Source organism: Myodes glareolus, chromosome 9, assembly GCF_982192425.1.
Source record: "Myodes glareolus chromosome 9, mMyoGla1.1, whole genome shotgun sequence".
Lineage (NCBI taxonomy): Eukaryota > Metazoa > Chordata > Mammalia > Rodentia > Cricetidae > Myodes > Myodes glareolus.
Window position 1 is genome coordinate 18,822,997 of NC_142034.1, and position 61,179 is coordinate 18,884,175.

General features: G+C 50.3%; 1 protein-coding gene across 2 annotated transcripts; it reads left to right on the forward strand.

Moving 5' to 3' along the window:
- The first annotated feature begins 7,975 nt into the window (after nt 1–7,975).
- Wnt9b (Wnt family member 9B) lies at nt 7,976–31,464 on the forward strand. Of its 2 annotated transcripts, XM_085695884.2 has the most exons (4): nt 7,976–8,068; nt 24,924–25,180; nt 26,560–26,825; nt 27,516–31,464. In XM_085695884.2, the coding sequence occupies exons 1-4, from the start codon at nt 7,989–7,991 to the stop codon at nt 27,987–27,989; spliced, it is 1,077 nt and encodes a 358-aa protein (XP_085552010.1). In that variant the 5' UTR covers nt 7,976–7,988; the 3' UTR covers nt 27,990–31,464. The 2 variants fall into 2 exon arrangements, with proteins under 2 accessions (XP_085552010.1, XP_048301847.2); XM_048445890.3 differs by lacking the exon at nt 7,976–8,068 and having other exon boundaries at nt 24,206–25,180.
- Nucleotides 31,465–61,179: the final 29,715 nt, after the last annotated feature.

Here is a 61,179-nt window from a genome sequence, read left to right on the forward strand (position 1 = left end):
TTATATGGTTATTCGAAGTCCTTTTATGTAAAGGTAGAAATGATTTCTGGGTCATGTATGACATCCAGTACAGTGAGTGATACTCCAAACAACGTGGAAGGAATAGTTTTGAACATACGTGGGTAGGAGCTGGAAGAACGTTTTCAGTCACACAAGAAAGAGAAGCGGTGGCATTGGCCCTCACATTTTTCACCCCGGTTCTAAGAGAGCTGCAGACTGAGAATGTTAACCTATTTAATGAGTGAGGAAACTGAGAATGACCCGTTGATGGAGTTGCTACGGTTCAGGTTTCTCTCTATGTAATTTCAGGCTTCATCCTGTTGGAGTTAGCGACCCCTATTGGAAGCACGTGCAATTACAACTACATTAGAGTAGACGCAGATTGGTCCACCTTCTGTTTCAAGACTTCTGTAGCTATGTAGGATGTGCTGTCCCAGTGGGTAAAGCAAGGAAAGAAGGATCATAAAAGTCACCTGCAAGATCCAGGTCAAAACACGACAGCATCTCAGTGTTGTCCTGCACAGCCTCACTGAGACAGCGAGTCAAGGGTCCTTCTACCTGGTTCCGCATCTTGTTTAGTACGTCTTTCTCTTTCCTGTGGCAGGTAATTAAACACATGGTCTCTGACACCAGCTCCATGGCTTCTAGGCCAGCCCTGTGTCTCAGTTTCTTGTGTGTAAAATGTGAGGATTAAATGAGTTACTACTGGACAGGTGGTGGCACATGTCCCTTTACTCCCAGCACTCGGGAGGCAGAGGCAGGGGCATCTGCGAGTTTGAGGCCAGTCTGGTCTACAGACTGAGTTCCAGAAAAGCTAGGGCTACATGGAGAAACCCTGCTCAAAAACCCAAATAAGTAAATAAATGAGTTAATACTATATCTAGCACATAGTAGGTGCTCAATAATTAATTTATTAGTTATAATAGTTAATAACCCTATCTAGAAATGTCAGATGCCATTAAGTATTACACAACTTCCCAATGGACTATATTCCTTCAAGGACAATCACGGACTTAGCCAGTCTCAGTGGGAGTTGCTGACTAAGAAGATATTTTTAGAAGATATCTAAGAAGATAAGGTCTGTGTGGAGTGTGTGGATTTAGCTTTCTTTTCTTTCTTCCATTTTCTTTTTAAAGACAAAGTCTCACTACGTCACCCTGGCTGACACGTAGATCAGGTTGGCCTTGAACTCAAAGAGATCCACCTGCCTCTGCCTCCCTAGTGCTGGGATTAAAGACGTGGGCCACCATACCCAGCTTGTCATTATTTCTTAAACAATACAGTGTAACAATACAGTGCAGCTATTTACATGGTGGTCATACTATACTAAATGTTACAAATTATACACACTCACATAAAATTACAAATTATGGAATCATAAAAATATAATTTCTTCAGACAGGTTCTCTCTATGTAGCCTTGGCTAGCCTGTAATTTACTATGTACCCAGGCTGGCCTCAAACTCACAGAGATTCGCCTGCCTCTGTCTCCCGAGTGCTGGGATTGCAGGTGTGCATAGGCCCACCTGGTTTGTGTGTGTATGTGAATGTGTGTGTTCCAGGTTTAGTGCTTCCCAGTTTTAGTTTCCCCCCAAGTAGAAAGAAGGAAGTCTAGCTACACCCTTGATGTTCCGACTTTGAGTGTAGGAATCTGTCCCGAACCACCTACCAAACAGAATGTTTGGCACGGCTTCTTGCAAATGTTCTTGTACATTTATAATGTATAAAGTTCCTGCAGTTATAATGGTGTGACAATATGACCTAGAGGAAATGGCCTTGGTGGCAAGTGGGAAGAACATGCATTGCTTCAGGGACTTCTGAGCATTGAGATGGGACCCCTTCCTTTCACCTGTCCTTTGCAGAGAGGATGATAACCAAACAGTGCTGAGGACGCCTGTGTGCGAAGTTACATATTTCGGGTGTCATTTACGGTCCATTCTGGCCACATTCTTTACTTCTGTCTCCCAAGGTGGCTGGTGCCCTTGCCTTTCTCATCTTCTTTCCTTCCTGTGGGCAGAGTCAGCGATGGTACCTTGCAACTCTGCTGGAGTTGATGGTGGTGAAGCTCCATGCTGCCTGCCCAGGCATCCTACTGCATTCTGACACTTCTGAAAGTGTCTGCCAGGGATGGGGTGGGGCATTCACACCCCAGTGAGCCCAGTGGCCAGGCAAAGGGCAGACATATGTGTCACCTGCCATTTATGAGTCCCACTGGCAACCATGGAGCAAATTTTTTGACATTGGGATTTTTCCCTCTGTGTCACTTCTTACCTTCATGATTACAGAACTGGCCTGCTGAGAACATTGTCTGCTCTCACCTATGTCAGAAGAGAGAACTCTCCCTCTGCCTCAGGTCATGAAGGTCATGGCAGGACTTCTCTCCCTCCCTCCTTCCTTCCTTTTGTCCCTCCCTCCCTCCCTCTCTCCCTCCCTCCCTCCCTCCCTTGTTTCCTTTCTTTTTTTTTTTTGAGACAGGGTCTCATTGTATAGCCCTGATTGACCTTGAACTCCCTATGCATGCCAGGTTGGCCTCAAACTCACCAAGATCTTCTTGTCTCTGCCTCCAGAGCCTGGGATTAAAGGTAAGCAACATTAGCCTGTCCAGGGCAGGATTTCTAATCGTCGGTAAGTCAAGTAAGTGACTGCTCAGGGTCATTCATTCTTTAGTTCATTCTAATCCAGTGGTTCTCAACCTTCCTAACGCCGCGACCCTTTAGTACAGCTCCTCATGTGGTGGTGACCTCCCAACCATGAAATTATTTCATTGCTACTTCATAACTAATCTTGCTACTGTTTTGCATTGTAATGTAAATGTCTGATATGCAGGATATCTGATATGTGACCGCCAAAGGGGTCACTACCCACAGGGTGAGAACCGATGTTCTAATACTTAAGATCTCTTAATTTGAAGCTAAAGTTCAAGTCCTCTATAGGAGCTGTGGGTATGAAAGAAATAGAAGGAACCTGAGGGTGCAGGATGCTTGTCTAGTTTGTGAGGCCCTGGGTTTGCTCCCTGGAACCAGGCTCTTAGTTCAGTAAGGATCCCAGACATCTCCTAAATTCAAGGGCACCGTGGACGAGTGGTCACTGGTATAATGTGCCAGTAAGGTTTCTCAAGTCAAAGTGATGAATGAGCCGAGACTGGAGATGGTCAATGCTTCCAGGAGGAAACCTGTTGCCCTGGCGATGGAAGCAACCAGTGTCAGGGTTGTTATAGGACGCTCCCCTCTGCATCCAGCCTTTCCTGGTGAGATATAGCCGTGTTCAAGGGCTGGAGAAGGGCCTCAGGCAGGTGGGAGAGGGCACATCATGTCGCTGTCCTCACACACACCAGCATGACGAGGGAGAGGGAACAAGTCGGTAGAGAAGGAAAAATGTAAGACTAAGGGCAGGACTCTGGACCGAGCACCTCAAGGAAGGACCAGGCTCTCCAAAGAGCTGATCCCACAGCACAGCCCTGCCCCTTCCCAAACAGTTTCTCACCAGTGCTTAAAATTCTACTGTCAAGATTCATTTTGATCCTCTCCCCACTCTCGTTCTTCCTCCCTCCTTCCTTCTATCTTGGTCTCGTGTAGCCAGACGGGCTTTGAACTTCTGCGTAGCTGAAGATGATCTCGAACTTCTGATTCTCTCGCCTCTATCTCCTAAGTGCTGGGATCCCAGGGGTGTGCCACCATCACACCTGACTTACGCAGTACTGGGGATCAAGCCCAGGGCTTCATGTGTGCTAGGCAAAGCCTCTACCAACTGAGCCATTGCCCCCTTTTAAATGACTTTGGTTTTAATGCAAATGCCAGCCATACTTGCACTAAAATACTTACAGAACACAAAGAAAATCAAACTGTCTTTACTCCTACCCCAACCTCCAACACACCCATTATTAACATTTTCGTCTCTTTCTCTTTTCTTTCTCTTTTGGGGGAGCATCATTTTCAGGCTCACGGGTGGGTGAGGATCCTGATACCTTTGTTCCCACTCAGCTTTAGTCCTATTGCAGGCAGACGTTCTGGAAACATCAGTGAGTTCTGTGACCTTCAGGAAGTTACCTCTCTGGACTTCAGTGTTTTCATCCATAGAATGGGGACGGTGAGAAGAGATGAGTCACCTCATGGTGCTCCAGAGTCACACACAAGCGAGGTGTCACAAGGATGTTGCCAATGCAGTTCAGATTCGTGGGGTCAGGACTGGTGTGAGTGGTTGGAACAAAGCGGGTCACAGCGAGGCCCTAGCAGTGTAACCAGAGGGGGTGGGGGAGACAGAGAGAGACACGGACTGCCCTGGGCCTCTCTGGACTTCCGGTGACCAGCCTTTTAGCAGCTGAGTGGGGCCCTGACACTTTCCCTCAGGCTTCTGGGCATGACTGCCCACTTCCTATTGGTCCAGAGTCCATCAACTGGGAGGGAGGCTGCAGGGAGCAGGCTGCCTGGGATGTCAAATCTCTGCTTGTTTAGAGCCTGGTGGGGGCTCAGAGGGTCCTCTGGGTGAGCTCCCGCTTAGGAGTTGGAGGTGTGAAGAACTGGAGCCAGGCAAGGGTGGTTCCCAAGGCTTGGTATCAGGCAGATGGTCTGCCTGGGAAGAGGTGGGACGAAGAGGAAGACAAATTAGAGAGCCCCTCCCCCTCCAGCTGAATTTGATGCAGAGCAGTTAAGCTTTTGCTTGTCTGCTCATCACCTCCAGGGTGTGTGTGTGTGTGTGTGTGTGTGTGTGTGTGTTCAGTGGGAGGAGACTGCCCCATCCTTAAGCAGTGGCTGCCTTGGGCTGGTTCATGGAGACAGGTAGCTGCTTGTGGATGGCTAAGAATGCCTCTCTTGCATACTTGTGTGAACGTGTGGATCCCAGAACAGTCGCTGTAGGTCTGCTTAGGAATTTAGACATTCACTGGGGTGACTATAAGAGAAGGAGGTCTGTATCACTGAATGCCTGGACTTGTGCGCTCTCTCTCTCTCTCTCTCTCTCTCTCTCTCTCTCTGTGTGTGTGTGTACATGAGCCTATTGCATGATCATTGGAACATGTGTCAGCATAGGAAAAAGTGCATCTGTAAGCATGTATCATGTTAGCATGACAATACATGTCTGTAGCTTCCTAAAAAGGAAGCAGAGCAAGGGACCAAGGTTCTGAGCTGGCGACAACATCAAAAGCTCCTACACTGTGCTAGATCCTGTGCCCAGTTCTGAAGACACCGGAGAGAGGGATAAAAAAGCTCAGCCTTGCTCTTGAGTTTACAAGGCAGGGCAGCCCAGTGGAAGCAGAGCAATCAGCCGCTCGCAGCACAATGCTGTGCTCACCAACAGCCACCCCTCAGATCCTTTCTCAATACTGCTATTATAAGGTGATCTGCTTCATCACCCATCTCTGCCTCTAGACCATATACGCTTCCCTTGAGGGTGAGCTCCTAGGAGCTACACCATATTCAGAAAGTGTGGATTGGATCATGCAAAGGCCGCCAAGCATCAGGCCATGCCTGTATCCCTAAGTCACCCACGACCCTCCTGACCCACAGCAAGTGCTCACACTAACAGCACAGCTGGACTCCACTCCTGCCTCCGTTCCTGTAGCTGAGTCCCCTAGCTTTGCTGCCTTCATCTGTAACATTGGGGCAGTGACTGCCCTGGTTCACCAAGGTATTGACATTTCAGTGAGACCATTGGCCGGGGCTGGGGGCCAAACACCCCTGGAGTCCCGAGTACACACAGGAGGGAAACTGTTGTGGGATTCGTATTGCCACTGAGGAGAAGCTGTCCCTGGGCGCTGTATAGGGCGATGCAGTCACAAAGCAGCAGCTCTGAAAGGCCTTTGAGCGGCTGGAAACACCCAGGAGGCAAAGCCCTGACATGGTTCTAACTTCAGAAGGAAGGGACCTTAGGGTGAGGACTACTGTCTTGGCTGTCAAGAGCTCAAGAGCATAGTATGAACACGTTCTGTGTCTTATCTCTAACCACTGAGGTCTGCCTGACTCCTTAGGCTTCCTCCAGTCTCCTTCTAGTGTAACCACCCATGAGAGAGCAACAGGTCCCCGCATCAGTGGGGAAGAACTGTTCCCTCTCCCTCCCATCCTGCCTTTTCTGTGCATAAGCATACCTGTGGGCTTTCGGGCAGGAGGGGCAGTCAGAGCAGCCCAAGCTGAACTCTCTCCCTCATCCTCTACCCACACGAGGGTGTCGGTGGGTGTGACCGAGACTTGCTGGTGTCTTTCTATTACTCCAGCCCACAGCACTCACACAGATCCTGCTGAGCTCCTTGTTCCTCCGAGCCTCCCATATGCTAGTTCCCTGTTTGTTTGTTTTGTTGTTGTTGCTGAGTTTTTGTTTTGTTTAATCTTTTGAGTTTGTTTTGCTTTGCTTTTCAAGACAAACTTTGGCTGTTCTGGAACTCGCTCTATAGACCAGGCTATCCTTAAACTCAGAGATCTGCCTGCCTCTGACTCCAGAGAGTTAGGACAGTTTTACAAGGAATGAACCGGAGCTAGATCCAGCCAGCTTGCCCTGCTGGCTGTGCGCATGCTTCCCCCATGCTGTCTAGTAAGCATAGTAATGGTTTACAATCAGCCTCGGAGGGGACATTAACATCTACAGCCCAGAAATCAGCAAGTCCCAGAAACCACACATCCATCCCTCATCCCCGCTAGGGCTAACACCAACACCGGGCGGGCTCCTGCCTGCAAGTGTAGTAAGCCTGGCATCCTCTCTACTTGACATCTCATCTGTACAGACATCTTGCCAGTCATTTACCATCCTTCCCATTTCACATCTGGAATTTGATGCTCACGTGATTGAATTCCAGGTCTCGGAAGCCCACCCTGGGCCTTGCAGCCTCAACACATAGGACCACCAGATGTGATAGGACTACGGAGCTGTTAGAGCAAAGGGTCATGTGACTGCTGGGCTGTCCACAGTGAACTGGCTCTGCACAGTGAAGCAGCCCAGAGGCTCACGGCAGCTGAGTTTCCTCTGTTGCCACTACTTGGTGTCAGAACTGACATAAATCTTCTTAATTCCAGCCCCCATCATGCTGATATCCACCCAAAAGCCAAGGTCACTGTCACCCAATGTTCTAACTCGATGTCTGGTTTCTTTCTTTTCCTTCCTTCCTTCCTTTGAAAATTGACACGAAGATTTGACGTTCATTACAAGCTCGATTTTTTTTTTTTTTGCTTGATTTGGCCCGATGTTCAAGACTCCCAAAGATGTTTGAAAGCTTGTTTGGTTATGTGTCTCCTTCCCAGACTGATGTCACCCCCTGCTTCTTTACAAGAAATGCAGTCAAACTTTTAAAAAGCAGCAGGGAGCGTTGGGGAGACTCGCGTGCTGTCTGATGAAAATCTGGCATCTACATGGCTAGGGAGGCCAGTCCCTCCTTCCTTTGTGACTCTACCTCACTCTCCAGACAGTCTGAATTTCTGGCCAGCATTGTCAACACAGCTGTTGGCACCTCGTTGATGACCACAGCCTTGTGTTTAAGATCAGGTGCCCTCTGTGTTGCCATCTGACCAAGAGTTCTCCTAGTCATTGGATGTGAATTTCTCTTATTGTTAGAGGACTCACAGCCTTCTAAATCCCTGTGCAGAGAAAGCTGACCAACCACGAGGTTTTGCGGTAGAGCCCCGGCGAGTCGCCCCATTTCTCACCATTCAGCTCGGAGCAGAGCTCACATGCCCCTGCATCCGTCTCGGGAGAGGCAATATCTCCTTAACCCCAGAACCCCCATTTCTGCCTCTCCAGGCCCTGGGTCCTGCACGTCCTGCCCTCTGTCCTGGACTGGGCGCGACTCCAGGTGAGAGCTCACCTGGGGCGGGGCGGGGCCGGGTACTGGCCCCTCCCACAACGAGGCGGACCGAGCGCGGCGGGGCCAATGGGGCAGGGAGGGGGCTCGCCGGCCACGCCGCTCACTCTCCCGGAGGCTTGCGCTCCGCCCCACCCGGGTTTAAAGCCCCACGGGCGGCTGGTGGCGGCGCCGCGAGGAGATGCAAGAGTGCGCCCGCAGTCGGCAACATGCGCCCCGCGCCCGCGCTGGTCCTGGCCGCTCTCTGCCTGCTGGCGCTGCCCGCCGCCGCCGCCGCCGCCTACTTCGGGTCAGTGCCCGTCGCATCCCCGCTCTCCGCGTGCCTGGTCCCCGGCTCCAATCCCTGCGAGGCCCCGAACTCAGCCCTTTACCCAGACAGGACCCCAATCGCATTGCGGGCGCACTTTGCGCCCCGATCTCTGCTCCTGTCTCTCTGAGCTTAGACTTCACCTCCCTTTCCCGAATCCAAGTCTGGGTCTCCTGCCCCACCCGGTTTCTCAGCCTGGCGGCTGTCAGACTCCAGCCTAAGCGCTGCTCGCGCCTGGGATCCTGGCCTGATACCCACAGAATGCCCTGTCCCTGCCGGTCCAAGTGTGGGCTCCGGCTCCCGTGTCCTCTTCGGATACTTTCTCTGTGCCCCGTCTGTCCCCATCCTGGGCTCGGTCCAGGCACACTCCTAGCCTGAGATTTCTGTATCCTTCACTTTCTCCCCGCAGATCTGGGACCTGAACCACCTGGCTGGGTGGAGGGATTGGTGGGTAGGGGCGGGGGGGCGGGAGTGAGCGCTGAGAGTTTTGCTGATCCAAGGATTTGGGAGATCCCGGGACTGCAGGACAGTTCTCTGAGAAGATGAGATCAAATTAAACCCCAAGCAGGAGTGGGGACGTGAATTCTAGGGTTCATGGCAAAGAGAGGGAAAGAGGCCCATTTGGGGGTGTAAGAAAATGATTACAGTTTGTGGTAGCAACTGGAAAGTGGGGCAGGAACCTGAGGGAGATGGTCAGAAGGAAGAAGTAAAATGGCATTTGTCTGCAAATGTCCTGAACCTGAATTGTAGATACTTGGTGAGGGTTGGGCTGGCGGTGGTGATGGCAGGGATTATGGATTTTAAAATTACCTTCCTGATCTCCACCCAAGGCAGGTTCCAAATACTTAATTTTAAACTTAGCATTTTTCTGACTGCTTCACCTCTAGTCAGGCAAGGCTGGTAGTCTGAGCGTAGTCTGAGCGCAGCAGGCAACTGGCCGGAGGCTGCTCTCAGGAAGCCACCACAGAGGGCATGTGAGGGTCTAGGGGCAACCTCACAGGCTGGAGTAAGGACTGCAGGTTAATTTCCAGGTCACGACCCCTGGCTAAAATGTGCCTGGGCTATAAGCAACAACCTCCCCTGAAATACATGGGGAGGGATTGTTAATCCCAACCCTAGTGCAGACCTAGTTAATGATGACCAGAGAAGATTACCCAGTTGCTGGGGACTCAGTTTCTCCTTCTGACCCACCCCCAGAGCAGCAGGCATAGATTCAGCCGGAAAGAACATCCCTCAGTGGGCGTGACCGAAAGGAGAGGACTCAAGCTCTGAGTTCCATCCTGCCACCTTCAGGGTTCTGTGCCATTGACTGCCCCATTTAACGACTCTGCTCCTTAGTGCCTGGTCTGTAGAATGTGGATAACAGTGCCTGGCTCAGCGCTTATGCAGTTCATAGGATAGTGGCTAGCGTTCAATAATCATCCAACTATTGAGGATGCTGGTCTAGGAAACCAGGAGGGTTCCCGGTATCCCAGACCTGACAGTGTCTAAGGAATGGAGGAGGAAGTGACAGCAACCGTGATCCTTTTGTTTCCTTGGGTTTTTGGTTGGAGGCAGGAGTGAAGGTCAGAGAAGGTAGGAGGAGAGGGGGGTCCCAAGAGGCCTGGGCCACCCCGGCTGGTGTTTTGAAAGGGAACAAATTTGGGGGCAGGGGAGCAAGGGACAACCTTGAAAATAAGAGGGGAGAGAGAAGGTTAGTTATGTCTAGAGCCAGAGTGAGGGGTTGAGTAGTCAAACCCCCTTGGGAGAGCTGAAAAGGCACACGCAAGCCTCATGTTGTCAAATGTTTGGGCCCGGGGAATGGGTAGGTTCCATGGTGGGGGCAAACTCTCTTGTGACTTAGTGGGACCAGGTTTCCTAGCTTCCCGTCAGCATTTGCTCCTCTGGTGTCCGTCATCCACACTCTAGTGAGACCGTGGAGCAATGTGCCTACCCGTCCTTAGGTCAGACGCCTTTGAAGCCTCATTTCTAAGTATAACATGAAATGCCGTCTTTTATTTCCTGATGAAAGAGGCTCAGCGATGGGGAGAGCAGGTGACGGCAATTTTGGTCCCAGTCGTTTTGGGGTCTTCGCAGCCAAAGACTTCAGAGTGAGGAATGGTCAACCCCCTGCTTCAAAAAGGTCTCCTGTTATCCCCATTTTTCAGATCAGGTGTCCCCCTCCCAAGCCACAGGGAGCAAGCAGTGGCTTTTTTGCTGCCTGTAACCCGCTTCAGTGGTGACAATAGTGACGTAACAAAGCCGAGAAGTCTATAAATTATTTTTGCACAAAGCCCCTACTCTCATAGGACCCTCAAAGCAATTCCTGGGTAGGTAGAAAACAGCCAGAAAGTCCAGAGAAGTCACCTGGTGTCACACAGCCAATTAGGGACAGGACAGAAACCAGACCCTGCCTAACGTTCGTTCTTTGTCTTGGACAGGGAACAGTCTCATAAGCTGTCCTCATTGTGTGATGTCCCAAGGGCACAGCATCTGCAGAGGCTGGGGGTTGGAAAGTGGCCTCCCTCTTCTGCTTGATGAATTCTCTCAGACTCTCTCAGCCTTAGTGGGAGAGGTCACACATTCCTCAAAGTGATGCAGGCAGGGTTCCGTGGCCTTCTAACCTGTCAGATGGACTCTCAAAGGATAACAATAGGACAGGAGGTGGCTGGAATGCCAAGGACAAGCCTACACTGAGCACTTCATGCCTAGTAGGGACCCTGTTGGACTTTCATCGCCCAAGCTGGTCACCTGCCTTGAAGATGGGCGTTAGTATCAGTGATAGCCCAGAAAGTTAAAATATTTGTCTAGAGTCACACAGTCAGCAGTAGGCAAGGCTGGGATTCAGACCTGGGACTCGAAGGCTTGTGCTTTCATAGCCTTTTCTGTGTGTCCCTAGAGAAGAAAGGAACACCACCAGTACAGAGGCCACACACTTGCAAAGGACCGCTGAAGTCAACTGTGCTTTAGAAAGCTGCATCTACAAGGCTGGGAGATGGCTCATCAGCAAAGCACTTGCCTCACAAGCATGAAAGCCTGAGTTCGGATCCCCAGCACTCATGTCAAAAAGTTACATGTGGTGGCATGTCTCAGCGCTGGGGCGGCTGAGACAGGAGGATCCCTGGGACTCACTGAGCAGCCAATTTAGCCTAATTGATGAGCTCCAGCCCAATGGAAGATCCTATCTCAAAGATAGACAGCATCATTGAGGATGATAACCCATGGCCGTCCGTCCCTCTGGCCCTCTGTAGATGTATACACTCTGGAGCAATGTCTGAAGATAAAGCCCCTGGGGTGGCTTCAGGACTAAATTGGGTGATGGGATGTAGCATGTGCAGAGAGCACCACATAAGCTGTGTGCCTGTCTGTCAGTCAAGGCTAAGTCACAACACTATTAGGAACCCCTGAGCTTCCAGGTCTGTCAGGGTGAGGAGACCTGAGAGCTCCAGGTGTTAAGGACTCTGTAGACAAGAGACTTGATCACAGACATCTCAGAGTCAGGAAAAACTTGGCCTCTGAGCTCTGGCCTACTCTCTGTTGTCACAGCACCCTGGGAGAGCCCAGATGACTGGCCAGCAGTGGACCAGCTCACCAGGCCTTTTCTCTGCGTGACGGTTCAGGCGCTGTCCTTGTGGGTTCATGGAAAAAACGAAACATCACCTGTATTTTCCCCCAAGTTCTTGATACATATAATACACCACATTCATTTTAAGAACACTATCTAGATCTTTCAAATGGATACACCTCAATTTCTTTGAGTTGACCATGATTATTATACATTTGTAGATACCGTTCATTGAGATTTCTCTGTGTTGTTACGTATTTCAGCAGCTCTTTCCTCTTTATTCTTTTTGTTTTGCTTTGTTTTTTTTCAAGACATGGTTTCTCTGTGTAGCCCTGGCTCTCCCAGAACTCACTCTGTAGACCAGGCTGGCCTTGAACTCACAGAGATCCGCCTGCCTCTGCCTCCTCAGTGCTGGGACTAAAGGCGTGCACCACCACCACCTGACTCCTGAGTAGTATTCTTTTATTTGGACATACCACATTTTTTTGATTTCATAATTAATGAACATCTGAGTTAGTTCTAGTTTTCAGCTGTTCCCCAAAAAAGCTGGTGTGAGCACCATGAGCACCTCTTTTGTGGACATATATTTCCATGTCTCTTCGGTAACTGTCTGGGGGACTGAATTGTGGGTCACCTACTAGGTGTATGTTTAATTTATAGGGAATGGCCAACTTGGCTATGCCATTTACACAGGAATGTCTGAGCATTCCAGCGACTGCATGTGACTAGCCTTCTTCTGACTTAATTGTTGCTGTTTTATTAGGTATCTTATTGTGGCTTTAATTTGTATTGTCCTATTGGTGAATGATGTGTTGGACATTTTTTTATATGGTCATTAGAATATCTTCTCTAGAGGAGGTTATCTTTTTATTAATCAACTGTAGGTTCTCTTTACATATTTTGGACACAAGTCCTTTGTCAAAAAGTATTGGCAATATTTTACCTGTCTTTGGTTCGAGACTTCTAAAGAGCAGAAGTTTGAGGTAGGATTAGGGGAACAGGCTTGTGATTCCTGCTACTCAGGCTAATGCAGCGGATACACAAGTTCAAGGCCTGATGGACAACTTAGTGAGACCCTGACTCAAAAAGAGAACTGGGATCTAGCTTAGTGTCAGAGCACTTGCCTAGGATACGAGAAGCCCTATGTTTAATCCCCAGAAAAAGAAAAAGGTGGTGGTGGTGGTGGGGTATCAGGCCAGACAGAGATTTTGAATTTTGATGACAGCCCACGTACTGTCTACTTTTTCTTGTATGCCGTTTCCCCCATGTCTTCTTCTGGATGCTCTGCAGACTCCACTTTCACACGTAAGTCTGTGAATTTGGATGCATGGCATGGAGTAGAGACCCAGGTACACCGCTTCCCACACGGAGCTTTAGAGTAAGTCAGAGACGAAGTGCCACAAACGCCTTCACTTTGTCCTGCTTTTCAAAAGTTGCTCTGGCTGCCCAGATCCTTTGTGTTTCCACGTAGACTTTAGCATCAACTTCTCAGCATCTGCACAAAAGCCTGCTGGGAGTTTGATTGTGACTGTACTGAATGTAGAAACCAAGTCACAGAAGATGGAGTAGTCTGCTTCCTCGACAACCCATGTCTGTCTACGCAGGGCTTTGTAAGTTGCCCTCAAAGCTGTTTTGTAGTTCCCAGTGTATAGCTCTCTTGCAACATTCTTTATGTGGGGGACAGGGATAAGGGGTTTAGGTGGGGTCTCAGGAGCCTGGACTATCTTCAAACTCATGATATTCCTAAACCTGGTGTTAAAACCCTGGCCCTTTGCCCCCCAGCCCCCTAACCCCCGAATGCTGGATTTGCAGGCCTGCACCACCACACCTGGCTTAGGTCTCACAGATAATGTTAAGGTGTCTTCCATATTTAGATAGCGTCATTTTTCATTTAATTCACCTCCCATACTTTTAGAAATGGGAACTGAGCCCTGAGTAAGACAGGGTAAGAGGGGGAAAGTCAAGGAAACCCTGCATCTGTGGAGTGATGGACTAAAGGCAGGCTCCCTGATAGCCATCACCGTGTCTACGGGAAGGACTTCAGGTCACCTGCCCCTGCTTGAGCCGTGATCCCCAAGGCAAGTGCTTTAGCCTCGAGCTCTGGGTCAAACCAGTCACCTCAGCGAATGGTGGTAGCTTTCCTGAGAGAAGTGGACTGGGGGAAGGGAGGCTGAGCATGCATCATCTCCTGCTGGAATCATCTGAGCATGAGATATTAGTGCCTTTGGGAGTTGGCTGGTCTCAGGAAATGTGCCAAATCATCAACTAGGGTTCCTCCTATGCTGGTAGCAACCTGAGCAAGATGAGAATAAGCAACGCTCGGCTCTAGTACAGCGTTTCTCAACCTATGGAGCACGGCGCTCTAGTACAGCGTTTCTCAACCTATGGGGCACGGCGCTCTAGTACAGCGTTTCTCAACCTATGGAGCACGGCCTCTTTATGATAAACTCTTAAAAGGGTCACCTAAAACCATCAGAAAACACAGACATTTCCATTACAGTTCATAACAGTAGCAAAATTAGAGTTATGAAGTAGCAATAAAAATAATTTAATGATTGGGACTCAGCACAGCATGAGGAACAAGGGTCACGGCATGAGGAAGGTTGGGGACCGCCACTCTGATGTAAGAGGCACTGGGCTAGGTAGATGTGCTGGTGCCCACCTTTGCTCTCAGTACTTGGGAGGCAGAAACAGACAGATCTCTGTGGGTTCAAGGCCAGTTTGGTCTGCATAGTTAGTTCTAGGCCAGCCAGGGTGACTGAACTCTGGGCCACGCAGATCAGAGTTCAAATCCTCCACTGAGACTTACTAAATGACACAGGACAAGTCAGCCATTTTGACATCAGTACCGAAAATGGGCTAATCTTTCTCTCTCAGGGTTGTTGTGAGGGTTAAATTACTGCACACCGGGATGATGGTGTGACTCAGTGGTAGAGCACTTGTCAAGAGCATAGGCAAGGCCCCGGGTTCCATTCCCCTGCAATGCCCACCTTCAGACATGCATAAAAAGTATTGAAATGTCACCTATACCCCATACCTTACAGAAAGCATGTGACAAGTCTGTGGACTGCCTCACATCCCGCTAAGGAATGTTTCTGGGCTCATCTGTTCCTGTTTGCATCTTTCTCCCAACTGTCCTATAACTGGGAGCAAAGCAAATTTTCCCAAGCTGGCCACTTTCTGTGCAGGATGCCACGTTATCATTGTGATACCCCAGGAGGCTGGTGCCGACATGTTGTCGTCTTATACCGCCAAGTGGAGAAAGCGTACACAGACCAAGGGCTCGCCCAGAGTCGCACGGCGAGCGGCTAGCTGTGCCAAGACTGAACTCAACCTGGTTTGTGAGAATCCTGAGTGACCTCTTTGCCCCTGCCTTGTTCTTCCCGCTCCACCGGGTCTGTCTGTACCCGGCAGCTGGGGCTCACTGCTGCTATGTCTTTTATTTTCCTGTATTCAGCGCCTCCTGCATGGCGTGTCCTCAGCTCTTATTATCCAAGTTTTCCTGTGCTCACTTCTCTAGTTTTCTCAAACTCCCTGTGCCCAGAGCTGTCTTAGGGTCCTGTTGTTAGCTGGGTCCTGTCCTTATAGCCTTTGATGTCACCCCTGTCCTGTGGTGAATGTCTCAGTAGACAGTGTTCATTTTCTCCTGCTGGCCCTCCCCTTCCCTTGTGCCCCTTCTATGCCCACTGCAAATTTCTTTTTGCAGATCCTTGGCTCCTTGCACTTCACACACGCCCATACCATTCCCTGACCTCCCTCTGTCAGCACGGGATGTGAAGAAGGAGAGAGGGGATGCCATTCAAGCTCCTGGAGTCGGCCACTCCGGGCATTTCATGGGTAGCAGGATGGACTGGGGAAGGGATGAGCTCTTAGGTCAGGTGGTTGCCTCCGTCTGGGACCCCTCATTAGAGAGATGAAGACTGAAGAGAGGAGGAAGAAGCTGCAGGAGCCAGGATAGACTTAGTAGGGCAAGAAGAGAGGGTCTGCTTTGACATCACAATAGCTTCCGGGCCAGGTATGGTTTGCAATTCAAACTGCCTCTGGGCTTAGAGAGGCCATCCGGTGTACTTGCTCCCACAGAACACAGCACCTAGAGACAGACGCTTGGTTAATTTTCATGGGGAGCATTAATAGGTTGGGATAAACAAAGAGCATAACACTTTTTGGGTTGAACTCTGAGTGGGTAAGTTCATCCCAATTGTGCCAAAGCCCCGGGGTTCACTGAGCCTTCCGGAGTTTGGATTACTGATAAAGGTTTGTGACCCCGGGGTACCATGTCACCATGAGGGGTTGTGCAAGCTGCATTTAAAGAAACATGGGTCATTTTCTCGGCTGGTCCTCAGCCGGTTTTGGAGGGAGCTCTAGCATATCTCAACCCCAAGATCTGAAGTTCAGAGGGACCTGGCCTAGCTCTCTGAGACGTTGCAGGGTCTGAATGGCTCGGGCCAGAGGACCCTGAAGTCTGGTGTTGGGAAGAGAGTGCAGAAATAATCATGGTGAGTGTGGGCGAGGGTATGGCCATGGACAGGCTCCTGCAGAGCCCTGCCCCTTCCCAATATCTTCCCTAGAGATTTGCATTTGTTTGGAGAGGGTGGCCCTGCAGCCTGTGAGCAAGACTATGGGGGACACCATCAGAGTGAGTTCTAGTGAGGCTGAGGGGAAGCATGAACTACACTGAACAACAGGGGCTGATGTAGCCAACAGGTGTCTAAGGAGCATCTCTCTTAGGGGAATGGTGAGCTAGGGGTAGCCACTAAGGTACCAAGAAATGCCAGCCTCCACCAAAGAGTTCACCTACGACTTGGAGAAACAATGCAGCCAACCATATAGAATGAAAGGCATTATATGCATGAAGGTGGCAAAAGACAAAGATGGGGAGAAGGGACTGTCAGACAAGGACTTCCTGGAGAAGGCCTGGGTGCCACCCAGTGCCCCAGAGTCACCTCTCTCACTTCCTGCATTACTGACTTAAGTGTTTTCAAAGGCAGTGGCTAGAAACGTTTCTAGGGGACACGAAGGCTTTGAACCTAGGAAAAGACCTGGCTAGCAGGGGTGGCAGCATGAAAAGAGGTACAGGGGCTGGACCGAGATAGGCCTGGCAGGAGGGTGGGAAGAGCCTATCCCAGCCTGGCCTGAGGGGAGCAGCCCTCTGCTTCAGCCCTGCTGGGGTCAGCACAAGCCAAGGTAGGAAGCTCTTGGCGTCCTGCTCTACTCCCAAGAGAGCATCTTGAACTCCCCCTACTCTCCAGGCTGCCCTGGGCTATTCTTGCTCTGCTTAGGTATTTAGGGGCCTGCTTGAGTATTTAGGGGTAGCTATCTGGCTGGGTGTGGGGTGCCTCTCCTCTCCTTGGAGAAGAGGGAAGAGAGTAGTGGCTGTAGCCATCTCTAGTACCCACAGAAGGAAAGTGACAGCTCTACCTGAGCCCTCGACAACAGACAACGGACTGTTGTTGGCCCAGAGTGAGCATGCGTGGGCATGGATCGTCTGCCTGTGGGAAGAGGGTGCCAGTCAGAGTCAGGGAACACTCTGGAGCTTGCCAGGCTAGTGAGCTGGTCAACATCCCCTAGCTGAGTCCCTCAGCCTAGGAGCCAGGATCTCACAGTTAGGGTGGAGCTGGAGGAAGAGGATGTACTCCTTGCCCTCACCTCTGCACAGCACACCTACCCTATGTGTCCCTGATGCTGCTCTTCCCAGAGTACCTTGGGGCCTGTATGCCCAAGAAACTGGGGGAGCTTGTCTTCAGAGCTAAGCTTAAGACTGAATTTATTCTCTCTCTCTCTCTCTGTCTTCCTCCCTCCTTCCCTCCCTCCCTCTCCCTCTGTTCCTACCCCCCTTTCATCTCTCTCTCTACTTACAAAGTTTAGTTTTGAGGCTCTGGTGCTGTACTCTCCTACTTTAATCTGAAGAGACAGGCCACCTCTACTGAAACCTTATTCTGGCTTACAGTTGAGGAGACTGAATTGAGACTGAATTTCAGACCAGGAAAATGCCTTGTAAAGGGAGAGTCTTCCTCCCCCTAATCAAGGTCCCGTTTCCCCATCTTCCCAGCTACCCAGAAGGGTTGGGAGAAAGTGCTGAGAGGCCCCTTCTGAAACATCCCACACCTCAGGTACTGGCCGGCTTGTTTTGCTTCCTAGAAACCTTCTTATGACTAGGCAGAAACTTTCCAGGACATGTGGACCAGAGACCACCCCTGCCATAGTCACCCTGGATGATAAATCTTATGTGAATTTCATGGGCATCAGACCCTCTCCAGCAGCTGCTGTAATATTCCCAGGAGTCACCTGGGCAAAACCTTTGGTCCAGATGAGAAGATGTCTTCTGACATGTCATGTCCCAGGGATGTCTGTCTGTACCAACCAATGCCCTGGGAGATTCTTGTAATTCCAGATGTTCAGAGGCCAAGACTCCCTCTGCACAGGACTGGCTTTGGGACCCTCTATGGCCACTTTGCCACCTGAATGATGCCTGCCAGGAACAAAGGCCTGTCCCAGCTTCCGCCTGTGCAGAGGGAGGGGCAGGGCGTGGGAGTGTTTCCTCTGCAGATGTTGAACCCGTGGCTCTAAATCAGGAGACTGTAGAGATGTAAAATGTTATCTGCCCACTCAGCTCCTACAGCAGCTCCATAATGCCGTACTCAGCTCACAGCCTGGGAGACAGGAAGTGTGGAGACAAAGCCCACAGCTGGGCCAGGCTCTTTTCTCTCTGAGGAGGGACCGGAGTAGGGAACCAGCATCGGCATGAGTTCCAGGTAGGAGGCTGTAGCCAGCTCCATCCCCTAGGGCTATGCTTCTGGGCTATGTATGAGGTTAAAGTTATGGAGGGAGTAGGGCGTGAAGCCAGGGAGAGATGTAGCAAGTGGTTCTCTGTCTGTGGGCGGGCCCTCCATGAAGGATACTTGGTGAGTGAAGGAATGAGGCATCATGGGAGGAAAGATCGGAGAGCTGTAGCATAGGTGGGAAGAGTACCCACCAATCAAATCAGGCTTTGAAGTACAGATGTCTTCATGAGGGACTTTGCAAGCTGACCCAGGAGCCTCAGGAAAAGGATCCAAAGATGAAGATGCCCAGGAGGGCATGACAAAGTTGGGGTGAGAAGCCCGAGGTGGCTGTTGGATACTCTCTTTTAAGAAGGACTGGCCAGTGTCCAGGCAGGTACTGCCCCCATGGAGCTGCCCCCTGCTGGGGAGAGGAGAGAGAAGGGGGGATAGATAGTGTGTGCACAGGTGTGGGAGTGTACACATGGGTGTGGGTGTGCGCGGAGGCTCAGGCAGAGCCAGGATGGGGCCCCAAGATGCTCAAGATGAAAACACAAAGGAAGCACTGACCATGCAAATGGCCCTGCAGCGGAAGCCGTTATCAGGAGCATCGAATGGGGCTCTGCAGGGCTGTGGCCAAGGCCCCAGGCAGTTCAGGCTCTCCTGCTTCTTAGCAGCAGCCTGCACTTGGCACAGGCCCTGGTACCAGGCTCAGCCCCTTGTCCCTCCAGTTAGGAGTCCAGATACCCCAGCATTAATCTAATCCCATGGATATCACCTGCCTCTTCCCCATCCCACCCAGCCACCCACATGCTGGGACAGCCTCTACTGGAACCCACAGATCATCTGGAGCAGAAACAGCTGGAAGAACAGCTGTCTTCCCTAGCCCGGAATGTTTCTGCCTCCCACTGCAGCTGGCAAGGTGAACCCGGCCAAGGTCAGGCTGTCACCTGGACAGAGTGCTCCTCAGCTCTTTTTCTTCCTCAGGCAGTCAGGCTGATTCAAAGCTTTCTTCTTTATCTGGGTCCTTGGACTGTTAGAAGTCTAGATGACTCTTCAGTTCAACCAAATTCCCTCTAAGTTGTGGGCCTCTGGAAGGCAGGACCATGTCCTTATAGTCAGCACCATGTACACAGTTGGTGCTTAATAACAAAACGCTTACCTGGAGCTGACTGTGTGCCAGGGACCGTTCTAGGAACTCCCAAGACATTAGCTAGCATGACCTCATCAACAAGCCTGAGAAGCAGAGACTGCGGTGTCTTCATCTCATACACCAGGTACCCAGAGGCACAGGGCCTTGCCAGTGTGTATACTTGCTTATGAAATGGAGTAAGCCCAGGGATGACATCCCTGAGGTCACCTTCAAATGAGAGGAAGGTCTGGGACCAGACTACTCAGGCCAGAATGGTTTGGGGGACACAAGGTCTTGGGGTTCTCCACACTGGAGTATTGGTTAGTGTTCTATTTCTTTTGGGTGGTGTTGAGTGGCCCCTGGGGTTCACGAGTAGCTTTTTGTTGCTTCCTGAAGGGGCATCATGATGGGGCAGCTTTAACCAGACCTGTGGTTGGGAAAGGAAGGGCCAGCAGTGGACAGAGATTTGGGGATAGAAACAGTTGGTCTCGCCTAAGAGTCAAAGCCAGAGGCTGTCTCATCCTCTGGGCTTCTTATCTATCACCAGCATGAGTACTGGGGACCATGGACCCAGGCTGGGACCCAAGGGACACAGCACACTGGCAATGAAGAGAAGAAAGCTGATCATATAGGCTGTTGTTTTGTAAAGAAAAAGAGAGGTCAGGAATCGAGGTGGCGGTAGGAGACAGGAGTGGGAAGCCTCGTTGGGCCAGAGTACAGGTTGTGGTCCCAGTGGCCCAAGGACATGGAGTCAGGCAGAAGTCCTAAGGAACGGCTGTCCCTTAGGTACCAAAGGCTACTTAGCAAGCCCATAAGCTCTGCCTCCTCTGTCATCTTGATCCTGCTCACAGGTGACATTGTGACCTGTGTGAGTGTCTGATTGGCACAGAGCAGACCCCTTTAGTCTTCCTTTCTTTGGTTGTCCGTTTCGCTCCCGAGTGTCTCAGCTAACATGTGGCTGATTGGAAGGTGGGGTCCTTGAACTTGGGGTGCCAGATATCATACCAGCTGGCTACTAAAAAGGCTATCATCTAGTGTTCAGAATTCTTGTGAGTTGGAAGAACCGTCCACATCTGATGTGTTTATCTAATTATTCTTTATCAATAAAAAACTGAGAGTTGGGTATCAGGGTAAGAACCTGAATGATTAGAGAGGCAGCGGAGAAGCCATCAGTGACCTCCTATCTCTTCTGTTCCTTCATCCAAAGGGCTGAGATCCTGTCTCCTATCTGTCCTCTGTCCTCCAAAACCACTATGGTTAATTTTGGTCAGCTAGTGACTAGCTCTGCCCTCTGACTCAAAGCAAATTTTATTGTCAGAATGCAATCAAAATATCACACAACACACATCAGGTGCTACGGGACAGGTGAGCAGAGGGGACCTTACTAGGCCTGGTAAGGAAATAGCCAAATTCTCCACTTGCTGTGGTAGTGCTGTTTCATCAAAAGGACTATTTTCCAAACTGCAACAAAGAAAGCATATAAAAAACAACACTGAGCCCTAGGGGCCCTCCTAGGCCCTATGGGAACCCCATGAAAATTATGGGGAACCCTTTCTGAGAACAGCTCTGGTTAGACTGGGGCCCGGTGGGGCCCGAGGCCTCTGTGTGCTTGGCTGCCTTTCCTGACCATTAATCGCTACTAAGTGTCATTACCGCTAATAAAGTTAACGGACTTTATACTGGGCTTCTGGAGCCATCAATCTCGGGGCCTATTACATGAAATTAAAAGGGCCGGAGCCTGTTGCTGAGTAGGAGAGTGTTTGCAGGGCCACAGACGCAGCCTGGAGATTTCTGATTCTACAGCCAGGCACAATATGTAATAACAAAGGGCGATGACCTCAGGGAGACCAAGCAGCTCCCAGCCATGACTCTCCAGTGTAAGCGTGTCAGGCAAGAGCAGGGCGATCCTTGGGGAGACTCTGGGCCCAAGCCAGAGGTATTTCCTGCATCCTCCCTTGTACTCTTCCCCCTGCCATGCTCAGAGCACTTGGTTCCTTCGTTCTCCTCGGCTCAGCTTCCTCTGTTTCTTTTCTGGGTCTCAGGCCCAGCGATGCAAGGAGAGAAAGGAAGAGAAAGCAAGAGTGTGCTCTCATTATTCAAATTCTAAATCCCCAGGGGAAAGGCTGATTGGTTCAGCCAGGGTCATCAGTTCATCCCTGATCCAACCAGTAGACCAGAGCAACTGAGTTCGAGGCCAGCCTGGTCATGTGAAACACAGTTATGGACAGGGACCATATGGCAACCATGATAGACAGAAGGAATGAGTGGCAGAAAACTCAATTATGTGTCCATAATATTTTGAAGTCCTCAGTACTAGGTGCTCAAAAAGTGGCATGTATATATGTATATATACCACAACAATATAATGAATGCAATATTTTAATGTATTATATACTACAGAATATAATAGTATCATAATGGTAAAATAATAATATCCATTCTTTTAATTAATTTTTCAGATATTGATAATCAAACCTAGATCATGCTAGGTAAGCACTTTACCATAGAGCTGAGTTATATGTCCGTCTTACAGCTTGTTCTGTGGTTTAGGATGACGATGGACCATGACCAGATTAAAAATGTTTTTGCTCAGGGCAGTGGTGGTGCACACCTTTGATTCCAGCAATCAGGAGGCAGAGGCAGGCAGATCTCAAGTTCAAGGCCAGCCTGGTTTTCCAAGTGAGAGCGAGTTCTAGGACAAGCAGAACTACACAGAAAATCTATGCTGGAACAAAAAAAAAGGACCCAGGACTAAATCTAGACAAATACCCTATCAACTGGGTTGCATTCCTAGACCTAACTCTGTGTGTGTGTGTATGTGTGTGTGTGTGTGTTGTGTGTGTGACTGCATATTTGTGTGTGTGGGAAAATGTATGTTGCAGCATGGAGGTCAGAAGACAACCTTGGTTTGTGGTTTGCCTTCCACCGTGTTTGAGTCAGGGTCTCTTTGTTATTTGCTGTTGTGTGTGCCAAGCTAACTGGCTATACTATTCTGCCTTCACCGCCCATTTCACTGTAAGGACCACTGGGATTACAGACGCTTGCTATCATGCCTGACTTCACATGGATTCAGGAGATTTGAATTTAGGCCCTCATGCTTCCAAGGCAAACACTGTTACTCACCAAGTCACTTCCCAGCCTCTAGTATTATTATTTTTTTAATGAATACGAAACAGGCTTTAAAGGATGCATAGCTCCATTGGCCAAAATGCCCATCATTACCGTTTTCTTCTTTGGTATGCCGATCTGCTTCTACAAGCGAAGTCCCAATTTCTGAAACACGAATTGTGTGAGCCAGCTATCCCTCACCCAGCCCCGGTGTGGAGAAGAGAAACTTTTGAAGGCTACATGACCTGTGTTCCCTGCAGCCCTGGAGTTGCCCTCCACACTGGAAACCTTCTAGGCGGGGCCTCGCCAGCAGGACCTGACCTCAGGCTCTGCTTCTTGCCTGCCCAGGGTCAAGCTCCGAGGGTTTCCTGCCAGGCTGCAGGGAGGGGTCTGGGTATAGGCCTGGTGGACTGGAAACTTACCCATTTTCCCCCTGCCTGATTAATGTTTAACGGGCCCCTGCCCTCACCGCGTCTGGGAGGGGAGCCGGGTACAGGCTGGGCTCGGGGGAGCCGATAGCATCTGTCTGCGCTCAGTGTTTCAGAGATATGCTCCACACCGGGTTGGGCGCACCTGATAGACTTGGAATCCACAGGGGCACCTGGGACCTTGCCAGGACCCCCACCTTCCAGTGAGGCTCCCTACTTCTCAAGCAGACAGAGAGGCTGTGGCATCTGGCCAAATGGCCTGGCTGAGGCAGGCGACTCCAGCAGTAGAGCTAGTGCCCCGAACTCTGTGGGATAAGGGCCTCTCTGACTCCTCAGGCTTGGCCACAGGGCTTACCTTAGTTAGTGGCGCACGAACAAAGGTGACAAGTGCTACATCCAGTGGAAAAGTTGATAGCCCCCATCTGGTCCCACCTTTGCTCTTTTACCCTGCCTGAGAGGCTACCGTTTGAAGAAGGGAGCTGCTCTCTCTAGCTTAGGTCTGAAAATGATGTGTGTTCCATCCACATGGTATACACCAGGGTGAGGACAATGAGCATTTATCCGTGTCGTAGGGAGAGAGGTTCAGGGAGATAGAACAGTTCTAATTCTGGATCACAGCTTGCCACCAGCCAGTCATGTCTACCATCTAAGCCACATGCCACCTTCACACAAAGCCTCCCATACTTGCCAGGGCAAAGGGAGACACTGCCTACTTCGAACACAAGGCATCTTGCAAGAGAAGAAAAGGAAGTGCCAGCCAGCAGGGCGGCAAGCCTCTCTGGCTAGCCTGTGCTTTCTATGCCATCCTACAGCACCCCTGGGAGGCGAGGGTATTAGTGTTTATGTATGCCAAGGAGGGAGCCAAGGCTTCAAGGTTGCAGCTAGGACATGGCAGGGTTAGGCTTAGAATTTGGCAGCTTGACTCTGGGATCCATGACTTTGGATATAAATCATGAAGTCTGGGATTTGAGACTCCCTCCCTCCCTCCCACCCTCCCTTCTTTCCTTCTACCCTCTCTCCCTTCCTCTCTTCCCTCCCTCCCTCTCTCCCTCCCTCTCTTCCTCCCTCCCTCCCTCTCTTCCTCCCTCCCTCCCTCCAACTCCCTTTTCCTTTTCCCAAGCTTCTATTTGTACCAGGCACCAAATGGCCAGATGGTTGATGATCTCCCTGGGATCCGGGAAACAAGCTAGACTGTCGTGGGCTTCTTTGGGCAGCAATATAACACAAGGGACAGAGGGATACAGGGGCCTTGGCTGGTGTTCAGCCTGCCCTCCCTGTACTTAACCCTGGTAGCAAGGTGGCACTCCTCTCCAGGAAGTGAGTAATGCCACACATCACATCTCCCATACTTGCCTAAGCACAGCAGCCACCCAGGGGATGTGGCAAAAGTACAGCTTTCCAGACCCTGCTCCAAAGCTGTCAAAACAGAACACTCAAATGCAGGACTTGGAAATCTGTGTTTGCCTGAAACAGATCTTGCTGTGTAGTCCAGGCTGGCCCTGCACACATAGCATCCTTTTGCCTTAGATCCCCAAGTGCAGGGATTGCAGGCATGCACCACCACATTCAGCCTGACTCTGTGTGTCCAGGCACTCGGGATGACTTTCCCAATCGGGCAAGTTGAACAAGGATAGACAAGAACAGACGAGAATCCAGAGAACTTGGGTTTGTGGTTCTACACCAATCCTTGCTACATAAGTACCTTGGTTTTCTATTCTATAAGATGGGGGCATCACCCCTATGGGACCGGCATGCCATCCCAGGGGGTAAAAAATGAAGACAGCCTCTTTCCATCCCTGCGGGGTGAACTTTTGCCCTCCACAGGCAGGAACCCCAAGCTTACCATCTCCCTTTTCACCCTCTCCAGTCTGACAGGACGTGATGTCCTGACGCCCTTCCCAGGCCTGGGCACAGCAGCAGCCCCGGCACAGGCTGGTGCCCACCTGAAGCAGTGTGACCTGCTGAAGCTGTCCCGGCGGCAGAAGCAGCTCTGCAGGAGGGAGCCTGGCCTGGCTGAGACCCTGAGGGATGCGGCACATCTGGGGCTGCTGGAATGTCAGTTCCAGTTCAGGCAGGAGCGATGGAACTGCAGCCTGGAGGGGAGGACTGGCCTGCTCCAGAGAGGTGGGGAGGACGGCAGGGAGAACTTGGAGGGAGGAGGAGGACAGGGAAAGCCAGCGTGACCGGAGGGAGAAAGAGGGCTGGCAGGAGGTTATGGGCGGTGAGTTGGGTTAGGCCCAGGCCTTATTGTGCTGACTACCTGGGCACAGTCGTTTGGGGGACAGAGGAACAAAGATAACACAAGAGAGGAAAGGACACAGCATTCCTGGAAGAGGCACAGAGGAGGTGGGTGGTCCCAACCACCTACTAAGTGATGCAAATGTGCAAGTCAGGCAGATTCCTTTGTCCACACGCTCATCTGTCACCCTTCATTACAGTTTCATCACAGCTGTCGATGCTCATCCCCCCTCCCCTTCCCACCTGATTCCCCCTTCCTCCTCATCCTCCTCCCGCCCCATCATCCATCTGCTGAGCATCCGCAGAAGCGTGCAGTGAGCCAGGCGCTATGCAAGGGGCCAGAGGCACAGGCTGAATGTGACCCAGTCGCCCTTGGAAAGCGCACCTTCTAGAAAGAGAAAATGGGTCACAGTATGACTCCGTTGCCACATGGAAGAGACACAGACACTTTTGTTGTTGTTAGTCGTTTTGGGAGACTAGGGCTCTGTAGCCCAGGCTGGCCTGGAACTCAACTATGTGACTTGTTCCAAATGCTCAGCAATTGTCCTGTCTCAATCTCCCAAGTGCTGGAATTGTAGGTGTGATGAAGGAAGCACACCTTGCTTGGATCCACAGCGGGGTGGGGGGTAGTTTTAGAAAAATGCAATGATGTTCATGCACGGAGAGGGGGGGACAGCCCTGCCCCCTGCCCCAGACCAGCGGCTCTCTATGGCAGGGAGGGTCTGAGATGCAGCGAGCGGCCTGCTTCCCTTTCTTTTCAGCTCTCACCAGTGTCCCAGATACAGAGAGCAGAGGGTTTGGGTCCCCTTCCAAATGTGTGAGTACAGTGGTTGTTCCAGTGCTGGGTAGATGTCAGATAGGACCCCCCGTTCTGTCTTTGGGGGCAGAGGACACTTGAGAGACATTAGACAGCTCAGAAACCCACTGAAACAGGCTGTCCAGCTTGTCACATAAGCACTTGATGTCAGGATGACTGTTTAGCTTTAGCTTGGTCCTGCCCAGGTGCCCACATCACCTTTTGCATAAGTTACTGAGATTAGCAGCCCGGCCCTGCTGCCCTGAGAGTTGGGCACATGCTTCAGAGCAAGTCTGGAGGTATTTAAGGGGCAGCTTTTGGCCTGAGTCTGAAAGGCAGGTAACAGGAAGGCCTCACACCGCTGTATCCTTAGGTTCCCACTCCCTCACCCTACCCACCATCTACCCCACCCCACTCCTACCTTCAAAGGGCTGCAGACGGCTTCTGAGCTTCCTCTCCTCCTGCACAGGCTTCAAGGAAACAGCCTTCCTGTACGCAATGTCTGCAGCTGCCCTTACGCATGCGCTGGCCCGGGCCTGCAGTGCTGGGCGCATGGAGCGTTGCACCTGCGATGACTCCCCAGGCCTGGAAAGCAGGCAGGCCTGGCAGTGGGGCGTGTGTGGTGACAACCTGAAGTACAGCACCAAGTTCCTAAGCAACTTCCTGGGCCCCAAGAGAGGAAGCAAGGACCTCCGGGCCCGAGTCGATGCCCACAACACCCATGTGGGCATTAAGGTGAGTGCCATACCAGGGTGCAGAGGCAGTGAGCAAGATCCATGGGAGGTCATCACCCTACCCTCAGCTTACCTATGCCTCAGGATGAACTTGAGACCCCTGTCAGTGAACCTCCTCTGAACATTGCTGGGCACCAAGGGCACAAACCCCTAGACAGCATCGTAGTGGATCCAGGCTTCGTGGCATCACACCTTGATAAAACAGGAAAGGAGTCCCCAGTCCAACAACAAAGCCAGCATCATTTGATGACTTCAATACGACAGCCACCAGGCCTCCTCCATTTTGCAAGTAGAGGAGAGAGGAGGCCCAGAGAGGGGAGGGACCTAGCTGAGGTCACACAGCCAGGAGAGAACCGAGAGCGAGGATTCTCTAGGTCTACGGAAGTGAGAAGGCAGGAAGGGACCAGAGCTTCAGTTCTATTAGGACACTGGCCTGGCGCATTCAGTTGTGCCGGCTGTACACTGCACAAGAACTCTGGGCCAAGTGGAGACGCTGTCGGCTAAGATCTGGTCTGTACTGCCTTTGCCCAGGAGTGTACTGCCTAGGGGAAGGGAAACCTTGAAGGTCTTAGGTCGCTGTAACTAGTCCTGTTTGTCGCCTTCACGGGAGCCTTCCTGCTTCCTTGTCGGAACTGGCATGGCGGGACAGGCTGGAAGCGCTGACAGCCCTCCATCCTGCCTTTCTCCTCAGGCTGTGAAAAGTGGTCTGAGAACAACCTGTAAGTGCCACGGCGTGTCGGGCTCCTGCGCCGTGCGTACCTGTTGGAAGCAGCTTTCCCCGTTTCGCGAGACTGGCGCCGTGCTGAAGCTACGCTATGACACGGCTGTCAAGGTATCCAGTGCCACCAACGAGGCTTTGGGCCGTCTGGAGCTATGGGCACCTGCTAAGCCAGGTGGGTCTGCCAAAGGCCTGGCACCTCGCCCCGGGGACCTGGTCTACATGGAAGATTCTCCCAGTTTCTGCCGGCCTAGCAAGTACTCTCCGGGCACGGCAGGCCGGGTGTGTTCCCGGGACACGAGCTGCAGCAGCTTGTGCTGCGGGCGAGGCTACGACACCCAGAGCCGCATGGTGGCTTTCTCCTGCCACTGCCAGGTGCAGTGGTGCTGCCATGTGGAGTGCCAGCAGTGTGCACAACAGGAACTGGTGTATACCTGCAAGCGCTAGGCCTCCACCAGGTGAGACTGTGGTACTGCCAGGACTCCCATCACACAGGACTCCGGCAAGCACCTACCTGCCAGCGCACAGGCCGTGGACCAGAGTGCGTCCCTCATCTCTCTTCCCCCAGCAGATCCTTGGCCTGCCTTCTGCCTTCCTCACCATTCAGCAGAGAGAAACAAAGCCCTGCCTCTGAGTCCCAGGATCGCCAACCTGACTGAGGACTTGGATCAGAACAGACTGAGAAGAGAGGGGAATCTATGAGGACCAGGGTAGGGCATGAGCGATGCTATGCCGGAAGAAGGAAACAGCTTCCTGTCTCAAGGCCAATAAAAGTTGGGCGGATATGGAAGAGGAAGGCAGAGCCAGCTGGAGTGGGGAGCATTCAGCTGAGCATGGCCGATCTGTTGTGAACCCACTCTGATGGCAGAGAGCTCTGGGTGTCACATGCCTGCCCTGGTTGTGGGGATGGGGAACACTTTGTGCCCTGAAGACTGTTCCGGATGTTTATTGGGAGCAAGAAAAGCTTTTTAGGCTTGGGTAGCTCAGGTCACAGAGCCTGTGTACCCTGAAGTCTTATGTCCTGGCCCTCAGGGCTGCCTCCTTGTGTCCTTGTCTTGAAAGCTGAGTCCCCCACAGCCATTCAGCTCTGCTCAATGAGACCCCTAATGCTCATAAGAAGGGCAGTGCCGGAGCCAATCTCCACAGTGGGACTCGGATAATGCAACCAGGGTTGCGTCTGGGAGACAGTGACCCTTTCTCTTCTCCTTGGTGGTTAAAGGAACCTTTAATCACAGCCCAGAGGAGGAAAGGCAGTGTCCTGATGCCTGGATGAGATATGGCAGGCTCTACTGAAACACCACCCTGGAGAGTGTTCTACCAATTCCCTGTGACCGGGGTCTTCCTGAGCTGTGAGGCCCCCATCCATACTAGTAACACAGAAGAATGATTGGCCCCTAAACCACATGTCTGCTTACTTCCCTACTCTCATGCTGCTTGTTCAGGCTTTTGCCCTGGCTAAGTCTTTGCTAAACCTTCTCTTCAGTGGTTCCATTCTTTTACTAATGGCTCTTTCGCTTGGGCTCCTACCAGAGGAACAGAATGACTGTGGATGGATTAAGTAGGCATTTTTAATGTCCCCCACTAAGGTCCTCTGTAAAAGGTGAGAAAGCAGTGCCCGGGCGCAGGCCCACACAGACGCCCACACATAGCCTGGGCAGGGACAGGCTTCTCATGGAGCATTGCATATCTCTCCAGCCCAGGACAGGGACCTCACTGGGGTCACTGCTGGAGGCTGTATGCTTCCCCAGAGCAGGGCCCTGAGGCCAACCAGGAGGAAGTGACCTCCTTTGGAAAGCCTTTGGCCGCTTGGCCTGCTGCGCTGCACCCTCCTGTGAGTTTCCTTCCGCCCGAACCCTGTTGGGGTTACTACCCCTCTACAGGAACAGGAAGCTTCAGAATCAGTGGGTGCTCAGCGAACATCACCCACGCCAGCTCCAGGAAGGAGGCTCTAGGGGTCAGAAGGGGCCACCCTATCTTCAGTGGCCCAGGGCAGCATGAGAAGGCTGGAAGGATCTCTGATGCTGAAGCTCCAGGGAAGAGCCACTGTGACTGAGACCCATCCCTGGAACAACTTTGCTGACTGAGGAAGCCCGCCGACAGCCTGGAGGGGAAAAGTAGACTGAGGGCTTTTTTTTTCTATCTTTCTGCCGAAGACTGACTTGTTCCTTGGTAACCTGAGGCATCCTTCTCCTCTGTGACCCCCACTCCTGCTCTGCCTGGAGGCTACACAGGCAAGAAGGGAGCCTGAAACAACTTGGGGAGCAGAGCACTCTGATCTACAACCGTACCACCTATGCCCTGACTCTATGGTCTGAGGGATGGGGGTGCAGAAGCGTCTAAGCTGGGCTTGAACTAGGCTGTGGTTGGTCATTAACACTGATGCCCTAGGGCACCCTCAACTGGCCCTCTCCCTCCTTTTCCTTTCTTTCTCCATGGCCTCTTTCTTCTTCCCCCGTAAAATCCCACCATAGTCATGCTGGGGCCCCTCAGACTGGAACCTTAAGGGAGACATTCACAGGGTATTTCTGCCTACCTCACACGTATAGTTTTTAGGAAATAATTTATATAGCTAAGATATATGGGAAAGTATTTATGTTATTTATATAGCTTCTCTATCTCTTGGTCACCATACGTGGGGTTCACGTGTTTACCCAGGAGCCTCTAGGGAAACGCAACTGCGTCTGTCAGGGGCGCTCGTGGAACTGGATGCCAGGTAGCTGAGGGAGGTCACAGCTGCTGTGTCGCATGGAACTCTGTCTTGGAGCCTGGGAGCACACATCGCTCCTGAGACTGAGCAGGAGCTTTCTTGTGAAGTCTGCAGATTCTCCGCCTCTGGGCCCCAGGGGCCTTTCTGCTCTGTCCAAAGGGTGTTGTTCACAAAGGACAAAAAAGATGGGCACTTTCCATTTTTAGAAATGCTTTTGTCTTTACTCACCCTTGATTTCCCCATTTTTCCCGTGAGGTTATGTTAGATGAGGCCAAACCACTGTACCCATTTCCCAGATTTGGCCCAGAGGTGGAGGTCTGTGCTTAAAGTCACACGAAGGAGGACAGTGGGTGAATGTTGACTTGAACACACCCCAGGAATGGGGGGAGCGGACCTACTCTGAGAGCCGAAGCCACCAATCTCACTCTGAGCCTGAGAACTAAGGGAGGTCCTTGCCGCCTGTGACCCTGGCCTTTCCCCCTGGACGGCATGCTAGTTTCTCCAACAAGCTGAATCTCATGTCTCAGAACTGGGACTTCCTGAGAAGCCTGGAGAGACAAAGACCCCATGGAGGTCATTCTTGGGGGTCCTGCAGCCCACACCGCCCAAGAGGACCAGGCTATAGCATCCAGCCCCTCCCAGCCCATGGATGAGTTTGATTTTCTCTATGTGGTTTTCCCTTTACAAATGAGTTGTTTCCCACTGGATTTCTGATTTTTTTCTTTGAGAATCAGTGACACAGGCAAATGGGACTGGCATCCTGACTGGCTGCCAACAGAATGCATGGGGATCCCCAGCTGGCCCAGTGTCCCCTGCCCTTCCGCAAGCCATTCATGTTTTCACCTGGCTTTCATGGACATACAGAACCTGTCCCCTGGTCTAGATAGAGCCAGCTGTTCGGTACCCTCTGCCGTCTGGCAGAAGGACGACCGCATAGACTGTGCCAGCCCTAAATATCAGTGTCTTCTCTCAACAACCGTGAACTTCTGGGACTTCCCATCTGAGCACATATGAGAACCGCAACGGAAGTCCTTGGTTAAGGGCTGTCACACATCCATTCTGCCTCCTAGTGATTATCCAGGGAGCTCCTAATGGATGTCAGGGAGACACTCTGGGTGGTAGGGTGCCACAGTGCTCAAGAGCCAGTCCCGGTCTCATGGGGCTGACATGCTGGAGAGAAGAAAGCCAACAAACCAATAAACTATGCACTGGTTATTTGTGCTTCCTTTGTCATTGTTGTGTGTGTGTGTGTGTTCATGAGTGTGTACAGGTGCATGTGGGTGTGTGTGTGAGTGCATATAGAATTCTTCTTCTTCTTCTTCTTCTTCTTCTTCTTCTTCTTCTTCTTCTTCTTCTTCTTCTTCTTCTTCTTCTTCTCCTTCCTTCTTCCCCCTTTCCCCCCCTCCCCCTTCTCCCCTTCTTCCTTGTTCTATAGGTCTTTTTACTGGTCTGGGGTTTGTCAAGTAGTCCAGGCTTGCTGGCTTCCCCGAGCTGGAATTACCAGTGTGCACCACCACCAAGCCTGGCCTTTTTATGTGGGTTCTGGGAATTGAACTCAGGTCCTGGATTTGCAGGCTAAACACTCTACTGACTGAGCCATCTCCCTGGTCCTATTTGTACCTTTTTTGTTGCAATATCACAGTTTGTTGCAATTGCCCAGTAAACGCTGCCACCTGCCCTGGCTAAAGAATAAAGATTGCGAGATAGGAACGCTCCTCGTGGCCTCCAGCAGGCAGTAGTGCCAGGCTGAACGCAGATCTGTCAGCATCCAAAAGAGAGGTCTTTTCCTCCTAATGTTCCCACGTCTTCTCTTGGGCAGGTAGGGCAAGAACACACCCCTTGTTATAAGTTCCAGGTAAACAGAGGCCTTAAATAATGTCATCATCTAACCCAGGTTGCCCCTCAAATCAGAGCAGGCTGAACATATTTGCGGGGGCCCCACTGTGTGGCCTCCAACACGGGGAGAATGGGGATCATGTAGAGCAAAGTGGGAGCCTTCAGGAGCTTGTGGCCTGAGAGGACAAACAGGGAGCACAGCCGTACAATGGATTCCGCATGAGCTCCGGACTCCCAGCTTTAGTGTTCTGCTTCCCCGCACACGCTGGAAAGCCTCGCTTCCCGGGGCTCCGGTGCAAGGGAGGTGGAAGCAGCGAGTCGGGGCACGGGGAGCAAACAGTCCTTTCCTCCCAGCTCAGACCTGTCCTGTCCCAACTCTTCAGCCCTGCTGAAGGCTACATTGCCTCACCTGGGGTCCTCAGGGAGGGAGACAGCCCCAAGGGTACCCGTGTTTCCTCTGTATTCCGTCCTAACATGTTTGAGGCCCCATGCTCTTGGGCATGGATTCCAGCTGGTTCTGGACAAATGGCAGAAGGTTCTGCACACAGCAGCAGGCTTCAGTTTGTGCAGGGCTTTGTCGTCTTTCTCACTCGAGCCCCACCTGACACACGGCCTCCTCCCTGTCACAGCCAGGGGAAGTGAGGCTGGAATGGTTTCCTGGGATACAAAGGTCTGTCCCTTCTGCCGACAGGCAGACTCGAGGTGTTCTTTCCACCGCATGTTGTGGAACTGGGGGTGCATGACATGAAATTCCTAAAGATTCAGTGAAGAAATTATGTTAAAAATACAATAAAACAAAACACTTAGTCTTGGCTGGGGAGATGGCTCAGTGAGTAAGAACATTTGCTGTGCAAGCAGGAGGACCTGAGTTCTAATCCCCAGTACCCACTTAAAAACTAGACATGGTGACATGTGCCTGAAATACTTGTATTGGGGGGTGGGGGTGGGGGATAGGCAGATCCTGGGGTTTGCTGCCCAACTAGCCTAGCTGAATGGTGATTATGGTTCAGCGAGAGACCCTATTTTAAAACAAACAGAAGAGAGTGACAGAAGAAGCTGGCCAATGTCCTCCTCTGGTCTCCACACTCACGTGTGCCCACCCCCCCACATATACACACCAAAATAAATAGATATACAGATGTACACACACCTGTGCATGTGTGTGAGTGTGCACACGCGCACACATGTGTATATACGTATATTTGCATATTCATTTTGTCAACTCATTTGTGGATTCACAGTTGTTAAGATACTCCAATACCTCCAATACTTCAGCTTCCCTGAGACCAATAGAAGCCCAAGCCATCATCACCTCTGAGAGCTGTGACAGCATCTAGAATACCATCTGCACTCACACTCCTTCAGCTGGGCCTCAAATGGTCTTCATAACACTGTTTTCCTGCTCCTGGTTATACTCACGACTTAGGCATTGCACTCAGCGTGGTATTTCTGAAGCCCTGTACTCTAGAATTCTCTTCCCACCTGCTTGTTCCAGGCGATGCTGATAATTCTTCCATTGGTCAGCGCTTGAGCTGCATGTCTCCATCTTACAGCGCATGTCTCTGTCTCGCAGCTGAGGTTAGCGATTGTCTCCTAAACCATGATTCAGGCTAACCTTTTCCACGAAGCTGTGGCGGTATGTATGTGCACCTCCCTGTTTGTCAGTGGCTACAAACGGATGCTCCCTTCCATGGCTGGCGATGCTCACTCTCATTGCTTGACCGTGTGACTTCTGCCAGAGCTCCCCAGGGAGAAACCACTATTTTCCCTTGGAAACTCACGACTCCTTTTTGCAGCGGCAACTCAAGACTATCAGACTCTTTGGTTGTCTGGTAACATTTTTCATAACTTAGCTTATTGTGGATGGAAAGATAGCTCAGTGGTTCAGAGCACTTGCTTTTACAGAAGACCTGGGTTTGGTTCCCAGCACCCACATAGGGCAGCTCACAACAGCCTGTAACTCCAATTCCAGGGGATTCAACACATGTCTGGCCTCTGAGGGTGCATGCATGCATATGGTGCACATAGAGACAAACAAACACATGTGCATGCACATAAATTAAAATAAATTATTAAGGCTCCACTTATCTATTTGTTTGTAGCGTGGTGGATATATATATGCCAGAGGACCGCTTGCAGGAGTTGGTCCCACCATGTGGATCTCAGGAATCCAACTTCACTTATCAGGCTTGACAGCAAGCGCCTTTACCCACTGAGCCATCTCGCCAGCCCCCAATAACATTTTTTATGCAATGTGCACAGGTTCTCACCAAGTAAGCCAGGCTGGCTGCCACCAAGTCACCACAGATCGTCCAGCGCTGGGGTGGCAACCACACACCGCTGTCCCTGGCATTTTACGTGTGGGTTCTGTGTACTGAACTCAGACCTTCAGGTTTGCACAGCTGCATCCCCAGCCCTTAGATGACATTTTATATAGAAGAGCTTTTCATTCTCTCCTTTTCACGTGACAGCCTTCTTCATCTTTACGGTCATCCCCCTGGGAGTAAAAACCACCACTCCCACTTTAAGGATTTAAAAAAACTGAGATTTAGGAAGCCTGAAGTATTTGTTGACTGAGTCGTCGGGGTCAAGATTCAGGACTTTCTCATGCCTGAAGTTGGGCCCATTCCCTCTGGAATCTTCTCAGATTCTCAGATGACTAGATAGGACAAGGAGAATTCCCGATGCGATTCCAATAACAGGTGCAGAAAACAGGGCGAACAGCTGGGGATGCTATAGCAAGGACACAGCTCCTTGAAGCTATGATCCAGGCTTGCTCTCAATCAGCCCATCTCCTATGTTGGTACCCATCCTCACAGTCCCCAGAAACCCTGCCCTTACCAGCCCTTGCTATGGTTTACAATTTGTGGAGCATCACCATTAAATCCCAGAGCTACTGAGACGTCCCAAGGTCAACTTTTCTACTTCCCAGAGTCCTGGAGATGCACAGAACAATCTCCCCACATGTTCCATCTCCAGCCGGGGGGAAGACTGACAGCGATTCTGGGGTGTATGCAGGCAACAGACAGGACATGACTGTTAGACTGAATTTAGAAAGGTTCCATGCCTTTGCAAGGTCCCACAGTAAAGAAAAGAGACTTATCATCTCTGCCCTAGACAGAGACAGCTAAGCCAAGGCCTGGAACACCAGAAAGGGCCCTGGGGAGCTGTAAGCATTCACATGGTTGAAAGCACTTTCCTCCACCCTTGCAGGGCTCTCCTCTCTCCTCTGCATACCTGCAGAACCCAGGCTGGCTGCCTATCACGTGTCTAATTCCCCCACCCCCATCCTTCCTAAGTGCCCAGGGGCTATGGGGCCCATGTTCCTCCCTGACTTTCTCAGGCCCATTAGTGTGTTTATGCTAGAGTTGGCACAAGGGAGCCAAGCCAGACCCCCATACCCACACTAGCCTTCGCCCCAAAGAGTGGCTAGTTGAGTGTGATAAGGGTTAGGCAGACCTGGCCCAGTGTCCGGATTCCTGCCTCGCTGTCTGAACAAGTCCAGGACAGCCAAGGCCCTGGAGAGTAACGGTAGCCCCGGGTCTCACCACCCTTCTTCAGCAGCCCCTCCCATGCCTGACAGCCTCTAATCTCAGCTGTCTTCATGCAGCCGTGTGCAGCCAGCCCGCTGAGCCTGAGGTCACCTGACGCCGACACATTTTAATTCACAAACTGATTTCTGCTTGTTGGCAACATGTCATTTCTGAAATTGCTTTCTCTGCCCAGAGGCGGGACTGTCAGAGTGGGGCAGGTGTGGCAGTGGTGCCGCCCCCACCCCACCCCCACTCCAAGTTCAGGAAGGATTAAGTGGGGGGCATACATAAGATCCTCAAGCTCAGCTTCTCATGTTTCTCCAAGGGCCAGGGGGGCCAGGGATGGGGGATGTTGGGGGACGGTCTTGGCTCTTCTCTCCAACTGGAAGACAAGAGGCCTGTAGCTCTGCAGGTGAAGCTGCAGTGACAACGGGAAGTGAATTTGCGCATGCTCTGCACAGATACCACGCACCTTGCAAGGTGCATCGCTGGTGCATCATCGCGTTTGCATGGTGTAGTACCCTCCCGGTTGATTCCATCCTTCTCTGGAGGCTGGGAAAACTGGGCTCCTGTCATTCACACAGCAAGAGCGACAAAACAGCCGGGAAGTGGCGTCATATGCCTTGTTGGGCAATAGTGGCGCACACCTTTAATCCCAGCACTCGGGAGGCTGAGGCAGGTGGATCTCTGTGAGTTCGAGGCCAGCCTGGTCTACAGAGTGAGGACAGCTGGGTCTACACAGAGAAACCCTATCTCAAAAAACCTAAAGAGAGGGACTAACGCGATGGCTCAGTGGTTGAGAGCACTGGCCACCCTTCCAAAGGTCCTGAGTTCAATTCCCAGCAACCACATGGTGGCTCACAACCATCTGTAATGAGATCTGGAGATCTCTTCTGGTGTGCAGGCATACATGCAGGCAGAGCACTGTATGCGTAATAAATGAATAGATCTTTTTTAAAAAAGGAAATTAAAGGAGCGCCAGGCCACCTGCTGCTGTAATCGATTCATGCCTTGGCTTAGGCATCTTCAGTGAAATCTGCCAGCTTCCATGACAGTCCCCATCTCTGCAGCCCATATTTTAAAACATTGTTATCATTTATTTTTGTGTGTATGTATGTGTGTATATGTTTTATATGTATGCATGTGTGTGCCTATGCATGTGAAGGCCAGAGATCAACATCGTATGTCTTTCCCAGTTGTCCTTCATTTTATTTTCCTTCTCATTTTCACATGAGTGTGAGGGGCATGTGTATGGATGAGCACGCACATGTGTGGATGAGCACACACACGTGTGTAGATGAGCATGCGCATGTGTGTGGATGAGCATGCACATATATTCACCTGCATGTGGAGGTCTGAACCTCCTATTTTGAGGCAGGGTCTTTTACCGAACCTGAGTCTTGCTGATTCTGCTGGACTGGCTGGCCAATGAGCTCCAGGAATTCTCCTGTCTCTGTCTGCCCAGAGCTGAAGCCTAGCTTTTATTTTATATTTTTAAAATTTGTCTATTTATTTATTTTTGGTTTTCAAGATAGAATTTCTCTATGTAACAGCTCTGGTTGTCCTTGAACTTACTCTGTAGACCAGGCTGGCCTCGAATTCACAGAGATCTGCCTTCCAAGTGCTGGGATTAAAGGTGTGCATCACCACTGCCCAGCTGCAGCTTACCTTTTATATTTGCTCCCTCTTTGTATATTTCCTTAGCACTTTGCATATGTCTGAATTAGCACTTGTATCTCAATATTGGCATTCTTTTGCTGTCATGGATGAATGAACGTGTATGAATCTCCTCCATACTGCCCTCTCTCCCACCCGCATTTCTCCCTTAGCAGCATCCAGGCCAAGCTGATTTCCTGTTGTAGCTGACACCCTGTCCCGGCCTGACATGCTGGCTCCTCACTGCCCGTGTTCCCTGCCCTTTTCTCTCCTCCCTTTCCTTCCCTTTGCTCCCTCTTGCCTCCCTTCCCAGCGTCAGGAGCAAGGCCAGGCCAAAGCTTGAGCCTGGAGTTCCCACACTGGGGTGGGGGTGGCACTGTGGAAAATAGCTGGGCCCCTGGCAGGAATGGCACACAGGCCGAGGCACTCAACCCAGGATGTCTCTGCTTCTCAGCAATTCTGGCCTCCCTAGGACTATTGTCTCCTTGCTGCCCTTCTTCCGGTCCTTCAGAGGACCCACAGAAAGGTATACTTAGTACTTGGCCTGGGGCAGAGCTAATCTGCAGGCTGTACGAAGAGATTGCCTTCATTCCTGTGCTTACCCACTATATCAAGCCTTAGTGTTAACTTGGAACTTTGGCAGTTGTGTCTCCAGGTGCACAGACCTGGCCAGGAAGGGGTTAAGCTAGAGATGACATCACAGATTCGTAGATCACCAGATAACAGGAAAAGGAGGCCCTGAGGGTGCTTGGCTGCAGCAATGGCATCTTTAGTGCCATTGGGGTGCTGCTGAAATAGGATGTGGACTGGAGGGCCCAGAGGCCTTTGGTGACATGATTTCTATCTTTTGACATGACTCTCTGCATTATAGTAATTAGTGAAGGGTACTGAGGATGTTCCCAATTTAAAGGCCACACTTGATAAATGAAATCAGAGACCAGTTCACAGAGGACGACCAAATATCCCTGAGGAAGGGACAGGGTTTTTTTCTTTTTGGTTGTTGTTTGGGTTTTATGTTTTGGTTTTTCTGTGCTGTCCTAGCTGTCCTGGAGCTCACTCTGTAGACCAGGCTGGCCCTGAACTCAGGGATCTGCCTGTCTCTGCCTCCTGCATGCTGGGATTAAAGGTGTGAGTCACCACACCCAACTTGGATAGGTTTAATAGTCAGATAAGCAGTCCCCAGGGAGCATAGTCTTAGAAGTTAGGCAAAGTGAAGCAGGTAAGTTACTTTCTCAGAGTTTCATTCATAAAAAAAAAAAAATCCCTCTCTACATCTCATATAGCCCAGGCCAGGCTTGAATCTACTTTAGAACCGAGGCTAGACATACAGAAATGCCCAATAATCCCCAACCTCAATACCTCTCTACACGGGTCTCTCAGATGGGTGGAAGAATAAACGGATGGACAATGGGCATACATGGTGTATCTGTTATGTGCTGGGTATGAGGGATGAAGCAGTTAATGGAACAAGCACAGTTCCTTGTCTTGAAGGACAGAGACAGATAAACGAGTCATGGCCACCCAGCATAATCAACCTGACAGTCTGCCACCTGGGGCAACAAAACTCTGGCTGGGGACGCGGTTGGCAGATCATCAGCTTTTACTGCGTTCCTTGTCATTGAGTTTGAAACACCAACTCTGTGAATATATTACATACCATAAAACAAATAAAAAGGACGTTTGATGAGTTGTTTTATTTAATTCTCTCCTTGAACTCATGATCTTTCTGCCTCAGTCTCCTGAGTTCTGGGTTTGCCAACATATATGTTGAATTATAACGAAGGGAGAAAAGCGGGGGGTATAGTAACACTGTTGGGAAATTGGGGTGCAGACTTGACCTAGGGATGTCAGAATAGGTTCCCAGAGGTTCAAGGGCCCAGTCACTGCCTGACGCTGTAGGAGCTACAGGCTTGGTAGGGAGCTGTAGAGGGAGGGGAGAAGCAGGAGGCTGTGGAAGATCACGGCATGGGGTGAATTAGAGAGTACCTAGAAAGTGTCTGGCACAGAGGATGTGCCTCACGTTTGGTGGCCAGGGTTGTCATTATTCCCCAGTTACAGCTTCTGTCATTGGCAGGGTCTGAGGGGCAGCTGGAGGGGACCCAAATGCTTTGTGGTCAACTCTACTGAGACATTCCTGCTGCCAGGAATTCCATCACAGTGTAGCATGGACACTTTCTACCCGTGTATTCCCTGGTGCAGGGAGGCCGAGAGGAAGGCAGGGCGTCCTTGTCAGGGGAGTTCCTGGTCTATCTTAAAGCAATGCCCCAGCAATCATGGGACCAAACCTCAGTCATGTGATTGCTCATCTCCTCTCATGGACCAAGACGCTTCCCCATCCCCATGCCAGGAAGGGGCAGAACCACGCTGCTAAAGGCCTGACAAGTAGCCACGAAAATCAGTTTCTGAGTCCCAGAAAGGCCTCTGGCCCTATGCAAAAATGCTTTCCATGAACTAGTTCTACCAGTCACCTGCCAGGAGCACCATACTGCAGTGTTACCTCCGTTTTACAGATAAGGACACTGTGGCATTTAAAGTCAAGGGAGCATCACAAGGCTGCACTCCCAGGCCTTGGTTTTCCCAGCTTCTAAACAGATTCTTCCTGGCATGTTCCCCACAGCAGGAAGAGAAGCACTCCTTAACCCAGAGAGCTAAGCGCCACAAGAGCAAATAGGGTCCCGGGCTTGGAACCCCTCAGCTTTGAGAAGTCAGTGAGAAGCCAGCCCGATGGTCAGGAGGTGTTGACATCCAGAAGTGTGATGGGTGGGAGGATGCCACTCCTTACAGAGTAGGGTCCCTTCCCGTCTTGGGTCACAACTTCTAGGCTGTGACCACCTTTGTGCAGTAGGAAGGGCTGATAAACATGCACACTCTCTCCTTGGAATCAAACAAATGTTGCGTCTTAACCTACAATTTCATCCTAGCCTTTAGGGGCCAGCCAACTATCAGTGACCATGGCCTCTAGATCCTGGTGGTTAAATGGAATTCCGATCCTTAAAAGACTAAATGAGACCTCTGACCTCTGGCTTCCAAAAGGTTAATTGAGACCTCCGACCCCTATGTTCCTGACCCCAGGAGCCATACTTAGCTGTGACTAGGAAAGGCATCTTTTCTTTCCTTCTAGAACCACAGGCAGGGGCTCCATCTAGCCCTTCCTTCAGCCCGTCTTGGTTCTGAATGAGTGCATTGCTTAGGGCTGAGGAAATGGCTCAGCTGGCAAAATGCCTGCTGTGTAAGCAGGAAGATCGGAGTTCAGCTCTGTAGCATCCACGCGAGCTCTGGGCAGGTTGCACATCTGTAACTCCAGTGCTAGTCACAGGAGAGAGGTGGACCCTGGTGACCATCCAGCCACTGCCAGCTGAATGGATGAACTCCAACTTCAGTGAGGGACTCATAAGGTGGAGAGAAATTGAAGAGAAAGACATTGGCATTGCCTTCTGGTCTCTATGTGCCCGCATATGTGTGTGTACCCACACAATGTGCATACACCCCATATGTGTACACACACACACTGTGCATTTCCTTGAGTCCTGAGAGGGACCTTTGTTTTTGACTGTGTGCGACCAGCCAATCCACAGCCTTGACACCCATGACATCATTCTTTATTGTTGGGTCCCTCCGTCTTGATTTCTCTGCCATTTATAAAACACGGAAGTGAATACTAATACCAAATCACACAAATTGCATCTGCAATGGCTTGAGAGCCAGGCACATGTCCTCTCTAGCCAAGCATCTAAGCTGATATTATTTGTACCATTGCTGGGATGGCCAAACGTAGTCGCCACAACCCTGCCTGCATTTCCACGCCCTGAGGCCTTGCCTCATCCTCAGGTCTGCTGTGTGTCTTTGTCTCTGTCCCTCCTCCATCCTCCATCTCTCTTCCCCTCCCTCCCTGCCTATCCCTGCTGCTCCTGCGGCCCTTTGCTAGCTAATAATGCCGCTGTCAGTTCAGATTAGAGCCCATTACGTTCCTTCATCTCAGCTTAACATTTTTGTGGTTTCCTATCTTTGCCTAAAGAGCTCCACGAGGAGCAAGGCTGCCCAGCTGGAAGGTTATCCGAGAGGAAGAATGCAGATCTGTGAGTTCTCCTCGTGCAGTGGCTCCCAACCATCCTAGAGCTGTGACCCTTTAACACAGTTCCTCATGTTGTGGTGACCCCAGCCATAAAATTATTTTTATTACCACTTCATCACTGTAGTTTTGCTACTGTTATGAATTATAATGGAAATGTTTTGGAGACAAAGGGTTGTAAAAGTGGTCATGACCCACAGGTCAAGAAACCCTGCAATGGTGGGATTCCCAGTGAAAACAGGGGCTGGCCTGGGGGAGAAGGGGAGCAGATCTTCCACAGAAGACCAACAACTGAGGCTGACAACAGGGATGGAGAGCCCCTGGGACCACAGCATCACTGCCAAGGTTAGTCCAGAGTTCCCAGACAGCACCCGACTGGGGACTATGTTTGGGACACTAGTCTGAAAGGAGTCCCAGGTTGTGAAATTCTGCCTTAGAGACACTCTTGGCAAAACCAGTGCCTGAACTGAAGTCGTTTCTTGAAGACCCAGATGTGACATCTCTTTTACACAATGTTGCCCGTAGTGAGTCCTTACAGACTGCCCCAAGCCTGCCTTCCTCAGGACCAAGCTTCAAGAATCTTGCCATGGGATCTGGGGAAGATAGGCCAGCCGGCAGAGTGCCTCCCGACTGATATGAGAATCTAAAACTGATTCTTAGAACCTGTACATGAGGAGCCGGGCACAAGCCTGGAATCCCAGCATTGGGGAGGTAGACACAGGAGGGTCTCAGGACTTACTAGTCACCTATCTAGATGAATTAGTAAGACTCTTTCTCAGAAACAAATAGATAAAAAGAGACATGGATTCTGAGGGATGGAAGAGATTGTACTCTGCCCTCCATGTGCATATACACATTTACGTGAACATGTATTGAAACACAGTTAAAAGAAGAAGGAGGAGGAGAAGGACGAGGAGGAGGAGGAGGAGGAGGAGGAGGAGGAGGAGGAGGAGAAGAAGAAGAAGAAGAAGAAGAAGAAGAAGAAGAAGAAGAAGAAGAAGAAGAAGAAGAAGAAGAAGAAGAAGAAGAAGAAGGGCAGTAAACACTCTTCTAGCAGGCCACCAGGCTGTGAGCCCACCACTGTGTTGAAGACTACATGGGCCTCCTCTTCTTTTGGCTTTTGTTTTGAGGTGAATTTCTCTGTGTATAGTCCAGTCTGGCCTTGAACTCATAGACATTTCCTCCTGCCTGTCTCCTCAGTGCTGGGATTAAAGGTATAGGCCACCACTGCCTGGCTTAAAAAATATATGTTTTTAAAATTCATGTGTCTGAGTGCTTTCCTTGTATGTATGTCTACACACCTCCTCTTGTTGAATTTCCGTAGCTCTGAGATGGATCTGCCCACCAACATTTTTACAGGTGAGGAAATGTCACACAGAAAAATGCAACGCCCTGTTCAAAGTCACAAGCGAGAAAGCGGGAAGTGAGGACACCAGCTCGGCTTCTCAAATCTCTCTCAACTCAAGTCATCCATTCAGTTGAGGGACTGACAGTTTCCATACACCGAGACCTGAGAAATTGCCTGCATTGACATGTGTCCCCTGCCACCCACCCTGATGGCCAGGCATCCAGAAATGTCTTCTGAAAGGCAGAGTTTAACCCGACCACTGTGGTAGTCTTTTTCTGTGCCCTGGGCATGCCAGCTGGAGGCCTACTCTCTGCAGGGACTTTAAGAGAACTCAGGGTTTGACTGCAAAACAAATAACACCTGTTTCTACTGAAGGTCAGGCCTCAGAGTTTCAAAGTCTCCCTCTATTCTTGGTAGCTGGACATGTCACACTCCTGATTAAAATACAAAGTGTGGGTAATCATTTGTCCCTAGTTCCTCAGCTCTTCCTGACCATCCCAACCAGTATCCCAAGTCTGCATCTTCAATACTTCTCAGGACAGCTACCCCCTAGCCACCTGATTCACTCTGTGCCTTCAATGGGTCAGTCTCCTGAAAATGTAGTCCCCCCTTTTCCATCTGATTCTTCTTGATAAACCTTTTGGACTCAGCCATAGGAGATATACCAACTCTTCCCAGAGAGAAGCGCATCCTCTTCCAATCTTCCTACCATCAGATCCGTTTCCCCTTGTACCCATTTTCCAAGTAGGCACCTGTTGGTTGTCCAGTCCTCTCTCCCACCAGACGGCCTCCCATCAACCTCAATTCCTCAAAAGGGGCTTGCTCCCTTCCTCTCTCCCTCCCTTTCTCTCTCTCTCCCTCCCTCCCTCCCTTCCTTCCTTCTTTCCTTCCTTATTTTCTTCTTTCCTCTCTTCTTCCCCCCTCCATTTTTAACCTTCAATCAACATTTATTCTGTCCCTCAATATGCTAGGACAGATGCTGGGGGCTTGCAATATCATAGGGGAATGTATGTAATCAAGTCCTCCTATGAGCAATTATAAGGCTAATCATCTACATAGTGAGGGTTATGTGGGGACCACACGAGCTGGTTTGCAGCCCAGGATGCCGGCACCTGCTCATGAGAAAGCAAAGCTTTCCTAGACATCTGCATCGAGCTGGCTTACTTCCCTGACCATCCATGTGGCTAGGACCCCTGCTTCTTTTCTTCTCTCTCTCCTTACTCAGACATTCAGTATGGTTTGGCAGGCATGTCCTGGGATAGCTCAGATCAGCACGGACTGTGGGTATTTGCCTATGGGACAGTGTATGTGAGGAGTGGGGAAGGACAGGATCCTCTTGTCCTTGGTAGGTATTTATCTACAAATCATCCGTGAGATCTCACCGTGGGGAGAGGTGACCATCCATCAAGTTCTGACCTGTGCATGTTACCAAACTGCCTTCTAAATATTTATGTTTATACCCATAGAGTTGGGTCAACTCAACCTGGGATGGAGAAGCTTTTTTTTTTCTTTGCAATGTGCAGCAGTCAGCGCAGAAACCCGTAACTGGTCAAAGAAGAGTAAGTGGCTGAGTGGCCTGGACTTCATTGTCATCCCACCCCTCAGGAAACAGTGTGAGAGGGGAGGTGGGAAAAACAGAAGAGCCAGAAGACAGGGGAAATGCTCTGAAATGCTCTCTCAACTCTGCTATACTCAGAGCTCGCAGAGTTGGCTGTGGCTACCTGCACAAGGGAGTTGAAATTCCAGGAGAGATGGGGGAGGAGCTCTCAAAGCTCCACCCCTCTCCGAGGAGCTCTTGGCAATCAATTGCTGGGGAAGGGAGAGTTCTTATTTGAGGGTGTGGCCACTCATGCCCTCGTGGATAGTTCCACACATGTGCATATATGGGCGATACTAATTAGTAGTGGGGTTTTTGGGTTTTGTTTGTTTGCTTTGTTTTGTAAAGAAGAGAGCATGAAGTTAGGAGAGAAATGAGTGAAGAAAAACTCCCAGGGCAGCTAGAGGAAGATGACAGGGGTGGGAGGAGGGGGTAGATGTATGAATTCAATTTTCTCTTTTTAAGTTCTGGCCTGTGGTTAGAAGCCCCAAATAATCAACTGGTATAAGCCAGGGCTTCTACCAGAGCCTTCTAGAGAGGTTGGCTTGATGGTCAGCAAGACAACAAGAAGAGGAGGCTGGGCCATCTTCCTGGGCTATAGCAGATCCTTCAGAAGAGCTGGGTTGGTCAGGCAGGGCTTGTGTCGGTGGTAGGGCCTGCGTTTAGTGTCTCGGTAGATGTAGGAATCTCTCTCTCTCTCTCTCTCTCTCTCTCTCTCTCTCTCTCTCTCTCATATCTTGGGCTGGCCTTGAACTCTCTACTTAGCACAGGTGACCTTGAATTTCTTAGTCTCTGGCTCCCACCTCCCAAATGCTGGGATTACAGGCAAGCACCACTACTTCCGGTTTCTATGTGAATCCAAGCAAACCCCAAGCTTTGTTATTCTAGGTGAGCCTTCTACCATCAGAACTACACCCCCAGTCCCTGTTGGATACCTTCACTGAGTACATAACGAAGACTAACTCAGCTGGGTTACCACAGCCATCAACCCAACGCCACCCTTCAGCTCAGTGTCTACGTCCACACTGATGGTTTAAAATGATGACACCCAACTTCATCATTCTTTGTTGTTGGTTTGTTTTCATTTTTAAAAAATGAAACAGGGTCTCACTGTGTAGCTTTGGCTAGCCTGGAACTCACTGTACAGACAAGGCTAGCCTCAAACTCACAGAGATCCTCCTGTCCCTGCCTCCTGGGTGCTGGGACTAAAGGAGAGCACCACACACACCTGACTCTTTATCATTCATCTTGACCAGTGACTAAGTCCTCATAGGTGGAGAATGCTCAACCTGCGCTCTTAACTGTCAAGATCATCCACACAACCAACACTCACTTCCCAAAATCCCAATGTCCCAAACAATGCTGGCTTGTGATGGTGTAAAGAACCCCCCTGGCCTTGACCACTCTATTTCTATCACTTAGTTCACTGAAGTGCTGTACGAAGATGCAATCCCATCCTAAAGTGACTCAGAGCCTCACAGGACTAACTCCTTATGTTTGACTGACCCAGGACCCTTCTTTCTCTGGACCGCAGTCCTCTGCAATAACAAGGAAGGTCAGACCACCTGTTCTCGGGTCTTTTTCAGGCCCCATACAATTCTGATGTAGGTTTGACACACGAGGTCACTAGATGACGTGCAGGAGTCATTAAGTCCCCCAAGACAAGTGCCAGGAAACCTACCAATTGGGTAATTAGGCTTGCCCCGACCCTGCATCCCTCGAGGGAGCAGACATGGACTTCAGCTGCCCTTCTCACAGTGGCGGAAGCACTGAGCGCCGTGGGGGTCCCCTGATGGAATGTGGAGGTGGTGGGCTCTGGGACAGAGGGCTCGGCTGACAGATCTAAGGCTGCCGAAAGCCACCAGGTCTCCGTGGGGCGGCCTACTGGCCTCCCTCCTGTGGAATGACAGCCCTGCTTCCCCCCTCACCTGGCGTTTAATCTTTAATGCAGCTCCAGCTGCCCTCGGGCAGGACCCATCAACCCACCGCTCTGATAAAAGCGATAATTAGCTCTTTTTCAACTTTTCCCTTTCCCCCCCTCCACTCAGATGTGTGAGCATTGGGAGGATTCCAGCTAATGGTTCTGCCCTCAGTCAATTCCCGGGCCATGCCGGCCGGAATGCACGGGGTCATTAGTGGGGCCTCCCGGGCAGGGGCCTGGGCTCAGGACGTGCTTGCCTGACTTCTCTGGGACGTCCCAGCTAGGAGCACAGGGCCTCAGCACAGTAGACCTGCCTGGACCTGCTGGATCCCACCTCCGTTGTAGCAACCCCTGCTTGCTCCATAGTCCTGTACCACTGGAAGGTGGCCTTAGGCTTCCGCGGGACCAGGCCGAGAGGACATGGGGCCATCCATCTCCAGGCACCGCCCTGCTCCCAGGGCAGGGCGCCCAGACTGGGTTCAGTCATCGGTCAATTCAGAGGCTGCTGACCGGGATACCCTGCTCCCTAGCCCATCAATGACTTACAATAACTAACTTCTCCACCCAGTCTATGCCTTACAAAGTGCTTCCAAAGAATTCAGCCAGGCACTAGGTGCAGTCCAGGGATCTGCCAGGGCAGGCTGGCAAGATGCACTGACTCCAAGCAAATAGCGTATTACAAGAAGTGGAACCTCTCTGTACTATGGCTTCTTCAGCCATAAGGTGGGGACGGTCACAACTGTGCCCACCTTGCAGGCTGGAGCAAGCACCTGGCCTGGCTATACTCTTGGTTCCTGTCTTGGATGGTGTGCCTGAGTCCCTTACTAGGCATCTTACTTGTTTTGCAATAGTTCAGAAAAGATTGTGACTTCCCCAAGTCATCATTTCCTTCTTCATCTTCTCTTCTTCGTCTTCGTCTTCGTCTTCGTCTTCCTCCTCCTCCTCCTCCTCCTCCTCTTCCTCTTCCTCTTCCTCTTCCTCTTCCTCCTCATTTTTCTTCTGGACAGGGTCTCACTATGTAACCCTGGCTAGTTTGGAACTTGGTATGTAGACCATATTGGCTTGAACCCAAAACTGCCTGGTTCTTCCTCCCACATGCCATGAGATTGAAGGCATGTGCCATCATGCCTAATCCTTATTATCATTTAAATTTTTCTTCTATTTCTCCCTCTCCCACCTCTCTCTTTTCCCCTCTCTCTGTCCCTTCCTCTGTCCCTCCCTCCCTCCCTCTCCCCACCTCTATGTATGTAGTGTGTGAGTGTATGATGCATGCATGCCATAGCACATGTGTGGAAGTCAGAGGACAGCTTCGTGGAATTGGTTCTCTCCACTTTTTTTGTTTTTAAAGATTTATTTATTACGTATACAACATTCTGCCTCCATATATGCCCGCATGCCAGAGGAGGACGCCAGGTCTTACTACAGATGGTTGTGAGCCACCATGTGGTTGCTGGGAATTGAACTCAGGACCTCTGGAAGAGCAGCCAGTGCTCTTAACCACTGAGCCATCTCTCCAGCCCGGTTCTCTCCACTTTTAAGTGGGTTCTGGGTATTGCATTCAGGTCAGGTCACCAAGCTTACATGGCAAGTGCCTTTACCCAGTGAACTATCTCGCTGGCTGCAGATCTTATTTTCTTCATAGTGAATTGACGTATGAAGCAGGTCTCATTGTTCCCCTTTGGCACTGGACCCTCTAATACACGGCACATGATGTTTAGTGTTCCTCCCTGACATATCCCTTTTTAGAAGCCACAAGTACCTGAGGAGGGGAGAGGGGAAAGGGGCAGGGGTGCGGGCACCCAAAAATCTGGTCTCCACTCTGCCTTAGTAACTGTGCAAATATAGAAAAGCCAGATTGCTGTCAAAGTTCTAAGTTCCTGATCTGTCTCTGCTACTCCCACCTCAGACCTGATGATGCCTTCTGGCATCTTCCCTGCTGAAAAGGTAGCCCCAGCCACATTCTGTTCCTTATTCTTCCTAGATTTCAGGACCCATTTGGGAGTATGTAGAGAGACAGGCGCACAACATGACCTGGCCACCCCGGTCAGATCATACAGGTTCAGAGATTGGCTGAGGGCAGGGCCCTTGCCCAGGGATGCCCTGGACCCATACTCTTGGCCTCATTTGTCTTCTCAAGCAAAATGCTCCAGGCTGATTCCCAAAGAAGTTCCTGAGGAGACTACAGAGCGCCCACAGCTGCTTGGTGCAGAAGGGAGGAGGACCACAGACAAAGAACTTCAAAGAGCTGAGCTGAGCCGGCTGCAGGTCCAGGAAAATTCAGGTCACCTGGGAGCCCAGAGACTACTCAGCCTCTGCCTCCCTCTCATGTCCAGCTCCAGTGTCTGCCTGTGTCGGGCAACTGACATCATAGAGCCAATCCTTAATGCTACCAACTCACCAGCATCCACATTGTCCGAAGAGACAGAAACTAGAGATGTGGCTACCCAGGACTTGCGGAGGGATTGGAGGGCTGAGAATAAGTATGCAGTGTTTTGAAGGGGTGGTGATGTAGAAAGTGGTGGTGGTTGTAGAACTCTCTGGAGATAATGAAAATGACTGAATTGTATACCTCAAGAGTGACCTTGTATGTGTGTTTGTGTGTGTGTGTGTGTGTGTGTGTGTGCGTGCATGCTTACACACACATGAGTACATGCATGTGCCTGTGTTATCTCAATAGAGTAGTATTTAGTGAATGTTAGGAAACTGTTGAGTGGGTAGATTCATAATGGGTTTAATTCTTGCAGTAACCCTACCCTGGGGTAAGGAGTGGCCTAAAGAGACGGTAAAGACAGTGGCTTTCCTATGAGAGTATGAGAGTACAGTCTTGGCTGCATCCTGCTAAGACACGGACCGTTCATAAGTGACTTGACCTCCAGGAGACTCCACAACCTCATCTGAGAAGTGGGCCCAGTGACCTGCGTGTCTTCCACAGCACAGTATTGGTCACAACAGTGTTGAAGTAGAACTACTGTTTGGTGTGATCGTAAACTGATAGGGCTATGATTTCACAACCTCTTCCCATCCTCTTTGGCTTCCCAAGTGCCTGGAAGCACTGCCCCCTTAGAGAACAGGATGGAGAAGAGGATGAGGTGTTTACAAGATGATCAGCTTCTGCTTCCCCCAGCATCCCTCTGGTGTGTTCGGCTTCGCAGGGTGCGGAGATGATCTTGCAGTTAATCTCCAGCAGGTTTTCTACAACCCTTCTTCCCAATTCATCCTAGAAAAGTGGCCCGGACTAGAAATTCACTAACTTATAAATAAGTTTTAACTTATTTATAACTTATTTATAACTGAACACCATCTGCAAGCCAAACTCTGTCCTCTTGGCCCTGAGACCCACCATGGATGGCAACCCTCTAAAGTCTCAATGGGTTCGCTTGATTGGGGATGGAACTTGTAACAATGTATTTTCTGATCAGGTTTGATGCAGTGAAAAGACATCAAATCAAGACCTAAGGATGTCTCCAGGTCTCAAAGAAGCGTTTACAAAACAAACTGATAAGACAAGAGGAAGGGGTGAAGATGAGGGGTCTGGAGAAGGCCAGCCCACTTAAACCACAGCAAGCAGGCAGCGGTACTGGGGCTGGGGCAGCCAGGGAAGTGAACAGGGTGCGATCAGGCCTGTTACACAGAGCCAGCAGCTCTGCACCAAGGACTTAATTCTGGCCCTGTGCACCATGGGGCATTCCTAGATGTCTTACAAGAGAGCCGCTGCTCCTAGAATCCCAGGGGCTGTGACCAATAGCGGTGGTTCTGTGCGCAGAAGCATTTGAGTGAGCCAAGTCATTTCCCACAGGTTCTTCTGTTCCATAGAGGGAACAAGTCTCTGGACTTGGGAAGGCAAGGACAGGAGCATGGGAGCTTGAGTGCTATTTGCCCATGCTGAGGTCTAACCTGATCTCTCTGCTGTAATTTATGTAGGAAGAAAGATTCTCAGGCTCCTGCTGTGGGGAGTGGATCTAGAGTTCTGTGGTGGGAGGGGCCAACGCAACAGAAATTATTTTCCCTAGAATATATAGGGTTCATAGCAATGCTGTAGAAATCTAGGGGAGAAAAATGTATGGTGTGTGTGTGTGTGTGTGTGTGTTGTGTGTGTGTGTGTTGTGTATGTGTGAGTGTCAAAATGTGATAGCAGGAAGTTTTCACTTGGCCAAGTTTTAACAACAAACACTTAGCAGTTTGTGGCCAAGCAGACCTTCCAGGACAAAAAAAACAAATGGGAAGAGTAGGGGGCCCAGAAAGTGAGGGATGTATTAGCTATGCTGCTTCTGGAGAAGGGAGGAAACACAAAACACATCAATCTTGTGTCTGGATGCCAACGGACACTGTGAGCTGCCAACCCAATAGTTAACTCCCGCTTTTGATGAAAAGAGTCCTGGTTTTGACCTTATACCCACTACTCATTCAAGTCAGGTGTAGCCATCCCTCTTTCTTTCAAGGAAATGAATTTAAGCATGGGCAGATGGCGCATGCTAGCCAAAGGAGATAGTGGAGGATCTGCAGGGGAGATCCTCTTCTCCCAAGGGAGTCACAAGAAGAAACTACTGGTGATTTTTCAGCACTGACATACAGTCTCCAAATGTGTGGCAACCGTCTCAACACCATGACCTAACATTGTGAGTAGGAGGCAAGTCAGGCAAAAAGGTAGAAAGATGTTTTTCTTATTTTCAAGCCATCTCAGGCATTGCATCCTAAGCAATACTGTCTATCTCTGGGAAACTGTTGGATAGTAAGGACTATAGGGCTCTTCTCTCTGGATCTCTAGCACTCAGCAAAGAACCAGGTTGTTTGTGGCTACTGGATGGAGGGATGAATGGAGGATGGGTAGGGGGGTAGATGGATGGCGTGTGTGGATGGATGAATGTGTAGGAGTGGGTGAATAGATGGATGGATGGATGGATGGGTGGGTGGATGGGTGGATGAATGGATGGGTGGATGGGGTGAGTGATGGATTGATGGATAAATGGGTGTGGGTAGATGGATGAATGCGTGGGTGGGTGCATGAATGGATGCATGTGTGGGTGTATGTGTTGGTGGATGGATGTGTATATGTATGTATGGATGAATGGGGTGTGTGTGTATGGATAGATGGGTGTGTGTGTTGGTGTATGTGTATATATATGGATGAGTGAGTGGATAGAACTCCCAGCTCTCTCAGCAACTTAGTCCTATCATCTGATCATCTGCTCTTCAGGTTCTCATTTTATCCCTGAACAAAGTCAGAGAGGACAAGAGGGCTTTAGTTCCAAACTCAATACCTGAAGCTTTCACATGAACACAGGACTGCTCCACCTTGGATCTGGATCTCAGCAAAGAGCTCCTAAAGAATACCTTTGCCCGGGGTCTCCTGCAGAATTCTGCCTCTCTCTCAGTGATGAGATTGCCTGTCACCTTGGAGACCCTCTCTATGAACCTTCCCTTCCTGACACAAGGCAGATATTGTCCAATGCCACCATAAAAGATCCAGCTCTGGATTCCTGGAACAGTTCTACGCTCTGCCAAAGCCTGCTTCTACGTGGGGTAAAGAGGGATACTTCACTGGCCTTAGGGGAATGCTCTTGACTTTTTAGCCAGCCTGTGTTACAGAATCCAGAGGTCCCCTGTGAAGGTAGAGCTTGAAGGAGCTGATTCCAGTAAGGGTGGACAACACCCAGAAGCCACAGCATTGCCCTGCAGGGTGATTTTATACATGTCAAGTGTAAAGAGAGAGTGAGCCTGGACCTCAATCCCCAGGCAGTGAACACTGGCAGCTAAGCATCTTTCCAGCAGCCTCCAGATGGTGAAGCTCTGCAGCCTAGATCAGCCAAGTCATTAATCAACTGCTTCATCCTGTAGCCCCTGTGCTGTGCTCATGTGCATATGTGTGCGTGCTAGCAAGAGGGAGGACAGGATCTGAGCCTGTGAGTGTATGCCTCAGCCTGTCCACAAGGATCTTCCAAGGGACCTGCCCCAGTGTGAAGGAAAGCCCCGCCCAGCAGTGACTGGAGCAACCAGGCCATCTTTCCACAGATTCAGGGAGGAACAGGCAGGGCCGGATGTGGGTCCCGACCTTCTCCCTTCCTCCTGCAGAGGAAGCTCCTCCTGCGCCACCTTTGTGCTGCCACTGGGCGTTAAAAATCCTTCCCAGCCTGTCGTCCCCTTCCTGAGCAGGGCCGCTCACTCAGCCCAGCCCCCACTCCCGAGAGGGCCAGTCCAGGCCTGGCGTGGGACCAGGGCGAATGGGTGGGGTAGGAGACCAGGCCCAGAGGCTGGGCAGGAGCCCTTCTTCATGCTGGCCTCTTCTGGAGTGTAACTCCTTTGCCTCTCCCATAAGGCACAAGATCAGTAAGGACTTCATTGCCCAAACAGGACAGGGTAGACAAAAGGCTTGCCAAGATAATGAATATCTCTGGTGCCCTTCATTATCATGTATAAATGACTATAAGGTTTCTGACAGCCCTTTCAGGAAGGTGCAATCATTGAGTCCAGGGTACAGATGAGGAGGTTGAGGCACACACAGAGAGGTCAAGCAGCTTGTCTGAGGCCATCTATCCAGGAAGTGGAAAGGCCCAGGTTTGCACGTACAGAATGGATGCTCTAGGCGACTATACGGCCTCACTTCCAAAAGTGTGCTTGAGTGTCACGGGTGTGCCAAGCCATCACAGGGTCCTCCCCGGAGCCCATTTTTTTTTTGGGGGGGGGGAGATCAGTCTGTAACTATGCCCAGCTGCACAGCATTGAGAATCATTGGGGCTCTTACTGTGAAACTTCCGAGAGAAATGGAGGGATAGAGGAGGGAATCAGGAGATAAGAGTAAGAAATTCCATCTCACAGTCTAATCAACCTTGTATTAAGATGAGTATTGTCAAATATTTGTTTTCATTCAGGTCACACACACACACACAAAGAAAGAAAGAGAGGGAAGGAAGGCAAAAGGTAGAAATTCCTTGAGAGTAATCATTCAGGGACTGAAGAAATACCTTAGTGGTTAAAAGCAATTGCTGCTCTTCCAGAGGACCCACCTCAGTTCTCAGCACCCATGTGGGATGGCTTACAAATCCCTATAACTCCAGCTCCAGGGAACCACAACCCTCTTCTGCATGCACATACAAATACAAAATAAAAACAAATGCCCTAACAACCACTGTTCTAAACCAGGTCTCTCTGGTGGCGAGGCAAGGTGACTTTCTACTACACAGGAATGTACTAGAAACCCTTGCCGGCTGAGGGTGGTCCAGATAATCCAAGTAGCCTGTCAAGGTCAACAAGCAGCAGCAGGCTGAGCCAGGATTTGAACCCAAGACCCTTCTGATGCCTCAGTGAGAAAGTGCCAGGCTTGGGATCCCGCTGTTCTCAGGATGGCACATTCCCAACCAAGGCTCCTTTTGTCCCACCTAGCGGAGAGGACCCTTCACGGAAGCCTGAGACAGAGTACTGAAACCTACATATGCCGTATTTTCCCGGTTCATAAAGTTCAATTTATAGCTGTCTTTTGGCTGAGAATGAATGGAGTTTAATTTATAAAATCAGCCCAGGGACTGGAGAGATGGCTCAGAGGTTAAGAGCACTGCTGATCTTCCAAAGGTCCTGAGATCAATTCCCAGCACCCATATGGTGGCTCACAACCATCTATGAGATCTGGTACCCTCTTTTGACCTGCAGTCATATATTCAGGCAGAACACTGCATACAAAATAAATAAATAAATAAAATCAGCCTAGTAAGAGATGAACACCAGTAACCAAAAACAGAGTAGAGTAATTATAAGATATACTATAACAAAGGCAAACTAAAGCATGAAATATCTCTGGAATCTTCCATTTAATATTTTGTGGCCATGACTGTCCATGTGTAACTGAAGTCAGGGCAGGTGAAGCAGCATATGAAACAGAATTGTATTCATGCATCTGTGGCTGACTACCCACAAGCTTCAGGAGGACCAGTGGGCACAGGCGTTGGGCTGGGAGGGAAGGATGCCCCAGCTGGTCCTCTGCTTTCTATTCCTCTGTAAGGAATTCTTCCTCTTCTCCAAGTCCAGGTCTTGGCATAAACAAGGTTTTGGAGACCCGCAGTAGAATTCAGCTTTCCTGATTTCAACGACAACAACAAAAAAGGTAAAAAAGATTACCTTTCAAAGTATGCTATTTGCTTTTAAACAGGGGCAGACAGAAAGGCCCCATCAATTTCTATCTTGCCGTGGGCTTCCTAACCAGAGTTCCATTTGAGGGTGGGGATACAAGGATGTTAGGTCCTAGCACTGTGGGAGAGCAGACTGGGGGCCAGTCTGGGTTGCCGACCCTCTAATCCCCCCCTTAGTGGAATGTGCTTGATTCCAGGAGGCTAAGGTGCTGGGGGTGGGTGAGCCGCAGAAGGCTCCTTTAAGAAGGCAAGCGTTCGGGCAGGCTATGCCCCTGCTGTTTGACGGTTCTTGATGGATGAGTCCCGATCCTCCTGTCGAGCTTTGTGTCCCCCTCCTCATGTGTCCCCCTCACTCTGTGAGGTCTGGCTTGTGCAAGGAAGCCTGACAGTGTTGGGACATGTTGGCCCCATGGCCTGCAGCAAGAATGAGGCCTCTGAGGGATGGCTGCTGTCTGGCCCTCTCCTCAGAGGGTTTCTTTCTTGGGCCTCATGCCTCAGGGTCCCGGGTACTTCCTTCAAAGCTGCAAGATTATCACTATTAGTGCAGCTTGTCTCCTGGAGAGATGGCTGGACAAGGGGCAAGGGAGGAAGAGGGCAGCCAGGGCTTGCAGCTGCCTCATTTTGGGTTGTGTTTGGGGGCCACAGACTGTTTCCGTGAGTGTTGAAAAGGGGGATGCCCCAGAAGCAGACGTGCTGGACCACCCTGGGACTGCTAAGATGTTAGCTCTGGACCTCTGCAGCCACGCGGCTGCCACTGAAAGCAGCTAAGCAGACCAGCGTCAGGGAGAGGCAAGTGGGGTTCCTATGCCCGTGCTGCCTGTGCCACCTCCACTAAGACCATTCTTAACTTTTATGCGCTTGCCCTCCTCTGACTCCTACCCTGAAACCTTATTCATGTTCAGCAGGAAAGCTTTTCTGATTGTCCACACACCCCATCCTGATCTCAGAGGAGCCTGCTGGAGAGATTGCCTGAGGAACTCAGGGGCAAAGTCTGTGATTCAGCGAGACTGGAAGGGAGGGAGCAGGAGAGGAGGAAGACAGATAGTATTATGCCTTCAAGAAGTCAAAGGTGGGGTTGGAGAGCTAGCTCAGCCATTTTAAGAGAAACTGCAGTTCTTGCAGGAGACCAGGGTTCAGTTCCTAGTGCTGGCATGGTGGTTGACAACCAGTAACTTCAGGTCCTGGCAACCTGATGCCCTCTTCTGGCCTTTGTGGACACCAGGCCCGCACATGGCATGCAGACAAACATGCAGGCAAAACACCCATTTACATGAAACAAAAATAAATGGATCTTAAGAAAGAAAAAGTGTGCTCCAAGCCAGTGGAGACTGACTGGCAGAAGCAGCAGGAGCTGCGATTGTGGACTGGACACTTAAATTTTTAGGAGATACAAAAAAGAAAGAAAAGAATAAGAGAAAGAAAGGGCTGAGGGGCTGGAGCTCAGTAAAAATCCATCCCATGCTATCACTGGTGCAAACAAGGCCTTGGGTGAGCGTCGATTTCTGGGGGGAATGGGGAGAGAAGCACAGCACATCTCAGTTTGTAATTTGTGATGGCCACAGGTTAGGTACTCAGCAGCCACCTGTGGTTATTGACTAGCATGCTAGGCAGTGTGCTTTAGGCCATGCGGTCGACAATTTTGGATATCTTACTCAGTCCCGCTGAGCCTGTTTCCTTCTTTATTAAGATACAATCACTAACAGTAAGGATGTGTAATAAATGAATAGATAGTGCTCCCCACCCCCATGCCAGGGATCAAACCCAGGACCTCTCAGGACCTTGTGATGCTAGTACTCCACCTAAGCCCCACTGCCCAGGCCCAGGTCATTATTCTTAAGCATCCTGATTGACATTTCTCATTCAGTCCCCCAAGTCTAAATCAAGCCTGCTTCCCTCAGACTTGCACTCCTTCGACGAGTCCATATAGACGGCTACCTGCTGCAGAAGACACCAGGGCCATTTCTGCAGTCAGGAGAGGGCTCTTCCCAGAGGCTGTGTTCTGGGCCCTCTGAATACCGAAGGACCATGGGAATCATTTAGAAAAATAAAAAAGCAAGACCTTTGCCCTGGCCCTGTGCACAGGTGAGGGGGTTAATCAGGAATTTTCTTTCCCCAACTCAGGGCTGCTGGTAGGGTATCCAGCTCTCTGATGACCGGGGGACACATTAGCCTGTGGTAAGTGGGGCTTCCCTATGCCTTTTATCCTGTTTACAATACACTGGCTTTCCTTAGCCGGTCCCTTCTCTCTCTGCCTTGCTTCTGGCTGTTATGGCTACGTGAGACAATTTGGGGAAAGACTCCTCATAGAGGGCAGTTTCCTTGGAGACCGAGTTCCCCCGCCACAGCACCTGGGGCAACATCTCCTCCACCTGGTGGGTCTAGGTTGGGGAGAGGACTTGTGTTTTTCTCAGCTCACTGCAGTCCCTGAATTCAGATCTGTCAACCCGGCTGTCTGCTCAGCTTCAACCCAAGGGGTCAGAGCAAACCCAGAGGTGGCCAGGCGATGGCTCTCAGGCTTAGGTTGGGGGGGAGGGTGGTGATGAAAGCTATTGTCTAAAGCAGACCCGATCTAGAGGTGTCCTGTTTATCTGTGACAAGCACTTTGAGTCAATAAGGCAGGATGATGATGCAGCAGCTGCCTGGAGGGTGGCATGTGACTCTAGTCTGGTCCTTGTCCTCTTCCATCTTTAGTCAGCTTGGGCCACCGGGTTAAGTTCTCTGCAGCTCAGTGTCTCTGTAAGCAAGGTGGTGATGCTGGTCCTGCCTCCCAGCAGGGGATGAGGGCACAGAATGGGAAGAGGCTGTGAAGGTGTTTAAAGACAAAGGAGGCATTTTACCCAGCACTGCACCCATTTTACGTTTTGACTTTTCACAGAGGATGGCTCTCCTGCTGTGGGTTCGTTTTTGTTGCTGATTTTGTTCTATTCTCCAGTGCCAGAGCCTTGTGAATGTGGGCAGCTTTTAGTCACCTCAAAGCCAATTTTCAAACAGAGCCATAAAAATACTTGGGAGAATAAATTATTACATAAAATCCATTTAAGATGCCTGCTTTTGTGATACTGGGGATTGAATCAAGGACTTCCTAGGCAAATATTCTACCACTGTGCTACATCCCCCACCCTAAGAAGACCGATACTTAATAAGCACTTTCCTCTTATGAGGCTCTGAGTTATGCAGAGACAAAAGATGCCTCTCCTGCCCTGGGGATGACGGACAGAGAATTGAGACACTTTTTCTGAGAGTCAGGAGGGAGTATACAAGGTACAAAGGGACACAGTAAGGGTGAGGATCCACAGCCAGGGCCTCCAAGGTGCTCCCCAGGAGATGACGTCACAACCGAAGACTGCAGATTAAGTGGGGATGGGTCAGGCCTGAGGCAGAGAGGAAGGCATCAGAGGCACATGGAGTAGTAGATGCGGAAGCCAAAAGACACAGGTCCTCACGGAGAGAGCTGAGATTACTACAGCGGGGGCGTGAGCGGCCAGAGAGGAGACTGGTGAGATGGGCTCTGTGAGACAAGAGGAGGATGCAGTCCTGAGGTCTGGAGACTCACTATGCGACACTATCTACGGGTTTTAGAAAAGTTTCCTGAGAAACACTGAGGAAGATGTGATAACAGAGAGGGGGAAGGCTGCTGGTGGGTTGAAGGGATAACAGAAAGTAGCATTTCATGTAGTCCGATCAAGACTGCCAGACTCACAAACTCATGTGGTTTCAGAGGGGAAAATTAATCATCTTCATGATGGATGGGCAGACCAGATTTTTTTCTTTTTTCTTTTTCTTTTTTTTTTTTTGAGACAGTATCTCACTATAAAGCCCAAGTTAACCTTAAACTCACAGAGATCCTCCTGCCTCTGCCTCCTGAATGCACACTGAAGTTAGAGGTGTGTGCCACCATACCTGGCCAGAACTCTTTCTTAGTTTTTTTCAAGATAGGTTCCCCCTGTTCAGCTCAAACTGACACAAACTCATGCTCCTTCTGCCACTGCCTCCTAAGTCGTGGGGACTGCAGGCACACACCACCACACCCAATCATTCTTAGTAGTTGTGTTTCAAGTTTGCCACCCCACAGATGAGAACAAACAGGCTAAGTGTGAGGTGGTGTTCCAAATCCTGGAGCCCTAGAACTGTGAGCATCCAAGCATTCAAACAGAGAAAGAAAGCGTGAAGACCATGCCACGCTGCCTGAGGACCAACACCTTCCAGAAGTCCCCAGGTCACAAGGTGGAAGCAACCCTCTACTCTAGTCAAGGGGAACCACACCGACCACCACCTACACCGGCCTTCCCTCCTTTACCTCTCCACTTGCCTGGATACCCTGGCCTGCCACACCGTACGTCGCCTGTCTATGCACTTCAAGGTCCTGCCGAAATCCTATCTCTCGGGAAAACCTCCCCCATCATGACTCAAGAACATCTCTTCCTTACCTGCATCCCTCACCACCTCTCCTTGTAGTACCGGATATTGAGTTCAGGGCTTACACCTGCTAGGCAGGTGCTCTACCACTGAGCTGCATTCTCAGCCATTCCCCAAGGCAAATTTATATGCTATGTGCATTGTTGATTTTTTATATGCCCTGATGTTTATCACCCTGACTAGATAATGAACACTTTCAGGGCAACTATCTGTTTTGCAACATAACAAACTACTTAAAAAGCATAGCATCTTAAGCCAGACATGGCGACTCACATTTAATCCCAGTATATAGGAGACTGAGACAGGAAGATGGCGAGTTAGAGGCCGTCCTGAGCGCTGAGACACTGTCTCAATGTCCTCCTCCACCCAAGGATTCAGTAGATTAAGCATCATCCATTCTCCGGCATCCCTTAGTGTCACAGGACAGGAACTTGGGCTCAGAAGGGCCTCTACAGCTTTATACCACAGGCTGTAGTCCTCCAGCAGTGACCATGTCTGTTTTCATTTGATATTATTATTGTCTAAGGCCAATTGGCCTTTGCAGCCAATCTCATCCTTATGATCAATGTGATGACTTCATGAGCTACTGGCTCAGTCTCAAGCTGTGTCAGGTAAGAGTCAGATATTCCTTGCATAAATAGGACTTCTCTTCCAGAGCCACCCTAACCAATCCTCCCCCTTCCTCTATCAATGGGCTTCAGTGTGTGGAAGCCAGGGTGCACAGTAAACACAGGAAAAAAAAATCACATTCTAGGAATGCAGAAGCTATATTGTTATACACTAATCCTACAAAATTCCTAACTGAATTTTATGTTTCTGCCAATATTTGTTATGGCAAATTTTAGATTATCAGCTTGATTACATTAGGAAACACTCAGGGACATCTGGAGAGATGTCTCAGCACTTAATACCACTTGTTGCTCTTCCAGAGGACCCGAGTTCAGTTCCCATCACCTGTATCAGACAGCTCACAACCACCAGTAATTCCAATTCCAGGGGATCTAATGCCCTCTTCTGGTCTCTTCAGGCATCTGCACACAAACACACATAGCCAGGCACATACACACAAATAAGAATAAAGAACCTCTGGGGTCGCAAGTGCGGTACACCTTTGGGTGTGTCTGAGAGGGGATTTCCAGAAAGGACTGACTAAGGGGAGAATGGTCCCCGTGAATATGGGCGTCACTATCCCATGTGTTGACATCTCAGACTAAATAAAAGAAAAAGGAGAACGCCAACAGAGTGCTAGCCTTCTGCTTTCTGTTTCCTGGTCTGCGCCGTGAAGCTGTCTGCCACCACGACTTTCCTGCCAGGATGAATGATTCCTTTGCACACTGTGAACCAAAATCAACCCTCCGTCTCCTGAGTAGCTCCTTGCCAGACATGAGTCACAGCAATGAGAGAAGTAACCAGCAAACACGGGACTCTAGGCAATACCTGCAACTCCTGCTGTCACTAGCAAAGCATAGTTAAAAAACTCAGGAATCACCAGCAGAGGGAAGGGGGCGCAGCATCATGAGTGAAGTCGCAGCAAATGCCACGAAGAACTGGAAAGGCAAGGAGAGCTACTGGGACCAATGCAGACAGAAGGGCCATGGCATTGTAACAGCACTGCTCTCTCTCTTTTTCATGGTGGTCAAAAACATCGCATTCAAAAGTAAAGGGTAAGAACAGATAAAGTTACTGGGCAAATAGGGACTTGTGATGTATGGATACTGTAAGGAATCTTTACTGTATTTATTACAGAAGAAATGGATATGAAGATCCCTCTTTTCTGTTATTTATTCTTACTGTTCTTCATATGGGGCCATGGATTTTGTAATACATACACATACACTCCTGCACATGTCTCACCTGCGAAGTACTAAAAATTTAATAAAGTAGCCCTTTATCTAGTCCTCCCCAATCACACTGTTCATTCAATCACGGTCGAAATGCAGCCCTCCCCCTCCTCAAACCTTCTATTGATTCTTAAAGGTCCTATACCCATAATTCTTGATCCATGAACCCTTCTTGCTCCTCTCCAGAGAAACGGTCCTAACATCAGTGATGGCTGATGTTGATTGAGAATTTGGTTTCAAGGTATGAACCTTCCCAATAGACAGAAGAGAAACTTCAGGAATGTGTTTTGTTCATGTTCCTCCCCCACGTGTCTGTGCATGGTACACAGTAGATGTTCAGTGAGTTTGAGAGGAAGTGGGAAACTTAATGTTAGGGAAAGAACGAATATGGGCAAGGCAGTCTCTTGGAACACGAAACTGGGAGGGCTGCAGGATACAGGAAAATAGGTCCAACTCACAAAGGAAGAGGAACAACTCCTCCCTTGGGAGGAACTGTAGATAAGAACTTAGATGGATGGAAACGAGATGGGCCTAGGTGAAGACAAGTGTTTGGGCCCTTCCAAATCCTAACCCAAAGGTCACCCGCCCTTCACGTC

Bases quoted from the DNA above. Each gene is read 5' to 3' on its own strand.
- Wnt9b (XM_048445890.3), top strand. From the start codon at position 24,808: ATGCCATCCCAGGGGGTAAAAAATGAAGACAGCCTCTTTCCATCCCTG. The intron at 25,181-26,559 runs GTGGGGAGGACG...CCTCCTGCACAG, and splicing joins GACTGGCCTGCTCCAGAGAG to GCTTCAAGGAAACAGCCTTC. The intron at 26,826-27,515 runs GTGAGTGCCATA...CTTTCTCCTCAG, and splicing joins ACACCCATGTGGGCATTAAG to GCTGTGAAAAGTGGTCTGAG.